This window comes from Carassius carassius, chromosome 18, assembly GCF_963082965.1.
Source record: "Carassius carassius chromosome 18, fCarCar2.1, whole genome shotgun sequence".
Lineage (NCBI taxonomy): Eukaryota > Metazoa > Chordata > Actinopteri > Cypriniformes > Cyprinidae > Carassius > Carassius carassius.
This window is the reverse complement of record NC_081772.1, coordinates 13,592,411-13,663,053: the sequence shown is the minus strand read 5'-3', so window position 1 is coordinate 13,663,053 and position 70,643 is coordinate 13,592,411. Positions and strand designations below refer to the sequence as shown.

The following is a 70,643-nucleotide window of genomic DNA, read 5'->3' as shown; positions in this document are numbered from 1 at the left end:
AAGCAAAATGTTGAGAACATGAGTCAGACAAGTTTAAAAGTTTTGGAAGGATAGCAGTAGAGGAAGCCCAGTCGTGTGAAATAGTAGAAATGAGCCCTGCAGTATTAGTGTCACCCATTTCATCTTGGTTATTCCCTTTATACCGTTAGTAGACTTTAATTTGGAAGGAATGATTAATGACAAAAATAGAGTAATAGCAAAATATGTTATGGTTAAACTGTATCTAGAACAGAATTACAAGCATTCTCAATTTTCACTAATGGATCCAAAGATCCAGAGACAGGACTAGCTTCAGCAGTTGTATTCGTCCCAACTTATCAAATCAAAATTGGTGAAAGAGTTTCTTATCAAGTAGGAGTTTACACTACAGAGATGGTAGCAATATTATTAACTATCAGGTGGATGGAGAATACTCAGCCAATGAATGTAGTGATATGTTCAGATGAATTCTCTGCATTATCAAGTCTTATCAGTGGAAGATTTTCAAGACCAGACATTTTGTATGAAATAATTTTATGTATGTATACAATGAATAAGATAGGAATTAAGATATGTTTCCTGTGGGTTCCAGCGTGGGAGTGGATGGAAATGAGGTTGTGGATCATTTAGCAAAACAGGTGCTGAAATGATCACATATAGAAATTATTATTCAACTAAGCAAATAAGTTAATGCTAAAATTAGAAACTGCAATAAAAATGAGATGGCAAGAAGTTTTGAATAAGGAGGAAAGAGGAAGACATTTTTATCATATTCAAAATTAGGTTGGGGTTGAAAGAGTTAATTTTGGTAGTAGAAGAGAAGATACAATATTACCAGACTTCACATTGGCTATACTGCTTTAAAAAAAATCATTAAGCATGAGTCTGGAAACTATAGTCTGTGTGGATTACCAGAAACAGTAGAGCATGCACTTACATCTGCTTATGATAATAAAAGAGTATTTCTGTTGGAAGAATGAGAAATAGTACACTTATAAGTTTAGAAGTTAGAAGTTTTTCATTGTAGTTTATTTTATTTTATTTTATTAATTTATTTATTTTATTGATTTAGTTCTTCCCATTCCATCAATGGTCCACACTCCAGCCCAGTATGTCAGTATTTGCCAACCGCCATAAAACTCCAAAAGAAGAAGAATGTTACGCCACTCAAAACTGTGATGTTGTGTGTCCCAGCGCTATGAGACAAAACCAATAAAACCAATTACAAACGAGGCACTTGTTGCATCCAGTTGGGACATAATTACAGATTATATAGATTTACTGTATACTTTTTATGCGTTGCATATCACACTGCATAAACATAAAATGTCTGCATTTGTGATCGGAGAAACGACAAACAACAAGCTCTAACAGTTACTCTACACTGCTCAAAACTTGCATTTGAATCATCAGTGGCAAACCCTTTACACATGAGAACGTACTTACAGACTGAGTCAGAAGCACCAGACTCTTTGCATAGTTGGAATTGCCCCACTTACAGAAACAGACACCAGCATTGTAGGCTACTCTCACAGGAAACATTCATTGGCCTCTGCAAAATGTGCAAAACACATCTGAATAATTGGGTTAAAATGTTCTGGAATACAACTTAACCACTGATTTCTAGTTGTTTACTATATTGGAAGGCCAAACAAAGTAGCTTCGCTTTCACAACGAAACACAGCCTCTCCACAACATGCCACCGGCAGCAACAGCGAGAATAAAACTTACACCTTCTTTCTTTGCATAAATATTTGGGCAGCGTTATGCAAATCTTTCCACATCGTGACGTAGACATGTGGGGGCGTGTTAAAATGAGCCGTTTTAGGAAGGAGTAGTTGACTCTTAACTTTAATAAAGTATATCTCTTTGGATTTGAGACTTTACAGTCTTTGCAGCTTTACAGATCTTCTTTATGCACTGAGATCTTGTAACACTCCAAAGAAAAAGCAAAAATTTTATTCGCATCATATGACTCCTTTAATGGACTTTAGAAATCAATCAGATTTGTGAGATTCACCCATCTGTTTTTCTCTTTGTAGGTTTTGTCCTTTAGTTCTGTCTCTGATGTTCACTCTCATTTTGAGACCCTCACCTCAACTATCAACAGTCCATCAGCCTCCTACATCCTCAAACTGGCAAACCGTCTCTATGGAGAGAAAACCTTCAGCTTCTTACCTGTGAGTTTAATCTGCCTTCAATGAGACATTTTGATGCTCTCTGTGTGCTTTGCTAAATTCATGCTTTACTTTATCTGAGAGAAGAATGTGCAATTCTCTGTGTAATTCAAATGCAAATGCGCTGTGGTTTATTTTTTTTCCTTTTCAAATGAGATAAAACCTTTATTTTATTACCTTTCTAATGCTCTGTGTGCTTTGAGAAACTGTCTTTATTTTGTCCTGCAGGAGTATTTGGAGTCCACCCTGAAGCTGTACCACGCTGACCTTCAGGCTGTGGACTTCATTGGAGCTTCTGACGAGTCACGACAGCTCATTAACAAATGGGTGGAAGAGCAGACAGAGAGTGAGAAGATCAGTTCCATCAGCTCTGCTAACAAATAAAAACTATTACATTGTAAAGAATCATTTTAGACTAATGATACATGTATAGACATTTTATCTTTAAACTGATAAATAAAAAAACCGATATGAAGTGTGCAACAATACTTTGTTGTTTTTCAGATAAAGTTAAAGATCTTCTCAAGCCTGGAATGTTGACCGGGATGACTCGACTAGTTCTAGTTAATGCCATCTACGTCAAAGCGAACTGGATGCACACATTTAAAGCAACAGAAACTAAAGAAATGCCATTTAAAATAAATCAGGTACTTTCCACTTTTTCTTTTGGGGTGGAACAGCATAAGCAAACTGGAAGTCACTTTTAAAATATTTTGCAATTGATTGTGCTTACAAGCAACTCTTGCAACACCCAAACATTTATTAATCATAAATAATACATAGATTTTCTATGTGTTATGCATTCCTTCATTTGTCTTCAATCAGAATGAGAGCCGGCCTGTGCAAATGATGTACCAGAAGAAGTTGTTCACCTTCAGATACATCCCAGAGTATGAAGTGCAGGTGCTGGAGTTACCATATAAACAGAAGGAGCTCAGCATGTTGATCCTTCTTCCAAATGAAACTCAGGATGGCTCTGACCCTCTTCTAAAGGTCAGCAAAACTGCCAAGACCAGAAAAAAATTCATAGTTTGAATCTGAATAGTTTGGTGCTGTGTATGTTATTTTTCGATATGTGTGTGTTTTTTTGCAGCTGGAAAGTGAGTTGACCCTTGACAAGCTGCTTGACTGGACCGAAAGAGACGAAATGACTATGCAGATGATTAAAGTCCATTTGCCAAAGTTCAAGCTGGAGGTTGAGAGCTCCCTATCAGAAATATTGCAGAAGATGGGTATGAGCTCTGTGTTCCAGGAAACAAAGGCTGATCTGACAGGCATGAGCAGTAAAGGTGGTCTCTTCCTTTCAGCAGTGATCCACAAGGCTTTTATTGAAGTCAATGAGAAAGGCATTGAGGCAACAGCAGCCACTGCAGTGATTTTGTTAGGCAGTTGCCGTCAAACAGAATTTCAGAGTTTTACAGCAGATCACCCCTTCTTGTTCTTCATCAGGCACAACACCACTAACAGCGTCCTCTTCCTTGGCAGATTCAGAGGCCCATCCTAAAAAATAGCTTTTTCTGTTACACCCAAATGTGTTTTCTTTTAATGTTTTATCAAATAACCAAACATTTCACAATATGCATTTGTTTTTGTATTCACAAATGGAATTTGGAAAGTTGGGGAATCTCCCTTTAACCACATCAGTGTTTGAAAATGATCTTTAAATTGTATCTTTGTCTCAGATAGTTGTACTACAGATGAAATAATAGACAGCATACAAGTAGTCCAAAAATGTTTTGTATTCTTCCTGTTTAATTTTTAAATAAAAGCATAATTCCCTTTTGCAGATTTGAAAAATAATATAACTAAATTAGAATTGAGTTTCATTAAACAGCAGCATTAAAACAGTGACAGTGAGGGGAGCTAAAATCCAAAGAAATTATGTTGCTGCAACATTATGATGTAAAACGTTTATAACGCAGTTCTATATATAGTCTACTATAGCTTTCTGAGTTAATGATGAGATGGGTTGTGATAAAGAGAGTATATTAAGGCTGTTTTCGGCCAAAGCTATGATACACTGCCTAGCATACACCAGAGAACTCGATAAAGCAGAAACACACACAGGGAGGGGCCTTCTCAACAACATACAGGAAGAGCACCATTACAGCTATTCTCATTAAACATTTTCATGATAACATCTTTTAGAAAAACCAGTGAACATTTGAACACATTAGAATAATTTATAAACTTGTGCAATTGGGCACAGCAGTGAAGTGGCAACTCAAGAAGAGGACAACCGAATTACTGCAAGAGGACATCCATAAAAAACATAAAAAGTTACATTTACACTCGTTGGCACCTAACAGTGTTTTGCAAAATGGTTGCATAACAATGGTAATCAGCTGGTGTTTGGGTTTTTATTAGTTGAAGTGTCGTCAGTCATGTATGGAATGCCAAACCTGACAAAATTAGAACTAAATAAATACATAAATAAATATACAAAGAAATGAAATATATATATATATATATATATATATAAACAAATAAAAAATTATAAATAAATCAATATACTTTTATTGCCTTATTATTTATGTATATTTTTATTTCACATTTTATTTTCTCTATTTATTTTCACTTTTATTTACTTCCACACTTATGTATTTATTGCCTTATTTATTTGTTTCCACATTTATTAGTAATTTCTACAATTATTTATTTTCAGATTAATTAATTAATTAAAATCACGTTCAGCAATGTAGTTAATCGAGTCAGAGTAGGCAAGGGGAAGCCTAATCTTTGAGGCCACAATGTGGTGCTCAAACCAAACACAAGAATTGTAACCTAGATGAGGTGCCTGTTCACTGATAGTGGGATGAATGACTATGGCCAGTAAGACCAAAATCTTAAATCACGGGTCAAGTAATTTAATATCACCCTTATGTCCTAAAGGGACATGTTGGTGGGAAAAATATGGGGTTAGAGGAAAAAAAATTTTTTTTATCTTTTGCGTTCTCTCATAAAACTTTGCGTTCCCCTGAGAAACTTTGCATTCCTCAAAACCAGTTTTGAGTTCGGACAGACACTCCCTGTTTACTTGTAGTGGTTCATACAACTCGTTCACAATAGTTCACTATAGACGAAATAAGAAAACACTAAAAAGGCTAATGGAGGAAGACGGTGAAATAAAAAGACAGTTCTTACCCTCTGATTCACGCTCAACTTAGAGACCGTGTGGTTTTTCTCTTTTTGCCCCACGTTTTTTTTAATGGCCCGAGTTGCTTTTGTGGCTGTTTTCAGAATATTTTGAATGCAAATAACACTGATATATCATGTAAAACGGACATTAAAGATGTAAAGGCACAATTAGCCTACAGTATTACTTAATTAGCCTATTGAACGTCATTCGCTCAACTAGGGACCAAGTAGTTTTTCTCTTAGCTACTCACGCTTTATGGCAATCTTTTAATATTGTGTCTGGTTTTAGAAATTAATAATAAAGAAGGCTATTTTGAACGGATAACGTTAATAAGAAGCTGCCAATAATCTGGTTTCAGTCTCGTATGGAACTAAAGGTGGAAAGCTACTTCCTCATACTGATTCAAACAAGAACAACTAAAGAAATGCCATTTAAAATAAACCAGGCGTGATCTGCATTTTATTTCAGGAGTGTGTATGAAAAATAAATATAAAGTTAACGCATTGAATTTTGTAAGTAATTTTGAATGTATACTTCCATTTGTCTACAATCAGAATGAGAGCCAGAAGAATGATGCAATGAGTGCAAATGATGTACCAGAAGAAGAAGGTCCCCTTCAGATACATCCCAGAGTATGAAGTGCAGGTGCTGGAGTTACCATATGTAAAGGAAGAGCTCAGCTGCAGCATGTTAATCCTTCTTCCAGATGAAACTCAGGATGGCTCAGACCCTCTTCTTAAGGTCGGCAAAAGTGGCATAATCACTAAAAGATGGATAATCCTGTGTATTATTTTGGTGCTGTGTATGTTATTTTTCGGTATGTATGTGTGTGTGTTTGACAGCTTGAGAGCGAGTTGACCCTTGATAAGGTGCTTGATTGGACCAAAAGAGACAAAATGGCTATGCAGATGGATACCGTAGTCTACTTGCCAAAGTTCAAGCTGGAGGTTGAGAGCTCCCTATCAGAAATATTGCAGAAGATGGGTATGAGCTCTGTGTTCCAGGAAACAAAGGCTGATCTGACAGGTATGAGCAGTAAAGGTGGTCTCTTCCTTTCAGCAGTGATCCACAAGGCTTTAATTGAAGTCAATGAGAAAGGCACTGAGGCAGCAGCAGCCACTGCATGTACGGTAATGCTTTGCTGTGGCATAATAACAAAACCTTTCATAGCAGATCACCCCTTCTTGTTCTTCATTAGACACAATCCCACTAACAGCATCCTGTTCCTTGGCAGATTCAGAGGCCCATCCTAGAAATATATCTTTTCTGTTACATCAAAATGAAGAAACATGTTTTTCTTTGAATGTTTTATTAAATCAATCGCACCACATACATTTGTCAAACATTATATTACTCCCGATTGCTTAGAAATTTAATATTGAGTCAGGGAATCAACTTTTCATAACAACAACATTTTATGAACATGGTATGTTCGTCTCAGATGGAACAGGAAAAAACATCATCAAGCAGTACTTTACCATTATTTTATCATTAAGACACTTGTAAGTGGTACAATATAAACCAAGATTTGACAACAGTGAAACTAACATGTAACTGGGTTAAAAATGGCACGCCTTTCACCAGAACTGGTTTGTTTTGGTTCAATAATGATGGTTTTCTGATCTCTGTTGGCGACCTTGCCATTTGCACTCTTAGAAGAAAAGGTTCAAAAATTTACCTTTTGAGGTTCCTGGAGATTGCAGCTGTGGGGGAACCTTAAAGGTTCATTTTTGAACTTTTTTGAAAAGGTTCTAATTGGAACCTTCACTTAAAGGTGCATTAATGACCCTCATTGGTTTCTTTTTTAACCTTTTTCTAGATAGCAATAACATTAGTATTATTGTTGTTATTATACATTTCTAATCCAATTTCACTATAAAGACAAAACACCATGATTGTCCATAAACTGTTTAATACGTAAATATGTATTACAAACAATCAACAAACACAAATAAATAAACAACAATCAGCCATAAATATGTATTACAAACAAACAAACAAACACATAAACAACAATAAATATCATTAATTTTTATACATATACATTAATTTAATATATATATATATATATATATAAACAGATTTTTTAAAACTTTACTATAATATAACATAACATTAAAACTGATAAGTATTGAAATAAGTAGTAAATATATTGTGGAAGTGTCAGATAAGGGAGACATACAAAATGTGCAGTGCTGGGGATGGGTGCTCCACAGGTTTTAAATGTAAGTCATGTCTAATGATTAAGTACCAACAATAAAATAAAATTAAAGTAAAGAAAAATTATAAAAATAAAGAACTATTTCCTAATTAAAAACTACTAGTAAATAAAATATATTCACTATTAATTAGTTTCTTTATCAGCATGCATACTACTATATTGACTGTTAATTAGAAGTTTTAAAGCACATATTAAAACCTTATTCAGCATGACATAGATGATCTAATGCAGGGATAGGCAACATCGGTCCTGGAGTGGTGATCTCCTGCAGAGTTTAGCTCCAATCCTGAAAAAAAACCTCACTTTTCTGTAGCCTTAGTAATCCTGAAGACCTTGATTAGCTTTTTCAGATGTGTTTGATTAGGGTTAAAGAGCTAAACTCTGCTGGACAGCGGCACTCCAGGACCGATGTTGCCTATCCCTGAGGTGTATTCCAGAAAGCAGGGTTAACTTACCATGAACTAAACCCTGAACTTTCGGTTGATTAACCCCAAACCTTGCTGACTCGAGGTATGTGGTTCCAAAAACACATCCGGGAGTAAGTTCATTCAACTCAGAGTATGTTCCTGGTTAAGACTCAAGACATTCTCAACAGAGCGATGAATCGACGAGTCACTATAGAAATGGACACTACGAAAAAGCGCACCAAGCTGTTTCTTTCTTCTTCTTTTGTTCATTATTGTTTACATGCTTAGTGCATATCCCCACCTAATTGATGGCTGTGCAATTTGTATTTATTTCCATTTAATCTTTAATCCTTTAGAATGTGAATTGTATTGTTTGTTTTATACTAATTTATATTAAGTCATATCAGATATGTATTTTGATTAAAATTTAGACATTATAGAAAATGCCGATCCATGTGTGAGATAATATAAAATGTAATAAATAAAATATTTAATATATAAATATATATTAAGTTAAACATTACCTACATAGTATTTATACAGATAACTCTTATATATGCCAATAAAAGAAATAATCATATTAGAATAATATATTGCCTTATTTATTACTTATATTATCGCTTCCTCATTAATATATATATATATATATATATATATATATATATATATATATATATATATATAAAAATATTATATAATGTTGTGCGGTATCTGTCACGCCCACTGAAGGCTCGCTGAAGTGAACTAACCCTGCAACATGAGTTGCTAGAGAATGAGTTGCTATGACAACGAACATACCCAGAAAGTTACCTCCGTTTTTGGAACTGAAAGTTGAGGTTATCCACTTACTTACTCTTAAACATACCCAGGTATGTCACATAACCTGCTTTCTGGATTACCCCCCTGATAATGATAGATCCCTTAACCCAGGGATAGGCAACGTCGGTCCTGGAGTGCCAATGTCCCGCGGAGTTTAGCTCCAACCTTGAAAACAACCTCACCTGCCTGTTACCCTAATTCTGAAGATCTAATTAGCTAATTCAGGTGGGTTTGATTAGGGTTGGAGCTAAACTCCGCAGGACAATAGCACTCCAGGAACGACGTTGCTTAAACATATCTACTACATCATATCTTACTTCTTGTCAATAAGCAGCAAATTAGTTAATAGTGAATACGTGTTCCCTAAAAACATACTAGTCACTATTGGAATATATACTTGTCAGAACTGAACAGATGCCCTGAATCTCAGTGTGCCTACTTATACTACGCCCTTAAAGTATGCACTCTTTTGGTGAAGAAAAAGTACACACATGTGATTTTGAACGTGGTCTGGTTGTTGGTACAAGACGGGTTGGTCTGAATATTTCAAAAACTGCTGATCTACTGGGACTTTAATACACAACCATCTCTAGGTTTTACCGAGAATGGTCCAAAAAAGATCAATTATCCAGTGAGCGGCAGTTGTGTGGATGAAAATGCCTTGTTGATGTCAGAGGAGAATGGGCAGACTGGTTAGAGATGATAGAAAGGCAACAGTAACTCAAATAACCACTCGTTACAAGCAAGGTATGCAGAATACCATTTCTGAACAAACAATACATCGGACCCTGAAGCAAATGGGCTACAGAACCAGAAGACCACACCTGGTGTCGCTCCTGTCTGCTAAGAACAGGAAACGGAGGCTACAATTTGCTCACCAAAATTGGACAATAGAAGATTGGAAAAATGTTGCCTGGTCTGATGAGTCTCGATTTCTGCTCGATTTCAGATTCAAAATTTGGCGTAAAGAACATGAAAGAATGGATCCATCCTGCCTTGTCTCAACGGTTCAGGCTGGAGGTGGTGGTGTAATGTTGTGGGGGATATTTTCTTGGCACACTTTGGGCCCCTTAATACCAATTGAGCATCGTTTAAACACCACAGCGTACCTTAGTATTGTTGCTGACCATTTCAATCCATTTATAACTACAGTGTACCCATCTTCTGATGGCTACTTCCAGCAGGATAATGCACCATATCTCAAATCATCCCAGATTGGTTTCTTGAACATGACAATGAGTTCACTTTACTCAAATGGCCTCCACAGTCACTAGATCTCAATCCAATAGAGCATCTTTGGGATGTGGTGGAATGGGAGATTCACATCATGGATGTGCAGCCAACAAATCTGCAGCAACTGTTTGATGCTATCATGTCAATGTGGACCAAAATCTCTGAGCAATGTTTCCAACACTTTGTTGAATCTATGCCACGAAAAATTAAGGCAGTCCTTAAGGTAAAAGGGGGTCCAACCCAGTACTAGCAAGGTGTACCTAACTAAAGTTTGTTAGTGGCACACTAACACAGTGGCCAGTGAGTATGTGTGTGTGTGTGTATCAACTGTTTAAAATGCCCAACATCGCTGTATGCTGCGTCAAAGAGGCATGCGCACTTTGATGTAAAAATGTCCAACACGGATGAGAAGCGCATGGCGGCACAAGTGAATGAGACACGCTGAATGAAATCGCACATTCACTTATTGGCAGTTTATTATTAGTGGTGCTTGCCGGAGGCAAAGCATCACTATTATTATCTCACATACTTATTAGTGGTGCTTGCCGGAGGCAAGGCATCACTATTACTATCTCACATACTTATTATTATTATTCTTATTATTCTTCTTCCGCCAAAATTTCGGCGCGTAACTAGTCCCGCATATTTGGTCACAGACCCGCAAAAGAGGCGTCAAATCGTGCGGCCTATTCGGGAATGGTGTGCTATGACTTTTATAAGCGATCGGGCGTACGATGTTCGTACACCGGGCGAAATATCGGCCGAAAAATCGCATAGACAACGCATTACGGCCAACTTTGACGGATCGTAGCTCCGAGAGAGAATTTCGCAGAAACATGTGAATCACCACATTTGGAGAGGCTATCAGGCTGTGCGAGAGCATACCTCGCAGAGGGGTACAAGTTGTACCCCTGGGGCGCTAGAGACCCCCAAAGTTGCCCCATAGACATACTATGGTGAGGGATCGCCCATGAAACAGTGTGTTTTTCCTACTATGGGATATTACATAGGGATTTTGTATTGAACATAACTCAGGATCACAGTGTCATAGAGACAAGGGGGTGGGCTCATTTGAATCAGGCAACCAATCAGTCTCTCAGGATCACTGTGAATCTATCAAGCCACGCCCTAGCACCCATAGAGAGCGCCATAGCAACAAGCTCCATAGACTTCCATTGAAAAAGATCAAATGAATAACTTTGGATAGAAGTGTCATAGAAACATGAGGGTGGGCTCGTTTGACTCGGGGCAGCAAATGACCAATCACGAATCACCTTCAACACTTCATAGCCACGCCCTAGCAACCATTTGGAGCTCCCTAGCGACCCAGAGCATAGAGAGATATCTTCAAATCTGAATATCATAAAGGCATGGGGGTTGGTTTATATCATACATACTAGCAAGCAGACTTCGGAGTATCATCATTGGCAGCTGCCAGGCCACTCCCTAGCAACCAAACACAGTACCCTAGCAACCGTTTTGCAAGATCTATATCTCCACATCAGTACATCGTAGAGGCATGGGGGTTGGCTTATATTGGCGAGCAGCCTTTGGAGTATCATCATTGGCAGCTGCCAGGACACTCCATAGCAACCAAATAGAGTAGCCTAGCAACCAATTCGTAAGTCTTATATCTTTTCAACAGAAAATCGTATTGACATGGCGGTTGGCTCGTTTGACTCATGCTAGTAAACAGGAAATCCGGCATGCTAGTCATGCTAGAAGTTAATAGCTACATGCTAATAGCGATTAGCTAAGTGCTCAAATGGGCTAAGAACTCTATAATAACTACATAGTTACCATCTGTGACAACTACCAACCACCAAGTAACATCATAACAACCACCCCGGTTACCATAGCAACTGCCTAGCAACCACCCAGGTTACCATAGCAACCGCCTAGCAACCACCCTGAGCACCCTAGCAACACCTTAGCAACCACCAAAATTATCCTAGCAACTGCCTAGCAACCGCCTAGCAACCACCCAGGTTACCCTAGCAACCACATAGCAACACCCTAGCAACCACCCCGATTACCCTAGCAACGACCCTGGGTACCTTAGCAACGGCCCTAGCAACCATCATGGGGACCCTAGCAACCGCCCTAGCAACCACCCCGGGTACCCTAGCAACCACATAGCAACACCCTAGCAACCACCCCGATTACCCTAGCAACCACCATGGGTACCTTAGCAACGGCCCTAGCAACCATCATGGGGACCCTAGCAACTGACCTAGCAACCACCCCAGGTACCCTAGCAACCACATAGCAACACCCTAGCAACCACCCCGATTACCCTAGCAACCACCCTGGGTACCTTAGCAACGGCCCTAGCAACCATCATGGGGACCCTAGCAACTGCCCTAGCAACCACCCGGGGTACCCTAGCAACCACCCCGATTACCTTAGCAACCACACTGGGACCCTAGCAACCGACCTAGCAACCACCCCAGGTACCCTAGCAACCACATAGCAACACCCTAGCAACCACCCCGATTACCCTAGCAACCACCCTCGGTACCCTAGCAACGGCCCTAGCAACCACCCAGAGTACCTTAGCAACCACACTAGGTACCCTAGCAACCACACTAGGTACCCTAGCAACCACCCTGGCTACCCTAGCAATGGCCCCAGCAACCACACCTTAGCAACAGAGGGGCGAGTTTTGCCACTGCAAGCACCACTCACATTTTCTTCAGGAAATGTACATTCTAGTTAGTGGTGCTTGCCGGAGGCAAGGCATCACTATTACTATTCTCCATTCTTATTATTATTATTCTTATTATTCTTTTTCTTCCGTACAAAACTTCGGCGCGTAACTCGTCCTGCAGTTTTTGTCACAGACCTACAAAAGTGGCGTCAAATCGTGCGGCCTAATCGGGAATGGTGTGCTATGACTTTTATAAGCGATCGGGTGTACGATGTTCGTACAGCGGGCGAAAAATCAGCCGAAAAAATCGCATAGACAATGCATTACGGAAAATTTTGACGGATCGTAGCTTCGAGAGAGAATTTCGCAGAAACACGTGAATCACCACATTTGAAGAGGCTATCAGGCTGTGCGAGATCATACCTCGCAGTGGGGTATAAGTTGTACCCCTGGGGCGCTAGAGCCCCCCAAAGTTGCCCCATAGACATACTACGGTGAGGGATCGCCCATGAAACACTGTGTTTTTCCTACTATGGGAAATTACATAGGGATTTTGTATTGAACATAACTCAGGATCACAGTGTCATAGAGACAAGGGGGTGGGCTCATTTGAATCAGGCAACCAATCAGTCTCTCAGGATCACTTTGAATCTATCAAGCCACGCCCTAGCAACCATAGAGAGCGCCATAGCAACAAGCTCCATAGACTTCCATTGAAAAAGATAAAATGAATAACTTTGGATAGAAGTGTCATAGAAACATCAGGGTGGGCTCGTTTGACTTGGGGCAGCAAATGGCCAATCACGAATCACCTTCAACACTTCATAGCCACGCCCTAGCAACCATTTGGAGCACCCTAGCGACCCAAATTATAGAGAGATATCTTCAAATCTGAATATCATAAAGGCATGGGGGTTGGTTTATATCATTCATATAGGCTAGCACACTTTGGAGTATAATCATTGGCAGCTGTTAGGCCACTACCTAGCAACCAACCAGAGTACCCTAGCAACGGTTTTGCAAGATCTATATCTCCACATCAGTACATCGTGGAGGCATGGGGGTTGGTTTATATTGGCAAGCAGCCTTTGGAGTATCATCATTGGCAGCTGCCAAGCCACTCCCTAGCAACTAAATGGAGTACCCTAGCAACCGTTTTGCATGACCAATATCTCTGCATCAGAACATCGTACAGACATGGCGGTTGTTTTTTTTGACTCATGGTACCAAACTGGACTTCCAACATGCTAGTCATGCTAGCAGTGATTAGCTACATGCTAATAGTGATTAGCTAAGTGCTCAAATGGGCTAAGGACTCTATAACAACTACATAGTGACCATCTGTGACAACTACCATCAACCTAGTAACATCATAGCAACCACCCAGGATACCATAGCAACTGCCTAGCAACCAGCCAAAACTCCCTAGCAACTGCCTAGCAACACCTTAGCAACCAACCCAAGTACCTTAGCAACTGCCTAGCAACCACCCAGGTTACCATAGCAACCACCCGAGTTACCATAGCAACCGCCCTAGCAACCATCATTTGGACCCTAGCAACCACCCGGGGTACCCTAGCAACCACATAGCAACACCTTAGCAACCGCCCCAATTACCCTAGCAACCACCCTGGGTACCTTAGCAACGGCCCTAGCAACCATCATGGGGACCCTAGCAACCGCCCTAGCAACCACCCCGGGTACCCTAGCAACCACATAGCAACACCCTAGCAACCACCCCGATTACCATAGCAACCACCCAGGGTACCCTAGCAACGGCCCTAGCAACCATCATGGGGACCCTAGCAACCGCCCTAGCAACCACCCCGGGTACCCTAGCAACCACATAGCAACACCCTAGCAACCGCCCCGATTACCCTAGCAACCACCCTGGGTACCCTAGCAACGGCCCTAGCAACCATCATGGGGACCCTAGCAACCGCCCTAGCAACCACCCCGAGTACCCTAGCAACCACATAGCAACACCCTAGCAACCGCCCCAATTACCCTAGCAACCACCCTGGGTACCCTAGCAACGGCCCTAGCAACCATCATGGGGACCATAGCAACTGCCCTAGCAACCACCCCGGGTACCCTAGCAACCACATAGCAACACCCTAGCAACCATACCGATTACCCTAGCAACCAACCTGGGTAACCTAGCAACGGCCCTAGCAACCATCATGGGGACCCTAGCAACCGCCCTAGCAACCACCCAGGGTACCCTGGCAACCACATAACAACACCCTAGCAACCTCCCTGATTACCATATAAACCACCCTGAGAACCCTAGCAATGGCCTTAGCAACCGTCCTAAGTACACTAGCAACCACCATAGCAACCACCCAGATTACCCTAGCAACCACACTGGGTACCCTAGCAACCACCCTAGCAACCTCATTGCAACACCCTAGCAACAGAGGGGTGAGTTTTGCCACTGCAAGCACCACTCACATTTTCTTCAGGAAATGTACATTCTAGTTCTTCTTCTTCTTCTTCTTCTTCTTCTTCTTCTTCTTCTTCTTCTTCTAGATCCGTACAAATTTCGGCGCGTAACTAGTCCCGCAGTTTTTGTCACAGACCAACGAAACAGGCGTCAAATCGTGCGGCCTAATCGGGAATGGTGTGCTATGACTTTTATAAGCGATCGGGCGTACGATGTTCGTCCGGCGGGCGAATAATCGGGCGACAAATCCCATAGACAATGCATTGAGGCCAACTTTGACGTATCGTAGCTCCGAGAGAGAATTTCGCAGAAACACGTGAATCACCACATTTGGAGAGGCTATCAGGCTGTGCGAGAATATACCCCGCATTGGGGTATAAGTTGTACCCCTGGGGCGCAAGAGCCCCCCAAATTTGCCCCTAATACAAAGTATAGGGAGGGCTACTATGGGAAATTACATAGAGATTTTGTATTGAACATAACTCAGGATCACAGTGTCATAGAGACAAGGGGGTGGGCTCATTTGAATCAGGCAACCAATCAGTCTCTCAGGATCACTGTGAATCTATCAAGCCACGCCCTAGCAACCATATAGAGCGCCATAGCAACAAGCTCCATAGACTTCCATTGAAAAAGATAAAATGAATAACTTTGGATAGAAGTGTCATAGAAACATGAGGGTGGGCTCGTTTGACTCGGGGCAGCAAATGGCCAATCACGAATCATCTTCAACACTTCATAGCCACGCCCTAGCAACCATTAAGAGCTACCTAGCAACCTAAATCCAAAGATAGATATCTTAACATCTGAAAGACATAGAAGCATGGGGGTTGGTTTATACGGTCAAGCAGCGTTTGAAGTATCAGCATTGGCCGCTGCAAGGCCACTCCCTAGCAACCAACCAGAGTACCCTAGCAACCATTTTTCTAGACCTATATCTCTGCATTAGAACATTGTACAGACATGGGGGTTGGTTTATATTGGCAAGCAGCCTTTGGAGTATCATCATTGGCAGCTGCCAAGCCACTCCCTAGCAACCAAATGGAGTACCCTAGCAACCATTTTGCATGACCTATATCTCTGCATCAGAACACCGTACAGACATGGCGGTTAGTTTTTTTGACTCATGCTAGCACACTGGACATCCAACATGCTAGTCATGCTAGCAGTGATTAGCTACATGCTAATAAGGATTAGCTAAGTGGTCAAATGGGCTAAGAACTCTATAAAAACTACATAGTGACCATCTGTGACAACTACCAACCACCTAGTAACATCATATTTACAACATCACAGTGATTTTGTATTGAACATAACTCAGGATCACAGTGTCATAGAGACAAGGGGGTGGGCTCATTTGAATCAGGCAACCAATCAGTCTCTCAGGATCACTTTGAATCTATCAAGCCACGCCCTAGCAACCATAGAGAGCGCCATAGCAACAAGCTCCATAGACTTCCATTGAAAAAGATAAAATGAATAACTTTGGATAGAAGTGTCATAGAAACATGAGGGTGGGCTCGTTTGACTCGGGGCAGCAAATGGCCAATCACGAATCACCTTCAACACTTCATAGCCACGCCCTAGCAACCATTTGGAGCACCCTAGCGACCCAAATTATAGAGAGATATCTTCAAATCTGAATATCATAAAGGCATGGGGGTTGGTTTATATCATTCATATAGGCTAGCAGACTTTGGAGTATAATCATTGGCAGCTGTTAGGCCACTACCTAGCAACCAACCAGAGTACCCTAGCAACCATTTTTCAAGACCTATATCTCTGCATCAGAACATTGTACAGACATGGGAGTTGGTTTATATTGGCAAGCAGCCTATGGAGTATCATCATTGGCAGCTGCCAAGCCACTCCCTAGCAACCAAATGGATTACCCTAGCAACCGAATTGCATGACCTATATCTCTGCATCAGAACATCGTACAGACATGGCGGTTGGATTTTTTCACTCATGGTACCAAACTGGACTTCCAACATGCTAGTCATGCTAGCAGTGATTAGCTACATGCTAATAGTGATTAGCTAAGTGCTCTAATGGGCTAAGGACTCTATAACAACTACATAGTGACCATCTGTGACAACTACCATCAACCTAGTAACATCATAGCAACCACCCAGGATACCATAGCAACTGCCTAGCAACCAGCCAAAACTCCCTAGCAACTGCCTAGCAACACCTTAGCAACCAACCCAAGTACCTTAGCAACTGCCTAGCAACCACCCAGGTTACCATAGCAACCACCCGAGTTACCATAGCAACCGCCCTAGCAACCATCATTTGGACCCTAGCAACCACCCGGGGTACCCTAGCAACCACATAACAACACCTTAGCAACCGCCCCAATTACCCTAGCAACCACCCTGGGTACCCTAGCAACGGCCCTAGCAACCATCATGGGGACCCTAGCAACCGCCCTAGCAACCACCCCGAGTACCCTAGCAACCACATAGCAACACCCTAGCAACCGCCCCAATTACCCTAGCAACCACCCTGGGTACCCTAGCAACGGCCCTAGCAACCATCATGGGGTCCATAGCAACTGCCCTAGCAACCACCCCGGGTACCCTAGCAACCACATAGCAACACCCTAGCAACCATACCGATTACCCTAGCAACCATCCTGTGTACCCTAGCAACGGCCCTAGCAACCATCATGGGGACCCTAGCAACCGCCCTAGCAACCACCCAGGGTACCCTAGCAACCACATAACAACACCCTAGCAACCTCCCTGATTACCATATAAACCACCCTGAGAACCCTAGCAATGGCCTTAGCAACCGTCCTGAGTACACTAGCAACCACCATAGCAACCACCCAGATTACCCTAGCAACCACACTGGGTACCCTAGCAACCACCCTAGCAACCTCATTGCAACACCCTAGCAACAGAGGGGTGAGTTTTGCCACTGCAAGCACCACTCACATTTTCTTCAGGAAATGTACATTCTAGTTATTATTATTATTATTATTATTATGAGGTGTTCATGCATTAGTGAGATTTTGTAAGTGGGAGTGAGATGAAGCATAAGTTTCGTGAAGCACAGGTTAAAAATTTTTTTACGGGTTTTTGTTTAATAATGTCCTAATATCCATCAAATTACCTGAAACATCACAGTTTATGAGTTCCATTTCTGAAGCGATACCAGTCCAATCCGTCTGCTCAGGGAATTCCACAGTCAAAGACTCGCCCTGAATTCCTGCCGAAGATCAGAAAGTCATTAATAACCCCAACATCATTTGATGTGTAAATGATTGTGTTTAATTTAATTTACAGGTATCTCGCAATATATGCATTTGAATGAGTAAAGAGAAAGATGCTGAGTGTATTTACTTTTAATGACACCGATGCTGTTGTGAGTGACTGATCCCCATCCATGTTTTGGATCTTTCACTGAAGATTTCACACTGACTCTGTTTCCTGTCTTGAAGTAGGCATGACTGGAGAACCCTAAGAAAAAAGTGTTACTCATTAAGCATAGAGCTATTACATTACACCTAGAATCTTGAAGATATTGTCATTCATTTATATTGTGCAAAAATATACTATAAAAATAATCTCTATTAAATCAATGCCTGGACCATGTACTTAAAACAGGCACACACTGAGTGGTGATGAATTATTAAAATGCTATATAACAAAGTAATTGTTTGAAACACATACAAGCATCTAAAAATACATATGTTATATACATTTTACTATTGATTTAATTATTCAGTTATTAATACCTAAATCAGCACTGACTACAAGCTCCATTTCAGAAACGTCACCAATCCAACCTTCCTGCTCAGGGAAATTTACTGTCACAGTCTCACCCTGCACATCTAGAGAGAGGAAATCTTTTATTATCCTAAAAATAAAATATAAGTGATTGTAACAATAACTGTTTCAATCTGTCAGATCACAACAGATGATGTCCTTACTTATGACACTGCCAATGCTTTTATGGCTGACTGAACCGCAGAGATATTTGGGTGTTTTTCTACAGATGGCTTCACACAGACCTTGTCTCCTATTTTAATATAGCAGTTGAGCTTTAAAGATCCTGAAACACAATGAGAAGAACAGAATCATATCTTATGAATTACCTCTGTGGCAGTCTCAGATATTTCACTCTGTAGATAAACAGCTGGGTTAAAAGAGTATGGTATCCTCAAGTGTATGTAAATGTCACATTTCTGTAGCAAAAATCTTTATACAAACAAGACCTTATATGATTTTTACTAATTAGATGAGGAAACATTTTATTTCTGTTCTGTATATTTACCACTGTCATCATCATCGGTTACTGTCTCAATTTAAGAAATAAGTCCTCTCAAGCTTGCAAATCCAGGAAAGTCAATGACCAAACAATTATCACTTTTAATATCTAAAAGAAGAACATGCAAATGTGAGTGCTGCACATACTAGTTTGTGATGTTTTGCAGCATAATGTACCATTTGTGTTTATGAGAATAACACATATCTTGCCTTTTACTACTCCTACACTCTAATATGTGACAGTGCTACCCCAATCATATTTTGGGGTTTTAATGGAAGGTTTCACTCTGACTCTGTCTCCAACCTTAATGAAGACTTGTTTGTTATTTATGGCCAGATCTGAAACTGGTAAAACATAAAGGCATATTTCATCACTCAGAGGTACAATCCAATACAACAAGTGGAAGTAACTTTTAGTAACTCTTATCTTTTTGAACAGTTTCATTTATTTCCTGGTTGAAAATAGTCTCCAGCCGCTTTTTAAGTTCACAAACAAGATTGATTACATCTGGATAAGGGCAGCAAGGCTTAAAAGAGTGACTGGGGAAGCCATCAGACCCAGAAGAAGAGGACACAGACTCAAAATTCTGCAGAAAAGTTCAGTCCAGTTTAGTGTTTTCTACTGTGTTATATACAACACTTAAATAAGTGCAACTTGTAGAACATTTGTAGAACCGCGTGGGAACGCTTGCCCGGCATTTCACATTACGCACAATTCGTCACGGATACACCATTCAGTTTCGAAAAGGCTCGCCTCCTTTCCGCGGAATTCTTCCCACGGTTGTGAAGCCAAAGGAAATAGCGGTGCTGCGACAGGAGATGTCAGCTCTGCTGAGCAAAGGGGCTATAGAGGAAGTACACCCCTCTCAGATGGAGTCAGGTTTTTACAGGCACTATTTTGTTGTGCCAAAAAAAGACAGCGGGTTGCGACCCATTTTGGATTTATGCCATTTGAATCTTGCACTCAGGACGAGCCAATTCAAGATGTTAACGGTAAAGTCTATTTTGTCTCAGATTCAACCAAACAACTGGTTTGTCACGATCGATCTGAAGGATGCATATTTTCATATTCAGATCATCAAGAGACACAGGAAGTTTCTCAGATTCGCTTTAGAGGGCAAAGTGTATCAATACCGCGTTCTTCCCTTTGGCTTAGCTCTGGCTCCCCGAACTTTTTCAAAATGCATGGACGCAGCTCTGGCCCCGTTGCGGCTCCAGGGCATTCACGTGTTGATCTACTTAGACGATTGGCTGGTGTTAACACAATCGCAGACCGGGATCTTGTGCTGAATCATCTAAACAGCCTGGGCTTATGCACGAATTTCCAGAAGAGTGTTTTAATTCCCTCTCAACAGATAACCTTTCTGTGAATAGACTTGGACTCTCGCGCGATGACAGCAAGACTATCTCTCCCGCACGCTCAGTCTCTCGCGCCATGCGTGCGTCGCTTCAAAGCAGGTCGCACAGTGACGGTGAGCTTGTGCCTCAGACTTTTAGGTCTAATGGCAGCGGCATCCCCTGTAATCCGTCTGGGCTTACTTCATATGCGCCCTTTTCAGTGGTGGACGAAAAGTCGGAACATTTCACCCCGTTGTCTTCCACATCGGCGCCCCTGTGCAGGCTGGCGAGAAATATTCTTCTTTGGTCTCAGAACAGATTTCTGTCGATCCGAGCGGTTCATGTCCCCGGACGTTTGAACTTCGGAGCGGATTTGCTATCCAGACAGACTCTGGAGCAGGGGGAATGGAGGTTGCACCCCCAAACGGTGAGCCTCTTATGGCAGATTTTTGGAGAAGCAAAAGTGGACTTATTCGCGTTGAGCATGACTACGCATTGCCTGCTGTGGTTCTCCCTATGCCCTCCATCGCCGCTGGGCTTGGATGCGTTAGCTCACAATTGGCCCAGAACCAGCTCGTATGCTTTTCCCCCGATTTTTCTAATTCCAGTGGAGTTATCCATGATACGGCTGGACAGAGTGGAGAAGCTGCTGCTGGTGGATCCGTGGTGGCCCACACAGCCATGGTTTGCGGCCCTGGTCAGTCTGTTAGCGGGCTCTCCATGGAAGATTCCCCTCAGACAGGATTTACTATCACAAGCACAGGGAATGATTTGGCACCCAAGGCCAGATATATGGAAGCTGTGGGCGTGGCCTCTGAGCGGAGTGAGTTAGTATGTCCCGGTCTTTCTGTTGAAACCACCGAGACTATAATGAATTCTAGAGCAGCTTCTACGAGACGCTTATATGCTTTCAAATGGAAACTGTTTACGACCTGGTGTGAAATTTCGAAATATGGATCCAGTTTACTGCCCAGTGGCTTCAGTACTGGAGTTCCTTCAGGACCGTTTCTCTGATGGAGTAACGCCAGCCACTCTGAAAGTTTACGTAGCAGCCATTTCAGCTAACCACGTATATATAGATGGTGCTTCAATGGGCCGTCATCCGCTGGTTTCTCGTTTTATACAGGGTGCGCGACGGCTGAGGCCTTTCGGCCCTGTGCGTGTTCTTCATGGGACTTATCTATTGAGTTGCAAGGTTTATCAGGGCATCCGTTTGAGCCCTTGGAAACTATACCGGATAAAATCCTGACTCTAAAGACAGTTCTTCTTGTGGGTATTGCTGCGACCGAGGCCTAGTTATGTCCCTAAGGTCGCTTCTAACCCTTTCCGCTTTCAACAAGTGGTATTGGAGGCTTTACCCCCTGCAGAGGCGGGGTCAGGAGATCTGAGTCTTTGCCCTGTCAGAGCGCTAAAGACTTATGTTGATCGAACAGCCCCATGGCGTGAGTCTGACCAGCTGTTTGTCTGTTTCGGACACAAGAAAAAAGGCCATGCTGTCACAAAACAATGCATGTCCCATTGGCTGGTGGAGGCAATATCTTTAGCCTATGAGGCGCGTGGACTCGCTTCGCCCCTAGGAGTTAGAGCTCATTCCACGAGAGCAGTGGCTTCTTCACAAGCTTTTCTCAGTGGATCTTCTATGGATGATATCTGTGCTGCGGCAGGATCAAGTTTTACAGTCTGGATGTGAGGACGGCTCCTGGCTCCCGGGTTCTCTCCGCTTGAGCAGATGCTTCCTTGGATCCCAGCTATCAGGTACGTCAGGCGTTATGGTATAGCGTTCCCATATGGTGACGTCACCGCAGCAACGAAGTGACCTATGAAAGGGAACATCTCGGTTACGTATGTAACCACGGTTCCCTGAATAGGGAACGAGATGCTGCGGTCCCGGCCGTTCCATGCCTTGATAGCATTCTTCTTCAGTTCATGAAATCTGAGCGAAATAGCGCGCGGCGCCAAGGTATACGATGCGTACACATGCGTGGGGCGGTGCCAAGCGCTATTTGGCCAATAGGATTGGCGGGATGGTATAGGGCTTCAGACATTCGTCACACCGAGAGGTGTTCCCATACGGTGATGTCACCGTAGCATCCCGATCCCTATTCAGGGAACCGTGGTTACATACGTAACTGTGATGTTTTTCTGATAAAAACCGGAAGCATTTCAGTCAGGCAGCCACAAAGCCTGTTGGGTAATATAGTTTTGTCGAACCTGAAACTCAGTAATGCAGACGAACTGAACTGATTGGTCAACACAATGAATTCTTCAATAAAAATAATTAGCTTGTCATGATTCTTTAATTGAAACAAACTCAGCTAGGAAGAAATATACAAAACAAAAGCCACAGATACTTGTAGACCAATATGTATACACACATGCCTAATCTTTAGCAGCAATGGTTGAATACCAGTGGTATTTATTTAATCCACTCAAAAGAGAATATATATATATATATATATATATATATATATATATATATATATATAGAGAGAGAGAGAGAGAGAGAGAGAGAGAGAGTTGATTAAAATCAGTGTCTACAGTATACATTTAGAAAGATTTTTTGAAACTGCAGCACGCATGCTGTAGCTTATATATTGTAATGCAATCATACATGAGACAAATGGAAGACAAAAAATGCTAATTAATTTGAATGAAAAGAACCATTTAAGTAAACTTCTTTCATAATATCTCTCCTTTGCTGTGAAGGACACCAGTATGAAAACCATAAGACTGAATCCACAAGTGTATGTTTTTTCAATTTATTTTTTTTATGTTCACATGACTACAAACTTAAAAATGGTAAGCAGCGACGTCCACAGTCACATCCTCACGATCTAGGGGGATCCTGAAATGCCAGTGTCTGTAGACAAACAAAAAGGCTAAAGATTTTGGTTGAATGTTGGTTGGGAACAAAAACACATGTGAAAGTAACTGACCTGAGTCGTTTACCAACTCCATCTCAGAAAGAATGCCTTTCCAGCCTTTGTGTTTTGGAAAATCCACGATCACATCCTCAGATTTGATATCTAGCCAGATGAGAGGACAGTCACTTAAAATACTTCACTTCCAAGAGCAACTCTGTCTATACTAAATGTAAATATACTGTGTACAATAAAATATATTAAAATAGCAACAAAAAAAATTAAATTGTAAAAATATTTCACAATATTACTGTATTTTTCATCAAATAGATGCAGCTTGGTGAACATAAGAGACGTCTTTAAAAAAGAAAAGAAAAAACACAAAAAATCATACTTATTCCAAACTTTTGGCTGCCAGTGTATATGATTAATATAATAAAGTAGTTTATTCAAGTTTATTCATTGTTCTTTGAGAAAAATACACAGATCTTGCCTTTTACCAGACCAACACTCTTGTGTGTGACAGGTCCACCCCAGTTGTGTTTTGGAGTAGTTATTGAAGATTTAACTCGGACTCTGTCTCCAACCTTGATGTCAACTGAAACATTTTTTGTTACCAAATATAAAAATGAAAATTATACAAAACTCATTTTCACTTACAAGTACAAAAATATTTTTTTAAATAGTATGGGAAGATTACCTAAATCAGCAATGGTCACAAGCTCCATTTTGGAAAAATTTGTATCTACATTCAAAGACTGATTCAGAATATCTGAAGAAATAAAATGAATTGTTTTTATAAACAGATGTCCTATTTTCTCACTCTGTGGCTCTGAGCCTACAAAAAAATGAGCCTACAAAAAAATATTCAATCATCATTTCATTTATTCTGGAAAAAGCACAATGCATGAGGAATGCATAATGTTAGTAATGAAATCATTGCCGGTCAGTCAGTGCTCTCACTTTTGACTACACCAATGCTTTTGTGAGTGAATGCTGCCCATTTGTGTGTTGGTGTAACACCAGATGGCTTCACACAAACATAGTCTCCAATCTTAATATGCAGCTAAGAAATTATCTGCAATTATTTAAATGCTTATGTCTTTAAATACAAAACAAATTACCTGGACCAGTGCTGGCCACAATCATTTCTGAAATGATACCGGTCCAGTTTTTTTGCTCAGGGAAATCTACAGTCAAAGACTCACCCTGAAGTTCTGCAAACATTAAAAACAAACCATTAATGTAAAGTATGCTGCTTTTTCTCACTCTGTGGTAACAGGCATTCAGTGAGACTATAATCATTTCTTCCAACATTCATAATTTTCAGACATTTAGGTATATGATTAATGTAAGTTATGAAACTCAGTGCTCTTACTTTTTACAACACCTATGCTTTTGTGAGTGATTGCTCCCCATTTGTGTGTTGGAGTAACAACAGACGACTTCACACGAACTTGGTCTCCAATCTTAATACTGGAGTCCAGACTTGAAGGTCCTGAAATGTCACATAGTGTTTGATGGAAGACTCTCATTGATTATTCTCTCATTGATCAAATTTGGTTGTTTTAAACACTTTGTGCCTCATTCTACAGAAGGACAACTGTTAAAATAGACTCTTTAGATATGTACTGCTTAGAGTTATATTCACTCTTAAAAATAAAGGCATTGATTGTTTCATGAAGAACCATTAACATCCATGAAATCTTTCCATTGCACAGAAGGTTCTTTATATTATTAAAATATTATTCACACTAAGATAACGTGATTCTTCAATGGTATCTTTGTCATAGAATCTTTAATATGAATCTTATTTTTTAAGAATGTTTCTGCTGATGCTGCTACTTAAAACATGCATTTATTTACCAATCTCATCATCATTAGTTACTTGCTCCATTTCAGTGAGAATTCCTTTCCAGCTCGCATGTCCAGGGAAGTCAACAACCACACTGTCATCGCTTTTAATGTCTAAAAAGAGACCAAGTTCATATTAACACCGGTTGTTTAGTGAGAATTGCTTTATAACAAATTATTTACAGTATATGAGGGAAAAAAAATCCAGATCTTACCTTTCACCACACCCACACTCTTATGAGTGACTTCTCTACCCCAGTTATGTTTTGGGGTAGTAACTGAAGGTTTCACTCTGACTTTGTCTCCAACTTTGATGTTGAATGGATCATTTTTGGTTGACAAATCTGAAACAAGTAAAATATTACAAACTGCAAAGATGAAATGTGTAATGTTCTATAAGTTAGATGTTCTACATATTTCTGCATGTTTTTTTTTTTTTTTGATGAATAAGGTAGATTACCTGAACCAGCACTGGTCACATGCTCCATTTCTGAATCTACACCAGTCCAGTTTCTTTGTTCGGGGAAATCTACAGTCAACAAATTGCCCTGAATTTCTGCAGAAGTAAAAAATAAATAAATAAATAAAAATCAGTAATGGTAACTATCACATTCTGTTGTACTACAGACGTTAAGTGAAACTATAGTTTTATATATATATATATATATATATATATATATATATATATATATATATATATATATATATGTGTGTGTGTATATATATCATTTTACTAACTGTGGTAAATAACAGGAATCTTCATGCCTAATATAAATACAAATCAATATCAATCAGTGCTCTCACTTTTGACAACACCAATGCTAAAGTGAGTAACCGATCCCCATTTGTGTGTTGGAGTAACAACAGACGGCTTCACACGGACTCTGTCTCCAACTACAATCTCAATTGTAGGCCTTTTTGCCGACAAATCTGAAACTAAAAGTAAAGAGATTACATTAAACCATTTCATCACTCACAAATACAATTAGATACCAGAAGTCATTCATTAAAAATGATTTGTTACTTTACCTTTAGTAATTGTTTTGCTTATTTCCTGCGTGCAAGTAGTCTCCAGTCTCCCAGCAAGCTCACATATGAGTTTTCTTATGTCCTCAAAAGAGCAGTACGGCTGAAATGAGAAACTCAGCAACTCATCAGTTCCAGATGAAGAGGACACAGACTCACAATTCTGTGGGGGGAAAATATTCAAGAACTTAGTCATATAAATTTCAGAAAAACTGTCAATATATGAACAGTCCTTTTTCTTATAATTCTGGCTTCTAATATAATCATATTGCTTATAGTGCTTGTACCTGAAGAAATTGGATGTTGTCATCTGTCTGTAGAAGATCCTCTAGAACTCCTTCCCTCTTCTTCAGCTCAGTAATTTCCTCTTGCAGCTTCTTTTGTAGCTTTGTGCCTTGATCCAGATCAGCCTTTTCTTCAGCTTTTATCTTTTCAATCACCTCATTGCCTTTTTTCTCAATACATTTGACTAATTCACCGAAGACTTTCTTACTGTTCTCCACTGCCTTCTTCACAGAATCCTGAGGAGAACCAAAGCAAAACAAAAATGTTGTATACAAATCACAAGATCCAACATGGCAGTGATTAACCATGTGTCTGATAAATGCCAAGCAATTCTTTAAAAGTGTGAAAGCTATTTGTTTTACATCAGAACTTACTGAATGGGAGGCGATGTCCATATTCATTTTCTGCAGCTCTTTTTCTTTTGCCTGGATTGTCTGCTTGACTTTCTTTTGAGTGTCTGTGAGTTTGATCTAAGGGCAAATCAGTCGCAGTCTGTTTAATATTACTGAAATCATTTGTCAATAGCATTTTTTATTATTTATTACGTAATGATATGAGTAGAGCTGTCAAAGTTATGCATTATACGCCGCGATTAATAATGTAAAGCATGTGGTTAATTCAAAATCCTTAACGGTTTATAATTAAACGCAAATTAATGACTAAAGTATGCAAAATTACGTCATTTCACAATCTGTGTAAAATACAGGCTGAACCGAATGTCAAAACATCCCACTGCTGTATGGCCAAATGATATGCAAACTTCTCGGCTGGATAAAACAAACCAGCATCTCACTGGTAAAGTTTTGCAGAATTAATATTGTAATCAAGGTAAGGACAACTGTGGTGAGCGGTATCAGGTGTTGTATAGTAAGCACAAGTCACAAGTCCTTTATATTGTTATGCAAACAATATTTGTAATGTGAGCTGTGGATGCACATAGTATTTATATAAAGACACATTTCTGTACATTGTCAATGTTTCCACACACATTCAGGATAATGTTTTGATTTGTCATGTGTATGCTGCTGTGTTTAGTCATACTGAATGGGTCCGTGCAGGCCTACTGTAGTATGTATATGAAGTGAACAAACTCTTTGCTGTTGCACTGTTTGCTGTTGCACTGTACGCATAGCCTGCTTAACACTGTGACTGTCTGTTTTTCATGTGTGCTTTGGTATGCATAAATTTATTAAATATAGACCTCCTTGTATCAATTAGTTATTAGGTGTCCTTTTTTTGGACAAATATCTAAATTTACTTTGAAAAAAGCTTGCAGGAAATAAAATTTGGTTTCAATTACTCTTCAGACTTATGGTTTGCTGGATATAGCAAATGATGATCAAATGAATGTGTTAAATTGCCTATCCTTAATCACACAAAAACGATGTGATAAAAAAAATAGAATTCTATTGACAGCCCTTACAAGTAATTAAAGAAAAAAAAGATGGGCATCTTCACCTGTTTGTCGTTGCGCTCTATTGTAGATGGCACTGTGTCATGGCTCTTGTGGTCATCCAATAAGCAGTGCATGCAGACACATTTCTGGTCCGTCCGACAGTAAACCTCAAGGAGCTTGTCATGTTTGGGGCATACTGGAATGACTGCAGCTTTCATCAGCTTGTGTTTCTTCAGGGCAGGAACATTATGGTGGGGTTGTACATGTGTTTCACAGTAAGAGGCTCGACACTCCAGACAAGACTTGACAGCTTTGATCATTTCTCCAGCACAGAAATCACACGCAATCTCTCCAGGTCCAGCAAGACTTTGAGCAGACTCTGACACTTGCAGCTGTGTGCTCCTCAGTTTCTCCATTATTTCAGCAAGCACTGTACTTCTGTTGAGTGGAGGCTTTGTTTTGAAGGCATGTCTGCATTGTGGACATCTATAGATCCCGTTCAGATCATTTGTATTCCAGCACTCATTAATACAGCTCATGCAGTAACTATGTCCACACGGAATTGTCACGGGATCCCTCAACAAGTCCAAACATATTGAGCAGCTGTACTGGTCGTGATCTCCAAGTATAGCCTCTGCCATTATTCTACCAACACGCGCGAAAACAACACAGAAGATCTGTTTTGCAGTTGTCGTTTAAAAAAGGGTGTTTATCAAAGACCTGAAAAAAAGAATTCGTTGTGTAATCTAAAAAGAGTGAAAATGAAAGTAAAGAATGAGTGTTTAAACTGATTAAAAATAATAATAAAAGGCAAATTATAATTCTGAAAGACACAAACAACACATGATTACAGTTTAGATACAGAACTGAAGGATTGTTTTGTATTTACCTGATAACAATTCGTTACGCCCGTCATAGTGAGGTGACAGGAAATGTTCGAGGAACTTTGACCTTTGATCTTTTTTATGGCTTGAAAAGTTCCGTCGTAATTCAATCGCGTTATAAATAATAAGTAATGGTTTTGAGTGCAGACATAAAAATAAAAAAAATAAAAAATACACCCTGTATCGTATAAAATAGAAAGTATAAACTGTGATTCTTTGCGACTGAGTAATTGCGAAGAGCTGAGTGTTTTTTTTTTCGATAGTGTATTTTAGTAGATAACCACCAGATGGAGACACTGAGTAGAGTTTAACAAATCTTGATCAGGTCTCATGAACCATAAAACAGATGCATTGACAACCTCATTCAGTCTTAACATCGATCTGAAGAATTCTCTCCCACCATCAGTATAATGTTTTCTAGGTAGGCTAAGCGAGGAAATTAAGTGAATGCCATCTGATTTGAGTAGACTGTACTATTGTGTGTTGTCGACAAAATGGAGCCCAGAGGGACATCCACAGCTTGAGTTAAAGGAGAAACGCAAATTCCCAAAATTGGTGAAAAGAAAGAAAAGTCCCATTGATAGGACTTGAACCGATTGAAGGCAGAAGCACTTATCTTACAGTATTATAGCAATGAAAGCCACAACTCACTTCCTCAGAATATGGAAAACTGTGTTGTTTTTAGAAAATGCCAGACCACTGAAGTTAAAGGCAGAGAGTCCCTTACAATGTTCCTGCCTAATTAATTAAATACTAGTTATTATGTGTAATACTTGGCATTTCTTTTATTTTAAGTCACAACTGGGATGTTTTTTTTTTCCTCAGAATAGTGTCACATTCATGCACACAATTTCGTTACATGATCATCTTTTTAACTATTTCAAAAACATTTACTACACTCCTAGTAATTGAACGGTAAAAGGGAGTGTTGAAAGGTGTGGTCAAAAAATTAACTGAATATTATTAATACATATGATTTTATTAACCAAATTGTTTAAAACTTCCAGCCACTTTCCATCACATTAGGATTCAAATAATAGGCCTACAATTTTTTTTCTAAAATTATGCATTTTTATTTTCAGTTTTAGTTTGTATCTCCTTCAACATCACCTCCAGCTTCTCAAATGTCTGTGTACCCCAGCATACAGAAACCATTTTTAATTCATAGTTATGTTAATTTCATTAAAATAATGTTTATATTTGTTACAATACATACAAAAAAACGGTCATAAATGTAAAAATGCCCCAGAAAATCTAATATTGCTAGGCCTACTTAATAACAAAGTTACTATCTGACACTGACTTCAATATAACTTTGAATAAAACGTAAATCTTTCAAATGTAAATTATTTTCTGAATGTTATCTACATCAATTAAAAACTCTTCTTTGGGCTGTGGGGATGGCTAAGAAATGAGACAAATAAATATACCAGTGTGTAGCTTACTTGGTGAAATCATACATTCTTGCGTGTCCATTTGATTTTTAAGATGCCTCGAAAACAAGATGTGCATTGTTGAAGTTGGGGCCCAATGTAGAATCACAGACGCTTTTGTTCGGGGCTCCCCGTCCCTGGATGTCCTGCTGTCGATCAAGTGGCAGGGGTCCGCCCCCATCGGCCTTTACTGCTGCAGCTGCTGCTCCTCTCAATCTGTGCTGGCGAGGCCGAGGGAGCTGCAGCTTCACTGTTAAACCCGGCCTACAAACGCTTATGACGCTCGCCATCACAGAACACGAACAACACGAGGTAAGTCTAAGTGTATTGAGACGTGCGACTTAAATACAATATATATTATGTAGTCGCACCGCTTCAGATGATCTTGATCCGCGATGGTTAAACGCGCGGTCGATTTCGAAAAGTGGCTTGTTTGCGGAAGTGAGCGTGCGGTTCATGTTTAGCCGCTCCTGTTATTTGCATGTCATGTATGTGTGTGTATCCAAAATATATTTCACTCTCCCGTGTATTTTGTCGACACGGTAAGCGTTTGGAAAAGTTGCAGACGCTGTTTGGGTTGACCATAAATAAGGCGAAGTTGACTAGCCAGCGGACCCGTTTGAAAAATCAAAATGGCTTCCATCTTTGTCGTCTCGGAAGAGAGGTTTATACCTTTGTTTCCCCGTCTCGCATGTCAGGGAGTCTGTGAGTAACCTCCTTTTAATATTTAACTAGTGGATTATTGTCCACCAAACACTCGTATGTAGAGTCTGTGTGTTGTTTATTTAACTGGTTTTTATTTATTTTGTTACTTACCCGGTAGCGCACTTTTTGACCACGTCAGTGCGGTGGGGGAGGGGGAGTGAGTCTGTGTGGGTGGAGCCTGAACGAGACGGTCACGTGATTAATTATCCCTTCGCTCGAAGTTTGATTCAGTAGACTACAGATTCTTGAATATTTTTTACATTTTATTATTATTCATTTATTTTTATTAGTTTTATGTCACAACTTACCATGTAGAATTCCAGTTTCAAATTCTAAACTGTTATAATTGATGGAGATCTCCTGAAAATCTCTATCTCGAATGCTGCAGGAATTACATATTTTTTGTAGGCCTAACTAGAAGTTAGCATCATTTTGGTTCCCTTGACAAAACCAGTAGGATTTTCCCGCTGACTTTTTGGAAACTAGTAAAAAAAAATAAAAGCAAACTTATTCTTCTCACGTGTTTCACTCATCATAATAATCACAAATTAATGCAACTTTTATCAGTTTTGATGTCTAAATGCAATCAGATGAAATAAAAGCACGATATAAACAAACAAAGTTACACCACTGTCTTAGCCGTGACTTCACTGTCACCTCCACTGAGTTTCTGCCAATTTTTAAAATCTTTAAAGGCAACAATTTGAAAAGTTTGAGTTAGAATATTTTACAAGAGCACAAGTATAAACACAACCAGGCTGTAAAAAAAAAACTTGTAGATGTTTGCCTGAATGCTTTTTATTAATGTCCCTGGCAGCCTCTAAAGTTTCATTTTGAGCCGTTTCTCAGGAAGTACCTGGTCGAACCGGTTCACAAGTCGAACTGCATCGAACTTTAGTTTCGGGCTGATGACGCAGGACGCACAGCCGAAGTAGCACATCCAACTCAGAAAGAAACAATTGAGCTGGTTCAACCAACTGTCGAAGTTTGCAGAGGATTACCGAGGTCTCAGCAAGAACCGAATGAGCCTTGACGAAGTTTGCCGAGGATTACTGAAGATTCTGATGAATGAGTTGATGATACTGTGAAAGCCTGAAGCGCGTACTGGAAATATGCTTATTATGATGCTTATTATTAATTGTCAATATTCTGTCGAGTTATGTAAATACATTTTACAATACTTTGTGCATGCATATTATATTTAAAGTGAAATCAAGGCATTTATAAGACTGGTTTATTCATTCTTTATTCTGTTGACATGTAGAACTTATCCGCGTTTGTGCATCAATGTCTGTAATGTGTGCTGTAGGTGTGAAACTTTTAGGAATCTTATCCAAGTTGTTGGCTAGTCAGTATTGGTCAGTTGTAGGCTAGTCAATATTGGTCATAGCTTTTCTTTTTTTTAATGTTTCAGTGTGTTGACAGATTACTTATTTGAATTTTTCATTGATACAACATTGCACTATGTTGTTAGAAAAGACACGTGTAGAGATGTTATTGTGTGATGACGTCAGAAACCGATGAATTGGCTTTTTAAACTGAAAAGAACCGGTTCGTGGAAATGGATTGGACATTGCAATACTAGCAGGGATCACCAAACTGGGTCCTGGAGGGCCCATGTCCTGCAGAGTTTAACTCCAACTTGCCTCAACATACCTGCCTGGAAGTTTCAAGTATACTTAGTAAGACCTTGATCAGCTGGTTCAGGTGTGTTTGATTGGGGTTGGAGCTAGACTCTGCAAGACCGAGTTTGATGACCCCTGCTTTTTCAAGATAAAAAAAAAGCTAAAGAAATCATGAGTGGGGTTTTACTGGGATTTTATGTTGCAGTATAAAATGTGAAATATATTGAGCTTGTGTAAACCAGACTTTATTTCAGGTATATAATTAAAAACGCACTGATTGTGGGATAATAGAACCCAGAGTTCAAAAATCCTATTTCCGGGTTTTAAGACTCATTCCTGTGGCACTCTATTATTAACTGAATGCAGTGCTGGTGTACGAAATGTTGGTTGTAGTTTTAGTTGCAGCGGATGTGTGTCAGCTTGCACTCTCTTTTTCAACAGTGCTGGGATGTCACCCATGCTTCAGGTAGGCACACAACCATGCCCTTAATATAACTGGTTAACAGTGTGGTTATGGGTTTAAAGTTCTTGTTTGTGATCTTGGTTAACTGTCAAGCAAATCATCTCCATTATGTTAAGTCATCCCTCTTAACATGAAATGACTTTGCAATACATGTGGTGGTTTTTTGTGTGCTTGCACTCAATGGATTTGTTAGTTTGCTTGTTTTGCATAGCGTTTGATGTGTAAAACGTAACTCATTACCATTGTTTAGCTATCGTCTTATGTCTTTCCCACCTTTCACCTATCCACCAGTATTTGTAGCTGATCATAGGTCCCTGTGCCCCCTCCCTACTCCTCCCAACATACATACACACAAACAGTCACATACATGCTCACAAACACTCAGTTGGTCAAGAGCTAGTGTGATGACAGATAATGTGTTTTGTCATGCTGGTTGGTGTCTTGTGTTTTTCCTATACTGGATGCATGTTTGTTACTTTTAGGCTCCTGTAACCCTGGTTGGCTGGCCACGGAGACAGGGAGTCCTCGTCTCAGTACTGTGGCTCTCCACATTAGACTTTCTGTTTGGGGTATATACATTCACCTCCACTTTTATTCATATTCAGAGGCCTGAAGCACAATTTCAACAATGTATTAGCTAAATGAGTCATTTGATAAAGTATGATTAATGTAGATTACTTTAATAATCTTCAAATTCCCATCATGAGCAAAGATCTACATTAAAAATGCATACTTTAGGTGGTTGTGTACTGACCATGAATGATTGTTCCTGCTAACATAATTTTCAGTTACACTAAAGCATTTTTCATAGTCCATATTAGACTCTTACCAAGGCCCATTATAGTATTTAAAATGCTATCGTAATTATAATAGTTAATTATCCATTTTATTTTAAAATATATATGTACGTACGTACATACCTACATATCTATAACACAGACATTTTGATACAATGTAAATGTTCTAAAAGAATAATTTAACTCTGGATTACCGGTAGTTGATTGTATATATTTTTTTATTGTTAGGCTGATTGCACTCAATTGTATTTTCATATAATGATTTTCCCTGAATTTATTCTTTGACAGTGACATTTCTATTGGTTTTATATTCTAGATCTGCTATTGCAATAATTATTTATCATTTTTAATAAATATAAGGGAAACTTTTACAGATCTAAGACACAGGATCAGGATTGACTTTGAACAGAACTGGATGAATGTAAACTGACCATTTCTATCCCTTTTTCTTTCCTGTAGGCTAAACATGTTCTCCAAGGGCACCAAGCGTAAGTTTTCCGATGGTGATGAGACATCCGACGAAAGCCTGGTAGGTGCCAGGGTGGCATCTTCATACAGCTTGCAACGGCAGTCACTGCTGGACATGTCCCTCATTAAGCTGCAGTTATGCCACATGCTGGTGGAGCCCAACCTATGCCGCTCGGTCCTCATTGCCAACACGGTCAGGCAGATTCAGGAGGAGATGACCCATGATGGCAGCTGGCATATGGTTGCTGAAGCGTTCTGCAGTGCAGGCCAAAGTCCCTCTGAGCGTTTGGTGGCCACTGAGGTCCTTTGCAGATCAAGAGAGCAGGATGCAGAACCTAAGCTCTTCTCTGTCATCAGCTATGAAGGTTGCCGTGAAGAGGAGGTGGTAGCTGATGAGACGCTGTGCTCAGTTTCAGTTAGCGATACAGTCTCCAATGTGTGCCTGACAGGGCGTATGGGCCAGTGCTGGGAGAAGAGTGAGCTCAGAGGTGTAGAGAGGGATGAAGAGGCCCTTGAAGACTCTAGTCTTGGTTCAGGAGAAGATGAGGAGATAGACACAGAGGACGAGGCTTCCACAGAGAGTCCAAAGACCATTGGGCAAGTGTTTGGTACATTTGAAATAAAAAACAGTTCCCCAGGGCCAGACTCTGCTCTTGAGGAGCTGTTCTCAGATGTGGACACCTCCTACTATGATCTGGACACCATGCTGACCGGCATACAGAGCGCACCCAAGATGGGCCCTTATGACCTCCTTGACAGCTTGGCAACTTCACATAGTTCCCCTTCAATAGTGTCCACCCCAAACTGTCGTTCTGATCTCAATGAACTGGATCACATAATGGAAATCATTGTGGGTTCATAGGCTTGAAATTATTCAGAGACTTACACACTTGTCTTAAAGTTACTGGCTTTTCTGTTCCTTATGGAAAGCAAGTAAAGTCTGGAGTCCTTTCAGGGAAAACAGTTGATGATATCTTTTGAAGGATAGCCTTGATTTTATGAGCTGACCATAGTCATCTTATTTGCATACCCTTTGTATGTTTTAATGTTTTTTTCTCTGTATTTGTCTGTCCAGACATGCTGATTTTTATTTAATTTATTTGTTATACTCATGACACTATGGAGAGCAGAACAAGATGTATACAAAAGTTGTTAAGTTTGGGATATTTTCGTAAGGAGGAAAAAAGATTGTCTAAATGTATATAAATATATATTTTTACAATAGATTCTTCTTGTAATATGTCACTGTACATTATGTACATGTTCTACAAATTGATTTTAACCCAAGATATTAGATTCTTATGTGCAACAACTCAAGTTTTCTGTTTATCAAAATCCATAAACTGAAGGAACTTAATTCAGTACTACAGTTATACAGAAGTCACCAAGTATACAGTGATGCAAGTTTTACATTTATGTGCTCATTTGCACAAAGTATTTTTTTTTTTAATCAAGGTTTGATTGCAGTTGGCTGTTCAGCTCAGCCTTAGGTTATGTTTGCTGTTAGACATCAAAGTTCTTTTATTTTGTTTTATCAACAAATGAAGTATAATGGGGCCAACTCATTTTATATTGTGACTTAATTTATTTAATTTATTTACTGCAAATGGTGAGTTTTGGCTGTGGTCAAGCTCAGGGTGGCTTTTTAACTCTAGAGGAGTTAACAGGCCTGATTCACAAATGCCTCTTGCTCATTGTAAATCAGTCAAAGAATTAGTGCTTTAAGCTGTTTTAATATTAGTGAATGGCTCAAGTGTATCTGTCTATTAGTCCTCTAGACCCCACATAATGAGAAGGCATTTTGTCTAGTTCTATGCATTGAGTGTCATAACACACTTTATACGCATTAAGTGTTTAAAATGCATTTATTACAGTATTCCTTTTTTTACAATTAAGAATCAATCAACAAGAGACGGTTTTATTTTGTTCAACATTTCCCCCTCAGTTGTTACATATATATTATTTGGTTTTATCTAAAGTAAATTTTTGCATAAATAATATTTGTGCAAATTATAGGTTATTACACTTTGATAATTGTTTTCTTCTACATTGTCTCACACACTTAAATTCGAAGAGGATGTTGTTTATTGTATGATCCTAAACTAGTATAGTGTATAAACCTTTTATATGAGCACTGTAGCTTTTTTAACGTTTTTTAATAAAAGGTACAACTTATGAAAACAAACGTGTGTGTGTAATCAATCAACTATTAAGGAGTTCAGCTGTCAACATATTTAGTCATCAATGCCTATAAATGAGCATTGAGAATATTTGTTTGAATGAAATGTGAATAAAGTGTGGCATTTGAAGGGGCAAGATAACACAGTAACTGAGTTGGGTATAAAGTAAAGACATGTTTCTGATTTCGACTTATTTTTCTATACTGGTTTGAAGATAAAATGTTAGATTGTTTCCATGTGATGAAGAATTGATACAGCAAGAACACATATTGATTATTATCACAGGGAAACATGTATATATTAATAGGCGCAAAACTTCAAATGTTACCAGAGAGCAAACGTACAGTAGGACCTTCAATCCTAAATCAACGTCAAGGTTTTATTCTCCACGGAGCGAATTCTCACGCAAGTGACGTCATCAGATATGACTCAAATTAACGTCAGTACTGTTTAAATTCCTCTGCTTGCGCGCAGATGTTATTAGATAATATATCAGAAAATTTGTATTATCCAACCCACATAGCTGTGAGGAGGTTTTACCTACTGTATCAGACTCGACTAAAAATCAACTTTGCAAAGCATAATTTAGCGAAATTCTACAGTAAATATAACTCTTAAAATCTGTAGTATTCAGGAGCATTTTTTCTTAAAATAGATATGAAACAGACAAAAAGCAAAAAAAGAAATGGAAACCAACAACTGAGCCAGTGCTCCAAACGGTCACGTTTTCGGTCTGTGGGCATGTTAGGGGGACGAACGTGACTGACTAGAGAGGCGGGGGCAGATCACGCGTTCCACCAATCAGGCACAGTTACTAGGCGGGTCTGAGATCGCGTTCGACCAATCACAGCCGTCTCACCTGACGACCGTCAATCAGCTGAGTTCCTTTCCCGTTGATTCTACAGTGTAAGAGAGAGTTCTCTTCTCGTGCACGCATAGAGAGAGACGCGATCGGTCGCGTAGTTTTACCAAAATAATGTTGAGACTTTGGTCTAGAAGCTCAACGCAAAGTTCAGCGACTGATTTAAACAACCGTACATCCTATTTTTATCAGTTAAGAGAATGTAGCGGTCATTCGAGGATCTTGGGTAAATCAATTAATAGACAGAGCCTGCACTTTACCAAGTAACGTTACGAACTAGCTAACTGGCTAATTCATTGCGCATCACCATCACTTGTGAGCTTAGCCGCGGAGGCTAGCGGTGCGCGTTCGCGTCTTGCGAGAGTAGTTGGTTGTAATAAACGCTAAACAACGAAGCAACTGGTTGAGCCAAACATAATGTTATGGGTCAAATGGACATCACAGCGTTCGAGGCGTCCATGAAAAGAAAAAAGGGAATTCGCACTGTCACAATGTGTCGACTGGACGTGGAGTCCACTGCTGTGAAGAAGGAAGTTGAGCCCGCCGGAGGAGATGGTGCCCTTTCTTCGTCAAGGTAACGACTTTTAGTTATAAACTGTTTTCTGGATGTCATTTGAGCCTAGCAGAAGACCTTTGAGTTATCATTCTTTTTTTTGGAAATTGTTTTATGTATTAACACTGTTCAACACTCAAATTTAGATTATTGTGCGTGAGCCATAGAGTACAGAGATTTTTGCTACCTCGCGTTTTCTTCTACACGCCGTACGTGGTCTTGGTTGCGTAACGGTGTCCATTTGGCCCCGAATAACGTTCACTCGTAATACATGACTGGACGTCTTTTTGCAAATAAGTCTAACTGAAGCAATAGTGAAAGCTATTCAGTTGTACTGAGGTTTCATAAATCGAATGATGTGTAATTTTACATGAATTTTGATGAGTAACTTATGTATCATAGTAACGTTATGTGTCTTCATACGCGAAGAACTCGAAGAGTGGTTTAATCTCGTGTGCAGTTTCAGCTAAGTCACCTTTCGGAAAGCGAATGCCATAGTTTTTATTATAGTTTGTGGAGTTAAAATGATACAAACGTCATTTGGTTGTCATTATATTTTATAGTAAGAATTGAAGTGTAGTATGGTTAATTATGGGTGTTTTTATAAAATTGGCTTGAGCAATAATAATTATCACCTTAACGTTTTTAAAGAATATGTTATTTGACTTCTACAGATGCTAACTGTCGGTTTCTGCAGTAAACAGCATGTCAACCGTGCCTAAACTAGGTTCTGTTCTCTCATGGCTGTCAAACAGTAAGTTCACTTCTTGCAAATAAATTAACAGTTGGTTTTTCCTGTTTTTTTTTTCTTGCAAAAGTGATTGACTTGATAGAAGGTTCTGATGTTTTCATGTTTTCACAGTAAGCTTTGAATCGAACGTAAAGCAGGGTTGTCAGCAACGTCTTGACCTTTGCACCTCAGTCCTTACAGACGAATTATTTCTTTAGTAGGCAAGTATTCAGATTAAATAAAATCATTTCAATCTCATACTAGATGGTTTCACCACTGACTCAGACTTGCACTATTGATAAGACTAGCGGGCTTCGTATGAGTGAGTGAGTGTTCATGTCTGTCAGCGTGACTGAGTCAGCCCTGAGTCACTTCGTCAGTCTACCCAGTTTCAGAGCTGCCCAAACTAAGACATCCAGCCTGTCTACCCAGTGGTTCATTATTCAAGGCTTAGTTGGCTTGTCAATGGCATTTGCCACCTACTCCCTCCCTCCTACTCGCAGTCAATCTCTCTTTCTCCTCCCACTTTCTCTCGCAGTACTTTATTTGACGCTCGTACTGGCTTATGTACACCCTCTCTCTCCCTCCTTTTATTTTTTTAAATAAATACTCTTTCCTGCTGTCCTCTTTATCGTTACTACTTCCTTTGGGGCAGTGGGAGGGCCAAGAGAGGGAAAACGTAAGAGAAAAAGATAGAAAAATGACTCCACCACATAAAGTTCAGTTTGCTCTTGTGCAGGAAGTATCTTAACTCAAGCCAGCCTATGAGTTGAAGCAACTTTTATCTTGTTCTCAGAATGTGACTAAAGATAATTTCAGTGCTGTCTGTCACGTTGTGGTCTTCCATTATTATTAATATTTTTTTTGTTGTTGTTGTACTAACCACACAGCAGAGGTGGAAAGAGTACAAAAATATTCTACTCGAGTAAAAGTACCATTACATTAATAAAATTTTACTTAAGTACAAGTAAAAGTACCAGTCTAAAAATCTACTCAAGTAAAAGTAAAAAGTAGCTCATTTAAACTTTACTCAGAGTAAAAATTACTTAGTTACATTTTAACAGTGGGAGGGAGTCAAAATGGGACAGGCCAAGGGTGTCAAACTCAGTTCCTGGAGGGCCACAGTCCTGCACAGTTTAGATATAACCCTAATTAAACACACCTGATCCAGCTAATCTAATCATTTAGGTTTATTAACTCTGCAGGGCTACGGCCCTCCAGGAACTGAGTTTGACACCCCTGGGATAGGTCTATTAAGTTTTTAATTAAAGGAATCAGTTATTTAGAATAATAAAACATTCGGGCTGTTACCAGGCAAATCAGTATCAACAAACTCATCTTTTAATGCAGAGGAAATGCAGAAGATTCATTGGAAGTGGCATTTAGATGTATTACACTGTTTAGTGCAGGACAAGAATGCATTTAACCTGCAGTTACAAATGCATGAATAATGTTTTGATATACAAGACATAAAATGTTGAATAATCATTTGAAATGATAAGAAATTATTTTAAAAAAAATCAAAAGATACTTTAAATGTGAAATTAAAATGGCCAGTATGTGTCAGCAAGTCACTGTTAATAAGTGAGTCATTGCGATTGAACCGAATCATTTAAACGGTTGATTCATTCAGGAACGAAACACTGTCATGTTGCTCAGAGACGCAAAACTGTGCTTTGGTGGCTGTGTTTGGAATTATTTTCTGTTGTAGAAATAGAGCTAAAAAAGGCAATATGGTGTCTAAAACGCAAGTCTCTTAATTAACTTGTTTACTGAACTGTTATATATATGTATGTATATATTCATGATGATTTTTGGAGGAAACGATGGCATTCTTTGTGTGATTTTGATTTAATATATGAAATTATATAAATATGTGAATTTTCTGCCCCTATATCTTCAATTTTGTGATCATTCTAAATGCATTTTAGGAGACTGAATCACACTGTGAAAGAACGCACTATAAATGCGCGCGCACATCATTAAAACAAAAATAGCACACTCCTCACCACTGTCTTTTTGGCTAATTTGTGCAAAACCTCTTGCTAAAATGTCAAAGCTTCATTTTAACCACCAATGCAACGATGCAATTTTTTAGCTTACCTCTACATTCTTGCGAACGGTTGATGTCTTGTCGAGATTTTATAAGCTGCTAGTTTGGTCTTCCTAGGCAAGTACAGCTTACACTGCATAATAGAGCATACATATGGCCAGGGGTTCACTTCATTTCCTTCGAGTTCAACTTCAGAATATGACGGGGTTTTGTTTTCAGCGGTGTCTGCACCACTAACGCCTGTTTTGTCCGTCTGCATCTTTCTTGTGATTTTATCGCCAGTTTGCCCTCCTGCCCATTATGACGTAGTTTCCAGGGAGCGATTTATTTATTTATTTATTTTACTCAGTAATTAATGTGTTTTAAAATGTAGCGAAGTACAATACTTCAAACAAAATATACTTAAGTAAAAGTAAAATTACAGATTTAAAAAATTACTTTAAAAAGTATTAGTACACAAAAAAGCTACTTAATTACAGTAACGCGAGTAAATGTAATTTGTTACTTTCCACCTCTGCCACACAGTGATAGAAATAGTGAGAAAAAGTTTTTAGGTCTCTATTTTAGTGAAACTGATCTTTATATGGAACTAGGCTGCTCTTCACTTACGCGGTGCTGTGCTGCTGTAAGTGAAAGCAGCCATTCAAAGTCACTTTTCAGTTGTTCAGCCTCTTATGTGTGTTTCACAGTCAGTATAAAGTAAGTGTGACATGCTAAAGCAAAATGGGCAGTAGTTTTGCTGTCTGCACCCACAAAATGAGTAAGAAACAAGTATTGGATTCCATTCAGTAAATTAAACACTATTGTTTAATTCTAATGATCAGGTACTTATTATTGTCAAGCAGCAGTTATATAACCGTTATTAAAATCAGTTCTACACATTGGTTATTGGACACGTTAAGATAATGTGTTTTGGATATGAAATTTGGTATCATTGTATTGCCTTGTTGGGACTTTCCATGGTCAGCCTCACTTTTAAATCACCACTAGGTAAAAACAAAGTGAAGTGCCATCATGTATATGTGCAGACCTGAAGTGATGCAACGCAGAATACTCTACAGCAATGCTGCCTCTTCTATGGACCCATTCGTGTTCTCCCACTTTGATGGTCGTCTCCGTAGTTGTGCTTATTGTCTTTGAGCTGCAGACTCTGTGTGCCACTCAAGCGCCAGCCTCTCATCCACCGCTGTTGCCATGGCAAGCAGACCCCAGAGGCCAGAGGGGCCCAATTTAAATCATGCCTTGCTGTTTTAAAGCTGCGAGACTTTATAGTGACCAAGTCAAATTTGAAGTTGTTCAGCTTGCCTTCTTGAAAAGAAGAAAAAAAGAAAACGCTTTTTAAAGCATATGTGAATGCAGGCATCAGTCAGTGACCTTTTTCTCAAGGTTTAACACTTGTTTAATGTCATAAGCATGATAATCTATGTGTAATATGAACTCTTCAATGTCAAAATTCTCTTGATTATATTGTTTTTCTGTAGCAGTGGTGGTTTGCTCGCTCGCATTCCATTTATAACTTTCTGTTGCTGACAGAGACGGGCTGCAGACCCTCTTCCACATGTACGTGTGCTCCTGCCAGAGTTCAGCTGTGAAATCTGCAGGAATACAAAATGTCCCTTTTGAAGCCTTGTGACTGCTTTGTGGGTTCGGCACCTATAGGGCTGAGCAGGAATGAGCCCAGAGTGCTCTGCTAGCATGCATGGTTATATAACCGCTAGCCCCGGCGTGACACACTTGAGCGCTGCAGCCCGTTCATGTGCACGCACACATGTTCAGGCTGTTTCCAGGCATTTAAAGTGTTTAAGCAAACTTGTTTTGAGACAAATGGTGTAAGTTGTTCTTTAATTAAAGTTATTCCTTCCCTTTATGCTTTTGTCAAGGTTCATGACTGGTTGATGTATCTATTGACTTAAATTAAGACCTAACACTGCACATTTTTCTACATAGATTGTGTATTCTCAATCCCACTAATGCATCTGTCTCACTTCTGAACACAAGAGGCTCTTGTTGGCTCCTGCAGCTTCCTGTGCACCCTGCAGTGGAGAAGAGCAGTCAGTGACCAGACCTGCGGGGGATGTCTGCCTTCGTTCAGAGTGATGGATGTAGGGAGGGGGGTGCCTACACCACAGAGAGCGCAGAGGTGGATAGACAGTCTCTCACATTTACAGCACTTTCCACTCAAACACCAGCTCTCTAGATCCGGGGCGGCGATATGACAGAGCAGTTATGGTCTGGATTCAAATCTTGTTCCCACAAGCCACATTTCGCTTATGTTTGTGCATAAACATGTGGCATAACATAAAGAACCTTTCCATTGCACAAAATATTTTTTTAGAGTGGAAAATGTTCATTACACTAAGAAAAAATGGTTCTTTTAAAAGCTGTACACTGAAAGGTTCTTCAATGGCATTGCTGCGAAAACCCCCTTTTATGCCTTTATTTTCAATAGTGTATCTCGAAGGAGGTTTTTGCTTGTAAGTATCGCTCACACTACTGAAGGCTTTGCAGAGCTGCTGCTGTAAGCATTGCGCTCCTGTGCTGCATATCCTCCTCCTCTGTGAGAAGGAAGCACTAATGAAGCATGAGCTTATTCTCAAGTGTACTGCAGAGGAGCTTGAGCTAATGCATCCACCTCTCAGGAGGAGGAGAAAGAGCTGTGCCAGGTTGACGCTTCATGTTATCAGTCATGTATCAGATAGCAGTCAAATTTGAAGGCGAAAGTGTTTGTCAAGAATAGAGTTCAGCAATAGTCGGTGTGCACAGACAACGTCATGGTACTGTTAAATTTGCAATTGGTTTATAGCATGCAAAGTAATTAATTGGGGCAGATCGCATAGTGAACTCTGCAGGACATGCATGCATTCTCGTGATTCATGCAGAAACGTGTTTCAAGTATTAACATGGTCATGAAATGTCAGATATTTCAACCTTTTTATGAAAAAGCAAGTTTAATGTTGTAAATGTGATGCAGTGTTGTAAAATGTGAATCTGTGTGACTTTAAGAACATCCATTTAAAAGTATTTATGAATTATTAATTCGTGATATACGGAAAAAAATACCTTTTTGCAATGAAAAATATTTGCAAATAATGATTGAAATAAATACACCATACTGAATGTTCATGTGTATGAAACCGAGGCTGTCAGGGATAGACTTGCATTCATCACAGTGGCATGCACCAAATAAAGGTCCTAGATCACATGTGATTTACAAAAATCTAAATGTTTTGAGTTTTTGTCTACTGAAAGTTAGATAACAGTACAATCCATTGAACACACTTGTTCTTTTTTTCACAACCTTTTTATCATTACTGTCAAAAATTTGATATATTTTAAAGATTAAATATCTATTCAATGTCTAAGGAAATGTGTTTATTATAAAGATCGCTTTTTACTTTGATTACACTTAAGTCACTAAATTGAAACCTTTCTTGAAAACACTATAAACAGGTTTAAAAAGCTTTATGAAATCAATATGAATAAAAAAAAACATAAATTAGTTTTAATCAAGTTTTTAAAAGGTTTTTTCCTTCTGTTTATTGTGGACACTTTTATTTGTCATTGATTGTGGATTTGTTCGGTGATGAGCTCAGCAGTTTAGAGAGGCTTGTGCAATGTGTCTCATTTGCGAAGAAACATTACTGTTGCTGGTACATGATATATCCTCTGATGCGTATTTGCAAAATATATTATTTAGTAAAGCTTAAAATCTTGATTTACAAGTAATTATCATGCCACCTAATGTAGTAATTCAATTCAATGCAAGGTAGGTCATGTTTCTGTTCTGTTTTTCTGAACTTCCCTTTCTGTTCTCAACTCTAGGTACATGCTGGGCCGGGGGGTGAAACGTAAGCTGAGCACATGTGAGGACCCTGCTCAGGACTTGCCATATCCTCAGCAGAGGCAGCTGGTGCTGGACTTGTGTCTAGACAAGCTACAAAGCTGCCAGCGGCGAGCTGAACCCAGTCTGCACCGTTCAGTCCTGCTGGCCAACACCCTCCGCCAGATTCAGCAGGAAATGAGACGGGAGGGGGAAACCTGTTTGCCACCTGCCATGCTCGGCCCCTCACTCCCTCACGTCTCCACCCCACGCCACTTCCCTGACCTGCCACCTGTGCCCTTAGACTGTCCTCCACCTCTAACCGGAGCACTGTCCCCTTCATTCCCCCTCACAATGGCTGAGGATGATGAGGTCCAGTTTGGTGGTGGCGTAAATGAGACTCTATTGCCATCCCTTGCTGGTGAGGACGACACAAGGCCATCAGATTCACTCTTTGGCTCATTTGAGATTAATAATTCCACCAGCTACTTGACAGACTTGGCTTTGGATGACATATTTGATGACATTGACACGTCGATGTACGACTCCTCTGACATTTCTGTCCTGGCGTTTCCTGTGCAGAGATGCAGCAAGTTCGACGACGACCTCAAGAGCCTTTCCAGCTGCACCTCCAACAACAGCCTACAGCTCTGTCTCTCAGACATCAACGACCTGGACCACATCATGGAGATCCTTGTGCGCTCCTGAATCACGACTCGCATCACAGTTTCCTCATTCAGCCGTCCCAGTGTTTTCTATGGGAAATGAATAATTCTTTTTTTTAAAAACAACAAATATTTTGTCTATTTTTATACAAAGGACTGATATATTTATATATGTAAAAAGGAAACTGCCTGACACACTCACTGTAGGATAAATGCACATTTTAAGACTTTTTCAGATGGTCGAGCTTAAGCTGCCGTCCTTCATATTTAAGCAAACTAAGATATGAATGTGCAGGGACTTCAGAAACAAATACAAAGTATTACCATTGACGCTTATTTATATTGGATAGTTGTATTTAAAAGAAGATGGAAGAAAAGTGATTCGTTATGGACGCTCCGTAGCTTTTATGAGCTAAAAGACATTTATTTTTTGTGAACTTCACCATATTCTGAAGCGTTACATTTAACTGTCAGTAATTCTGATTATCAGATCATGTCATGCACATGCAGCACTCACACTACCTCTCAAGATACCAAGAGCTCTTTCTCTATACAAAGACTTTCATTGTTACAACTGTATTTTAACGGTTTCTCTCCAATAACTTTCAAAACTGCTGATTGTTTAAAATATGGCTCTCTGTTCACAGGGACGCCTCTCCTCAAATGTTAAGATTCAGTCCAAAGTTATATAGCTGTAGAAGAAAGGCTTTTGTCTCAATCTTTCTTTTCAAAATGTTATTTTCGAAACTTTTCTGACTTTGGTTTCAGAAGGAGCCATTGCTTACATAAAAAGTGATCTATATTTTCGAATCACTTGCAATTTAATGCTGTTTCTACTTTTCACGTACATGATTGTCAGACACACAGCCACCGTCGAATTCCTCGTATGAACATAGTGCCTACAACGGAGAATTAAGACTGCCGACGATGAACTGCACACTGTGGACCCGCACATAGACTTGCCCGAGTTTCCTGCTCTATGCCCATGATGCTCTAAGTGGGTTGTTTGCCACTTTTTTGAGCATTTAGTATGGTCCTCTGTCCTCTAAAGAAGCCATTTCACCCCCTGAATGTGGGTCCACATCTCTTTGCTCTCGCATTGTGATTTACACTGTAAAAAAACGAATTGTGGATGTCTATGGTTGCCTCTCATGCTGTGGTCTCAAAGACTATTTCTGAATGTCCAAACTTACTCCAGTGGAGCAGAGATTAATCTATTCTGATGTCTTACTTGCTTACTTTTCCCTTCATCACAAGCTTTTAGGCATTTTTTTTTTTTACCACAACTTGGTCATTAGTTACTACGTAAACTTGTGAAATGGTAGACCAGAGCAAGGCTCTTAGTTTTTGACCTGTATTAACATTCACCAAACATCAAGTTGCTGCAGTCGAATGCGAAAGGGCCACAAGCTGCTGTCTCCATTAAGACTGGGCAGAAACAGGGGGAAGGGAAGAACCAGAGAATGAGATTAGGGGGGGGTTAAAGCAAACCGCTCCTGTCACGTGGAGAGCTGTGCTAGTGGTAAACGCTACACTGAGAGTTTGACAACAGTTGGTATGTGTGCGCTCACAGCAAGCTCCACCCCCAGTGAGGCCCCAAGGGGCTTTGATGTCCTCCCGACCAATCGTTTCTGTTTAAGGGAGGAGCTTCGTTCTCTCTCTGCTTTATGTGGAATAGAATAACAAGTGGAAGTGGTTCAATTTGGAGAATAACAAGTGGAAGTGGTTCAATTTGGTCTGTTAGCTCATGGTGGAGTCTTCCCTTGCCCTATGGATTGCTCACTTTGATCATTAGTGGCTTAAAACATTTTACGGTCCGAATTTGAGTTAAATTTACACATTCCAGCAAAAATACATGAGATATTTATATAATAATAATGATAAAAAGATAATTATAGAGTTTGAGGTTGCAGCAGGAAAGGCTTTTCGTTTTTTGGTTGAAACTGCTGCGCTCGTCCTCCTTTAAACTCAGGCTTGCAGACACCCCACCCTGCCTTTCCCGCTCACAAAACCTGACACTAAAGACGTTTACACTCAGATTTTAGGAAACATGAGATAAAACAGAAAGACACTTTATGATGAGACCATTGGCGTTGACTCAGCGACCTGTTTTTAATGCTGAAAGCTTTTTAAGCTTTGTAAGCTTGATCAGTTTGTTTCTTTAGCTTTTTGTGTTGTGTACAGACATTTGTATTTATATATTTTACTTGTGTTTTGATGTTTGTTTTGTTATTGTTGACTGAAGATCATGACATAATATATTGCTTTTATTTAAGAATTAGATATGATCAGTAGACTTCGGCCTTTTGGAGGTTTTATTTGTTTTTTGAAGTGTGATTTGTACTTCACCTCCTCTTCTTAGTAATAATTAACATGTACATTTAAGATGAAGATTTATGAGAGATGTTTATCAATGAAATTATTTGTAAATATTTCAATCTGTTCTAACTCTGAACTTAAAGACGATTGGATCTTCACAGTGTGTTCACTTCCCTTTGGACCAGGCAGTTATTTAGGCAGCTTTTTAACAGTTTTTATGCTAAAGTGGTTAATGAAGAGCGTTTTCAGTTGTCGGCCTCATTTAAATGTAATGTCTCCCCTTGCTTGAATTTCAGTCTTTTGAAGGACATTTATTTCACAATAATCAGCCCCAGGAGCTTCTGATTCTAAACTAATGTTCGTTAAGCTTTAGTCTAGAAGCATGTATTGCTGCAATGCACTGAGCAGCAGTGTAAAGTGGTTTACACTTTGTCAAACTTATGAACGGATTATCAAATAATGTGTGTTACATTTGATGTACTGGTTGCACAGAGAATACAAAAAGCAGCAAGTGTTTGTATTATCATGGTCCTTCTCATTGATTGGTTGTGAGGCACAAAACAGGAAGCTTTAAACATCCCCTCATCTTGTTAATTTGGCAATTAAAAAAAAGAAGCTTTTTTTATTATCCAAATAAAATTGTAATATCAGAAACCTCAAAATGTCACTTTGTTCCAAGTGCAATATGAAAATAGGAACATAAAGCGCTGTCTTGCATAATAGCAAATTACACAATGTAGTATGCCTGTATACCTTTGAATAAATGGCTAGATGTTTTTTTCCTTCTTTTTCTAACGACGATTTTAAACCTTAAATTTTTTTCTTTCCCTAGAAACTGTCCTTTGATCTGTTTTGACAGCAGATTTTTGTGAGGTATGTAAATAATAAAGCATTTTCTTCTGCAGTCATATTCTATGCAATACATTGTAGCAGGTCAGTATGTCTAATAAAAAATGGAAATGAAAAAGTTTTATGTATTTACTCAAGATCTACAGCCGGTCAAGCACACCTTTTAAGTGATATAAAACGGACTGTCAATATGGGATTAACAAAGCAGTTAAAATGACAGAAAATATGACATTTATTGCCCCCTGGTGGCAAAATCAATAACTGCATGTGAAGAGAGAACGACTGCGATATCTTTCAGATAAACAAATATAAATGTTATATAAAAAAATTGAGTCTTATAAACAAGCAGCTATGCATTAAAATGGGATTCAGTGATGTGAATCATACATAAAACTCATACATAAAACTGAATTAAAAATTATTTGCTTTGATCTATTTGTAAAACGTTTATATTCAAACTAAGATTGCTATTTGAAGGCCGTGTGCACTTGGATCGAATTGCTTGCAACAAACATGCAATAATAACGCAACATGTATGGAGAAATCTGCTCTCGATCCCATAGAGTCTCAGCTCTCTCTTAAACAGCAGGCTCATTAAAAGTGCTTAAGTGCTTACACACCACTGTGTGCCCCTCCGTCTGTCTCTTTTTGGTGGGTACAGAGCTGCACTCCTGGGATATCACTGCAGTTTGCGGTGCTTGATAGCAACTGGGAGACAGACTCTCAAAGTCTTCCTTGTTGTGGTATAGCAACAAGATTGTGGTTCTCAGATAAATGTGATGTACATCTGATAGTATTCTTATTGGATTAGACTGATTTATTTTATAATGTTGGCTCTCTAAAAATGTATTAGGTAATGTAACAATATTTCTTTGCCTCGTGTGATTGAAAATTATTCAAAATTGTCGATTTATAGTTATATTCACTTTTACAATTATGAACATGATTCATTTTTACACAATGTGTCGAGACTACAATTTTTTACGTATTAATTTTACATAATGTTACCTACAAAGCAGAACTACACACTTTTTCCCTGTTCAGTTGATCTGATGGAGCGATGGGATGCTCACCTGACAGTTTGCTCTTAAAAATAATAATTAGATTTCCTATGTTACTCTATTTCCTATGTTCCTTTGAAAAGCATCAAGATATTTAATTGTAAAACAGTGTGAGTGAGTTAATGATGACAATCAAATGCCAATAACTGAAGAATCAATGCATTTTCTAAAAGACTTCAAGATCAGACTCCTGATCAAAGATCGGTCAGCGCTCCACCTTCTGGACATACACATGTACTGACGACCAAAAGTCTGTTTTGAGGAAAAATCGCAGTATCATACAGACTATATTCTTCCCATATCTCATTTTCACACTTGTATTGGGATCATCTAATACCTGAAATAATTTTATAACGTCTTTAAATTTAAGAAGAAAACAGATTGGTTTTGAAGTAGGATAATATGGATAAGGTTTCAGTGTTTCATATAGGGAAAGTTACCATAGTCTGTCATATTTGTATTAAAACCAAAGTTATCCCTGTTTTTATACAGTCTATGGTAATCACCAGTAAAACCATTGGCAGCCCTTCGTTACAATGGTTAGCTTCAGGGCCGGCCCTGACCAATTTGCTGCCCTAGGCAAGATTTTACCTGGCGCCCCATGCATCACAGCCCATTTCAGCCTGTCATTGTGTTCATGATTTAGCATATATATATATATATATACACACACACACACACACACACACACACACACACATTACAGCAGAACTGTGTCCAACACTCACAATAAATCATCATATTAGAATGATTTCTAAAGGATCATGTGATGGACGGGATGTCACATGTGACACTGAAGAATGGAGTAATGATGCTGAAAATTCAGCTTTGCATCACAAAAATAAATGATAATTTAAAGTATAATAAATTGAAAACAAATTATTTTAAATTGTTATAATATATCACAATATTACATTTTTTTCTGTATTTTTGATCAAATAAATGCAGGCTTGATGAGCAGAAGAAACTTCTTTCAAAAACATTAAAAATAGTAATGTTTCCACACTTTTGGCCTGTACTGTATCCCCCCAAAACTGCACAACTGTAGAGTAAAACATTAATAAAAAAGTGATAATAAAAAATACGTCTTAAAACTGACATGATTGTACAAAATCACAGTCTGGGGACTCAGAACAACTGCTAACATTAAGTTTAAGGTAAAAAATAACTGCCATGGAATTATAGTATCTTACTCCTATGCAATAAATTGTTCATTTACTACATCTCTTTACCTCTGTCTTTATCCTCTTCTCTTCTTTTTGGCACTGTATCTATCGCAGACTATGATCATTTATAATGTGTCATGTAAATTCGGCCTTCCGTCACAATCAGGAAACTTTCACCGTGTCTAGAACTGGCGCGAGCTGCCAGGCCCGTTTCTACGAGCTGTGTGTTAACAAAAGCAGTGCTGTCTACATTGGATGCGGCGTCGGGCACGCTACACAACAAATTACCAACAACTGATCGTGCGCGCGCTCTGTTTCTGACGCACTTCAAGCACTCGATGGGCGGGGGAAGATTGAAGAGCCGGACTTTTTTCTTTTTTTTTTTTTGCTTTATTTGGTAGTATTTCGAATTAATGGTTTTTAAATAGTAGCCTATTATAAAAAAAAATATGTAAAAAATAAAATAAAATAAAAAAAATTTCACTCGTTCACTCATTCTGGCGCCCCTATGGATGAGTGGCGCCCTTAGCATTTGCCTATACCGCCTATGCCGCGGGCCGGCCCTGGTTAGCTTGTACCATGTTGCTAAATATGAATGGCTTTTTATGAAAAATAGCAGACTAAGCATTTGGAATCTATAAATTGGCATAGGTAGTAAAAATCAGTTTCTTTCACTAAAATATTCTTTAAAGGGGTGGTTGATTGCAATTTCACTTTTTTAACATTAGTTAGTGTGTAATATTGATGTTTGAGCATAAACAATGCCTTCAAAGTAGCAGCACTGAAAGTTCAATGCAAGCGGAGATGTCATCTGGCAGTTTAATGCCTACAAAAATGTTTAATTCCTGGGTTCATTACATCATGAACCCAGATAAACCCTACCCCTGGGAACACGCATAGACAGTAAAAGAAATGGACACAGCGACCCCATTGGATTCAATGGAGACAAGTGAAGTCAATTAGAAGCATGCACTTCCTGGGGTTCGGGCGTACTGCGCAGACTCAAACTGAGCTTGATGACATAGATGTCACGTGAGCAACCTGTAAGTCTTCTAACCGCTGTGCCATGAGAAATCTGAATCACCCACCGAATCTTGCAGACGTTGTTGAATAATTTTGTCCCGTTGCTTTTATGGACTCTCTATGGGCTTCTCCCTTGACGTCATGCCTCCACGTCCCCACGATTGCCTCATAGACAGTAAAAGATTGCCTGCAAGCTTCTCCTCCTGTCCATACGGTAATTTCCCTACTGTGCGACAGAGAGTCGCAGGTTATGACGCAATCGTTAACCTATTTTTTACAAAAACTGCTTCTACGGGGCCACAACGTAAGATACAAGGTAATGGGGCCTTTTATACATTTTCGTGTTTCTTTAGAAATAATGAATGGACAAATGGAGTCTTTAAATGCCTCAGATGTAAATTTATTCGCGTCAAAGTGACGCCAAAATGAATGGTAGTCAATGGAATGCTAACAGCAGGTGGGGGTCCGCTAGCCAAAGGCGGCGTCCAGGGGTGCTTCAAAAAAATATGAGACCCTGCCCCCCTGGGAACACGCATCAAAGGGGGCGAGGCCATGTTGTGCAGACACACACACCTGGAGCAGTGGGCAGCCATTTATGCTGTGGCACCCGGGGAGCAGTTGGAGGTTCGGTGCCTTGCAAACAGATGAAAAAAAGACATCTGTGAACATTAAACACATCTTGTATACTCTGCCTGCACCAGTTAATTGCTGGAAGCCCAAAAACATCTGTGCCTTTACAGTGAAAAATAGGTGCCTGGATTATTTTTGTATTTGTTATTGCATGTGCATTAGAGTTTATGTAATGTTTGAAAGAAGTATGTTTGAATGTTATGTCTGGGCATTCCAGATATAGATAATGAACTATTGAAAAACTGAGTATTTGGTAAGTGAAAATATGTTTGCTTGTGAAGAAGTGAAAGTCGAATTGATCGTATAATCATGATTCCTCAAAAATACATTGTTGTAATAAAACAAAAAATAAATGTTATAACGTAAAAGAGCCTCAGAACCTGAGTGTGGATTATTTGCAGACTATTTAAAATATTTATTTCTAGTATTTATAATAATAATATAATATCTGATATTTCCATATTGTTTATTTCACACACACCTGAGAGAGAGTCAGCTGTTCCGAGGCGTTCCCAGACTTCCCACATCCTGCAAACTGTCGTGTGTACTTCTGCTCCGTTCGCGTATCTCGGCCACCTTGTGTGTGAATATCTGATTGGTCAACTGACTCTTGAAGGGCAGCGATTGGTTGATTTCTCCGATAGCGTCTCCTGATTGGTGAAGCCGCGGCGGATTAGGAAATAGGGGGTCAGTCAGTGAACAGAAATACGCCGAAACACTAGAAATCCTATCGACGACTGTTGTGTTGCTGAATTTAACCAACATTGCAGTTACCTTGGAAACTTTATTCCGAAAATCGTCTTAGAATATTTTCATGGTCCGCGACAGACACGGCATTAGTCTCTGAGAAGTGTTATTTGTTTAACGTTAGCTGTGCTAGCTGTGTAAACAGGCTGTTATTGAGTTAGTTAACGTTACACTATTGAGCTGCTAGCTGAAAATGCTTTGAAAATGTGTTAATGTCCAGTTTATACGAATGGGTTGTTTTATTATAATCCATTTTTTTCTCTTGGGAGAAGTTTTTGATTGATTGGCTCGCTGGTCAAGTTCTATAGCTAGTCGGTTATGCAGTCAGTTGCAGTTCACTGATAGATTTATATAGCGAAATGGCTAACGTTAGCTAGGACAACAGATAGTTAGTGTGTAAATTTAACTAAGTCAGATTTTTAGTCGTCCACACACTCACGCACTCACGTTTTGCACAATCTGGCAACATGAATCCCACTACGAAGTCTTGTCTGCTCCTTATTTTGGCTTTAGCGGTGACTTTGGAAGTGACAGCTGGTGGTGAGTCACAGGCTCTTCTTGAATCATTAGGGAAAATTAGTGTTTATTTAGACGTTACCTCAAATGTAAAGCTATTTAACATTTACATTCAATATATTATCATGTGATGTAGAGTGTATATGCGCTGTAAACGTCACTGTTTGGCATATTGATTACAGAAGTACTTCCAGATGATGAAGTTGCAGCTGGTGAGTCTAAGGTAATACAGCATTAAAACGTAATGACATATTATCAGAGCCATGCAACTTGCACTTGGGTATTTTGTTATTAACAGAAATTAGAATCCATGTTGTAAATGTAACGTTTATGGATTTATTCAAAAGATCACTGTATACACTACATATATATATATATATATATATATATATATATATATATATATATATACACACACACACATACACACACACACACACATGCATGTGAATTTACATTTTGTTTCAACAGTCGTACTAATGTTTTCTGTCTATGGATTTGTCAAAATCAGAGCAAAGATGGTAATGATGGCTCCAAATTTGTGGTGGGGCATGCGTATGTCCCTAAACAGACCCAGGCTGACAGCAGTACAACAGACAATGGAGAGGAGAGTGAGGTTGAGGGGATTGAACAGGAAGACCTTCCGAGTCAACCTCCGCCACAAGAGGAGCGTCATAAAAAAGGTGAGTAGATCCAGATGGGGTCTGCAGGTGCTTCCTGAATAAGATGTAGTATTCTGGTTTTGCCGGTAGATTCCTCTATTCATTTAGCATAATTTTTATTCATTTTTCTTTACTACACAGCTAATCTTTTGCTCCCAGATTCAAGGTTTTGATACTGTATATGTCACTTATCTTAAGGTTTTACAGCATAAGATCTTTCTTTGTTTTTCGCCATCTCACAGTTTGCAATGTTTATTAAGAAAAGAAACCTGCTCACCCATGCATTCACGTGTGTAGTTGGTTTCCTGTGAAAGTGTCTGGTTATTGTGTCATTTTCTCATTGGTGTTTATCATAGTTCCAGTGGTGATTGGTGGAACGGCCTCTGGGGAGCCCTGCCTGTTTCCTTTTCTTTTCCAAGATAAAGAGTTTTCGGAGTGTACTACTGAAGGCAGAGTAGATGGGAGGCTGTGGTGTGCCACAACGTACGACTACAACACTGATAAGAAATGGGGCTTCTGTGAAAGTGAGTGAGATGTTATTGGTCGAATACTTTAGTGTACTTAATATTATAAAAATGAATGATATTGTTTCATATTGTGACTCTACAGTCTACGTGAAAAAGTATAGTACTTTAGTTGAAAGTTCTTGGCATGTTAGTAGAAAGCTATGCTCACTCTTCTGCACAAGTAGTCTAGATATGAAGAGATCAGTGCTAACTTTACCAACCTTTATAAATCAGTTGTGATTTGCAGCACTTGCAGTTTTTATACCACATGCATGTAATGTGTCCATCTGTCCTCACAGCGGAGGAACAGGCAGAGCAGAGGAGGTTGATGGAAGAGGCTGAAGAACAGTACCAAGACACAATTAAGATGCTTAATAGCACCAACCAAAGGAGCCAGAAGAAAGAGTGAGTGCTGTGCAGCCATATTTTTCTTGCAGTGCTCTTTCAACCGTTTACTTGTTATTTGTATGTCTTTAACCTACACTGTCTGAAAAATTGTGCAAAAATTGTACTTTTAGGCCCAATTCTATTTTAAACCCGTTCCCTATGCCTACCCCTTCCCCTTGCCCCTTGAAACATAGTGTCAAAGGGTAGGGCTGAAAATATTCCCCCCCAAAAATTTGACACCACTACTACACCGTTACACGTCATCATACGATTTCGCTAGCTCCTATGTCAAAGAAAATGCGCCGATGTTTGTTTATCACAAACTCAGATGTGCTGTAAAAGATAAGTTACCTGCCATCAGACTAGTATTTATGTTGTCGAATCATCGCATATCAATTAAATATTTTGTGGCGCTATCATGCAGTCAGTTACATTAGTGAACCATTTTTTTGCAAACATTTCTTTGGACAACATAAATGTACATATGAACACAAGATTGAATGCAACGTAAAACAAATGATTATTTGTTATTAAAATCCTTATAAATGCCAAAAAATACTTGCTCGGGCAGTCATATTGCCGTATGCAGGGAAATTTATCATACCTCTTCGTATGAATTGAGGTTCCTGAAAAAACTTAGTTTGAAAGGCTATCTTGCCCTTCTCCCTACCCCTCCATCCAAAAGAGAATTGAGACACCCACCACCGCTTCACGTGAACGAGCGAAAAGAAGGTGAAGGGGAAAGGGGTAGAATTGGGATTGGTACTAAGCCCGTAGCCTGTGCAATACCCTCAAGGATACATCTTTGTAGCTTAACTACCCCTTAAGAGTGAGCATTTGTACCTTAAAGGCACAGTATGTGATTTCTGCCGCTAGAGGGCGCATATTCAAATCAAGCAAAGAAATAAAGGCATAGTTTGATGATGCCATGATTAAGTGTGGAGTCATGGGAGTTGCGTCTTCATCTCCAGAGCAGATGCAATCTGAAGGGACACTGGCAGAAATTATGTTCATGGATGAATCTAATATATTAAAGATTTCTTAACATCACTGTAGTATGAAACAGGGTGGGGCTGAAAGACGTTGAAGCGAAACAAGGCCACTGAAGCGATTGATAATGAGAGATGAGTGCGGCACATGACTCGAAAGCAGCAAAGCCTTTATTATGCCACAGTCGATAGCTTCTTCTCTTTACGGTCATGTGTGTGTAGGGTAAAGCAGCGCTGTTTTATCATACTAGATGCATTTGAGTGTGTTGAAAGTTCTGTTGTAATCCTACTCTGTGCATCCAAACAGTTGCTCACCCATCTAATAAATCATATAGCATATAAAAAATCTTAAATGTATCCACAAACTATTTCCACGAAAAAATTACAAATAAATTTATCCTGAGTAACAATCAACATATTAGAATGCTTTCTGAAGAATCGTGTAACACTGGAGTAATGGCTGCTGAAAGCTTTGCCATCACAGAAATTTAGAAATTTAAATTATAACAATATTTTATAATTTTACTGTTTTTACAGTATTTTATTCAATTAAATGCTCCCTTGGTGAGCATAAGAGGCTTCTTTCAAAATCATAAAGAAGTCTTAACAACCACAAACTTTTGAATGGCAGTGTATATTCATATTTATGTTGATTTTTGTATTATAGGTTGTATGACAGACTCCTGAAAGTTGCAGAGATGGGTCATGCCAAGGCCATGGAGAAGGTGGCATATGCCATGCTGTTTGGAGACCACTTACCCCAGAGCGTTCCTCAGGCGAAGGAGATCTTCGAGAAACTGGCACTGGAGGGCTCCCCTAAAGCCCAGACTGTAATGGCAACCGTTTATTAACTAAATGTCATCTTTGTATGTTAATACTGATGCTTTTTTTGTCCCGTGACTCATTTCAAGCCATTTGTTAAGAATAGCAGCTGTGTGTGGGGTTGTTGTATCACTGCTGTGCTATTGTATCAGGAAAACTACATTTTTTTCTACATTCATATTTTTTAATATCATCATTATTTATTTATTTATTTATTTATTTATGTTTTACATTGAGGCCCCATGAATTTGTGTTCACACAGGCACTTGGCTTCATATATGCTGCAGGATTAGGAGTGAACTCAAGTCAAGCAAAGGTATTCTCTAATGACGTTTATCTAGAAAGCAAAGCATCCTTATTTTAAATGTAAATGTTTAATTTAAATGCTTTATTTCATCTAATTGCAGGCATTGGTGTACTACACCTTTGGAGCTTTGGGTGGAAACTTAGTAGCACAGATGATTCTGGTAAGAATGATTCTCTGTCCTGTGTTTTAAACAAGGGATGATCTTGTTCAACCCAGGAAAGTAGACTTAATGACTTGCTCATATGTGTCAAGTCTTCATTTGACTTTGCATATGTCAAGTTTAGTGTCTAAACAAACCTTTGGATCTATTGAAATTGTGACCGACATGTTGGGTCTGTTACATGAAGCAAAACTGAAACCACAGATCCTGCTGCACCATAATTTATCCATGACTACTTTCTCAAGGAAAGGCTTGTGTGGCCTGCATTTCCTGGCTGTGCCATCTACTAAATGCCATTCTTCTTTTTTTTTTTTTCTTTTCTTCTCAGGGCTACAGATATTGGGGAGGTGTTGGGGTTCCTCAGAGCTGTGAATCTGCTCTCACTCATTACAGACTAGTGGCCAATTACGGTGAGTCTTGTCACATCTCTATGCTGTCCTCATACATGTCTAAACATGTCTAATTTCAGCACAACATCATTTAAAAGAAGTTATCTGGATCCATGGATATCTAGATATCTTGTTTACTAATTATAATCATGGTCTCTATGCCTTTATTCCCCAGTCCAAAAAAAACTGTTTGAGACTTTTTCATTTTTTTTCTCAGCACTGTGAACATAACTGTAAAATGTCTGACATCATTTAATGTTGGTTTGAATTTTGCTCCTCCTTCTCACCTGTAATCACTGGTACTGCTCAGTTTTTCTAACTCGTTTCAGATCTGAATTAAGTGGTTAAGTCTTAGTAACCTAAGACAATGTTTCCTTTTTTTTTTTTTATTAGTGGCCAGCGATGTATCCCTGACAGGGGGCAGTGCAGTACAGCGGATCCGGCTCTTAGATGAAGTGGAAAATCCTGGTTCTAGCAGTGGAATGCTGGAGGAGGATTTAATCCAGTACTACCAGTTCTTGGCTGAGAAAGGAGATGTGCAGGCACAGGTAAAATAAAACCTTTTTGGATTGGTCTAAGAATTTCAACCAGTTGCATTATTTGAAGTTGAACATAGACTGTATCACTGCAGCTATTTTGTCTTTCATATTTTGTTGTTAATGGTTTTGTGATGTACTTGTATTTGTGATTATTACCATCACATTTAAAAAAAAATTGTCTAGGTGGGTCTGGGACAGTTACATTTACATGGAGGACGAGGTGTGGAACAGAATCATCAGGTAATTCTTTTTGGGCTCTGCCAACTTATTTGCATTTCATCTAATGGTTTTATAGTTATTTTCTATTTGTCATTATTTTCAGCGAGCGTATGAGTACTTTAACCTAGCAGCAAATGCAGGGAACACACATGCAATGGCCTTCCTAGGAAAGGTATAGACTTTTTTTTTAGTTTTCCTTGACTGTAGCTTAATGATCTCACTCTTGTATTAACTCTAATTCTCATTCTGTTGTCTCAGATGTACTCCGAAGGCAGTGAGTATGTGCCTCAGAACAATGACACGGCTCTGCATTATTTCAAAAAGGCTGCTGACTTGGTGAGAATAATTTTTTTTTCCTGTCATGATCCAGACATTTTATTTTCAAATGTTCTCCTCTAATGTGTAATTTTAATTGGCATCTTTAAGGGAAATCCGGTTGGCCAGAGTGGCCTTGGTATGGCTTACCTGTATGGAAGGGGTGTTCCTGTGGTGAGTTTCCTGGATGGGTTTAACTGAACATTGTGCAATTACTGAAAGACCTTTTGAGTTGTTGTTTCTTCTCAATCCTGCAGAACTATGACCTGGCACTGAAGTATTTTCAGAAGGCTGCAGAGCAAGGATGGGTGGATGGACAGTTACAGCTGGGAACCATGTACTACAGTAAGTGTGTAAAGGGATTGCGTGTGAATAATTTGCTTTCTTTTTTCCCCCTTCACTTCTGTATCATTACCTTTCCTGCTGTTACAGCAAAAGGAAAAATAGGCAGCCATTTATGACACTAAGGAACAGGTTTTATTGAGCCAGTAAAGGCCATGGAATTATTATTACAGAATTCCACAAAACAGTGTCATTCATGAGGTCCTTTACATTCCTTTCATATTGAATGTTAGATTCGATATATAAATAATGCATTCATTTACCAAAAATGTTTAATACTCATATTTTCATAGCAAATACAGAAGTGTGCATATTCCCAACAATTGCTTAGCCCATGCATCAGAATATAGAACAGTATAAAGTATTCTTGTTATTATATAAAATCATTTTAAAATAATTTCATCAGACGTTCAAATAATTTTACCAGATATGAAAATGTTCAAATGATAATACAGTAATAACAACGACAAATATTGCAGATATTTTATAATTAATAGACCCTAATTATAATACCCTAATTTAAAACAAATATAGAAAAGCTTTTTTTTCAAGTGTTGCTCTGCTCTAAAAATACTGCTTCAAAACCTGTTTCTGTTTTTCTTTTCCCTCTTTCTACCTGCTTGTCTAGCTCACTGTTGCACCACTTCAATAGCGATTTGTCTTATTTTTATCTTAAATCACAGCTGACTCCTTATAGTTTGGTTGCCTCGGTGATTGTTGCCATGACAAACTCCCACCTGCATTCTGCTTTGACATGATCTTGACAAACAGTGAGGACTGAGAAGTGTGTTAGTCATTTCAGCTGGTGGGTGTTGAGTATTAAAAGTGCATTCATGACTTTAACTTTCTTCATATTTTAGATGGAATCGGGGTGAAACGTGATTATAAACAGGCTCTTAAATTCTTTAACCTGGCTTCTCAAGCGGGTCACATCCTAGCCTTCTATAATCTAGCCCAGATGCATGCCACAGGGACTGGGGTCATGCGCTCATGCCACACTGCAGTTGAGGTGAGACATTATTTCATCATGCATAGCCATGTTTCAAAAAACTTTTCTGATAGTTGACGGTATTTGTATGTTTGTGAGACCAGCTCTTCAAGAATGTGTGTGAGCGCGGCCGATGGTCTGAGAGACTCATGGCAGCATACGGAAGCCTTAAGGAGGGCGACATTGACTCGGCTCTAGTACAGTATCTCCTGCTGGCTGAACAGGGCTATGAGGTCGCCCAGAGCAATGTGGCCTTCATCCTCGATCAAAGTGAGTCAGTGCTCTGCTCTAGACCCCCCACACCTACATGCATAATAATTGTGGTATTTTGTCACAAGTTGGTCTGAGAGCAAACACCAGTGCTTTTCTCATACTTTAAATCTGTCATAATAGTTCTCAAATCAGCCAGCATCTGCCTTGAAATTAGAATTTTGCTTTTCAACCATTTTTATTTAAAAGATTTCTGAAACTTCAAGAAAAGAAAAAAGGTTACTTCTATTTAAATGCCTTTCCATCCTCCCCTGACCATAATCAAAATTTTGTAATAAAGCACAGATTTCCCATAGTTATGATTAACTGAAAATTGAATTGTTTTTATTTTTAGGCTTGGAAAAGTCATTTATGTATAGCTTTTATATTTTATATATAATATACTTTTCCATAGAGAATATAGTTATTAATATTTTATGCTCTGTTTTAAAATATTTTAAATATAAATGTGTTCTGAAAAGATTTTGCTAGATAATCAGCTATATGTTACTTTTAACAAATTAATACAATTAAAATGTCACTGACATGGTAATGAAAAACTGTCCTGGATATCTCTATATTATGATAAAAAAATATATATATATTGTAATTATTTTTATTTATTATTTTTATAATAGTAATTGTAAGCAACTGGAAAATAAGTTATGGAAATTAATGTGTAAAGATGTAGCAGCACTTAGGTCACAGAATCTTTGTGACGGTAAAGCAATCTGCACCGAAAGCCATCATGTTTACTGTCTCTTGGTAAATTAAATCCAAGCTATCTTAAGCCATTTCACATAAAAATAAATCTTGCTCTGTGTCTGTGTGTTTTTCAGAGGGGTCACAAATTTTCAATGAGAATGAAACGTATCCACGGGCTTTGCTCCACTGGACCAGAGCAGCTGCTCAAGGTTAGACTGTTTTCTTCAACCCACAGTCACTCTAGCAAAATGCCAAAGTGCTTTGATGACCTTACAATAATTATAGTGAGACAGGATCATTGCTGCTTAACTGTATTTTGCTGTTGTCTCTGGCAACCATTCTTCTACACTGTGACATTTTTGTCATACTCATTACTTTCATATTATTCAGTTGATTTAAATATTGATGAAATAATTTCACTATATCATGCCCATTAATTTACTTGGTACACATCTACGTATCTAATAATATATTATATATATATATATATATATAATACATTCAACAGCTTCATAGAGTCTCAAAAGGTTTATTATAATAATTTGTTATAGTATGTGTATATTTATATGGCTCTATGAAGCTGTTGAATACCCATTATCTGTTTTATCTTTCATTTTCTTCGCAGGCTACACAGTGGCCAGAATCAAGCTGGGTGACTACCATTTCTACGGTTATGGCACTGATGTGGACTATGAGACTGCAGTCATACATTATCGCCTGGCATCTGAGCAACAGCACAGTGCACAGGCCATGTTCAACCTGGGCTACATGCATGAGAAGGGCCTTGGTATTAAACAGGTGAAATATCTGTGCATGTTTACAGTTGTAAGACGTACACTATCCTTCAAAATATCACCTTTTTTAATGCACACAAAGGCTAAATTTATTTGATCAAAACCAATAAAATGGTGACCTTATTTATGACATTTTGATATAACCATTTTCTATTTTAATATATTTAAAAATGTAACTTATTCCTGTGATGGCAAACATCTCCAGTGTCCAAGTGTTGAAACCAGTTATGCTTCTTACCATTTTTTGTGCAAACTGAGATGCATTTTTCAGGATTATTTGATGAATTGAGAGTTTAAAAGAACAGTAACTATTTGAATTTGGAAAATTTCTGTAACGTCATAAACGTCTTCACTGTCAATTTTGATCAGTTTAATGTGCCTTTGCTAAGTAAAAATATTCATTTCTAAAAAATATTTACTGATCACATTTGATCGGTAGCATAATTATTATTTTTTTTTGATTGTTCCTCCACAGGACATTCATCTGGCTAAACGTTTCTATGATATGGCTGCAGAAGCCAGTCCTGATGCCCAGGTTCCTGTGTTCCTGGCCCTCTGTAAGCTGGGGTTCGTTTATGCACTACAGTACCTGCAGGATCTCAATGTAAGTCACATCCGTCAGTGAGCATCCACCTGAAATCTGATTTGTCTCTATTCAAGGAAAACCAATAACATTAATCTTTTTCTTCAGCTGAAGGAGCTTCTATCTCAGGTGGATCTTGACCAGTTGCTGGGTCCAGAGTGGGATCTCTACCTCATGACTGTCATTGCTCTGCTCTTGGGCACAGTGATCGCATATCGGCAGAGACAGCACCAAGCCATACCCAGAGCCCCTCCAGTGCCCCCTAGACCTCCGGGCCAGCCTGAGCAGCCTGCAGGAGAGCCTGAGGAACAGTGAGAGAGCAGAGGTGGAGGTGACCGAACAGGACTAGGATACAGGAGAACAAATTGAGGCCCATTAGCATCTCTCTCTCTCGGGACATCTGATGACACCTGCTGTGGTCTTTAATCCTATAAACCCCAAAAGAGCTTTCAGGACTCTCAATGCTCTGTCCAGCCCCTCTTTAGGCTTTTAACTGTGGCTTGGAGAAAAACTAGACAAACTTCTACAATTCTTAAATGTGCACCTCAGGGTTTTGCCAGGTGAAATAACATTTGTGCAAATCAGTGCTCACTATGTGGGGGGAAAAGACAATAATGGTGAATGAACTCCATTAGTTTGTTTCTGCTTTTTGCTTGCCACTGTGCTAAAAGCCAAGGATCTAATCTACTTTGTGCAAAAGGACAAAAGTAGTTTTCACTAGCACTTTCACTGTCTTGATGTCTAAAATGTGCACATTTACAGATGAATAAACTACACGGTAAGTAGTCTAAGGTTTGCAATCTTTCAATAGGTTTTTTTTATTGCCATAAACGCTCACCTTGCCAAATGTTGAATCACTGAGATGACTACAGCCCTTGATCTCCTTTTATTGTTACAAAAGTGTCTTTAGGGTGTTTGTTTGGTAAAGAATCAGTGCAATTATGGCTGGTGTCCAGTATGTTTCAGATTTTTGAAGCTCTAGTTACCTTAAACCTCATTCTTCAACAGTCATTCAGCCTTTCCAAAAGTTTCCAAAATGTGTCTTAAATTCCTCTGCATACACAAAAAATATTTTAATTCATGAAGGGTTTGCTGTATGGCTATAATACTCAGTTTTTGGTATTACAAGACACCTTTTTCCTTTTTTATTGTAAGATCAGTACATTGCTCTCAGATCTATTTTTTTTATTTTTGTGTAAAATCTGTATCTCTGTGCAACCTAACATTAAGTTCCTGAAGCTGATTCATTTGTTTTGGGACGTGGCTATTTGTGTGCCAAATCTCAGATTTAGGTTCTTTTTCAGAGGAAAAATATTTCAGATCATTTAAACTGTGAACATGTCTAGAATGTTTGATTATTTGGCGATGGTGTCTGCTGTTTCAGGTAAAATAGCAATACCCAAATGTGAAAAAAAAGTCTGCAATATAAATGTATTTATGTGTATAGAATGTAAAGATCTTTTTTGTTTTTCTTGCAAAGATTCACCAGAGCATTAGATTGTTTTTGCAATTCAGCAATGGTTTGAAGCTTTGAAAGTGATATAACAAATTCTTCTATGTTCCATGTCAATCAAACCGCACATAATACTGAGATAGATAACAACAGATGAGTCTTAAAAAAAGGAAATAATAACATTTTCAAATGACAAAGTTTCTAAATAACTAATAAAAATCAGTGGTTTCACAGCTGAATGTAATTTCCTATCTTAACATAATTAGACTTTCAGTCCGAAAAAACCTCCAGTGGGCACAACATCTCTGAAAGGGTTCCTGGTCCTGATCTGCACTGAGCTGGGGGTCTGTTTCTCCTAGGCCCCAGTGCGACATGGCTTCCATTAAAGCTCTCTAAAGTTGTGAATGGTCACCAGTCCTCTGGCAGTTGCATGTGCGCCTGGATCATGCTTTATGTTGGTGGGCCTGAACTTCGTCACTCAGCTGTTTTGGGTGGGGGAGATAAAGGGGCACTGATATAATGGCCCCGTTCTCTCTACACGCACATCCATTGTGCTAATCCGCTTGGAAACACTCCACCATGGAGTGGCTTTTCATTACCGTGGCAACCTGCTTGCTAGCCCTCTGTCCTGTCAAAGGTAAGTGCTAGAAGCATCCTGACCTGGGAAGATGAGCTGGAGCGCAGGGCCCACGTTACATGTGTGAGACTGACTTAGGATGAAGGAAGGAGATGTTTGCGTGGAGCTGTGTTGGAGGCCTTTGTGCTAGTCAGTGGAGGCCAGACTGTCATATTATGACTTTTGTTAAGTCCAAACTGCTCATGGATCCTAACATTTTTTCCAAGGTGATGAGTGGAGGCTGAAATATGAAGAAGGAATCAGTCACTACAGTGAGGAAGCGCTTCGAACGGTGCGTTTGTGTATTTGTGTTGGAAATGTTTTTTGTCATCAATGATGTTTTCAGGTTGAAATGTTACATTCTTCCGATTGGTTTATCTGTAATAAATCATAATGCAAACATCTTTTAGTCCTCCTTTTGGTCTATGGTGTGGTCCGTGGCTTGAATGATGTTTTAGTTGTGACCTCACAGAAACCAGCTTGTTATTTTGTTATAGGAGTTTCCTGAGAAGACCAGGCCAGTCAGTTTCAAACACCCTCCTTTCACGTGTCCTGACATGAGCCCCTCTTTTTCTGTGCCCACCTCAGGTAGGCTGGTCTAGGGTCAGTGTTTTGTCCACGTAGTGTATCAGACTACTGATCAATATGGTCAAAGTTGTTTATACAAGCTTTCAGTACTAGTCATGAATAGGACAGTTTTTAAGTGCATTTTTTACCTTAGGCTGTTTGGTCATTTTTACCCAGGTCCTGATGTTTATCATTGTTGATGAATGTTAGCTCTTGTTGTGCCACAAGCAAACTTCATCAAATCAGAATTTTTAGATAATGTATGATGCCTGATCTTCTGATTCGCTGCATCTCTATCGCAGTTGAGCTGGTGAAGGCAGCGGATATTAAAGTGATCGCTGCCCTTGGGGATTCATTGACCGTGAGTGTGATTATTTACTCTTTCCTTTTTCAATTTAGTGCACTGTTGATGGACACTGTTCATTAGTTAGCTGACAAGATAATTAATTATCTTTAATCACACTCATTCATAGGTCAAAAATGAAGTAAACAACTAGGAATAATTCACCCAAAAATCTAAATTCTGTCATGAACCCATGTAGTTCAAAACCTGTATGATTTTCTTTCTTCTGTTGAATACAAAAGAACATATGAAGAATGCTGGTAACCAAGCCGTTTTGGTTACCATTGACTTTCATTGTTCGGACGAACAAAAAAACAAACATGGATTTCTCAAAATATCTTTTTATGTTCCACAAAAGAATAAAAGTCACAGTTTGAAACAACATGATGGTGTAATTGATGATGGAATTAAAATTTTTGTGTGAACTATGCTTTTAAGCAAAACAATAACAAAATAATTAGTAACTAATGCACTTACTGATGATACAGGTGTGTAGCGTCATAATAATAATCTCTAACAATAGTAATTGTCTCACTTGTAGACAGCCATTGGTGCAAATGCAACCACAGTTCTTGGCATACCTATTGAATTTCGTCACGTGTCTTGGAGGTATCACTAATACTTTTTATTTCTGTATGGCTGCTACTTTTAGTAATTAAGTGACTTCTATTTGCCAATAAAATGCTCTTTTTATTGTGATTATTCCATATTTTAACAGCATTGGTGGCTATGGGTCCTTTCAAGATGTCATTACACTGGCAAGTACGTCTTTTTGCCTTTATATCAGTCATATTCAGCATTAACAACCAGAAATCTTCATAGTTTGGTTGTGAAATTCTTCATAAAAAGGCTAACTGCACTAGTGACCCAGGCTGTTCTGTGCTTATGTTTTAGACATCATTCGACTCTTCAACCCCCATTTAGTGGGACCTGCCCCAACCAAGACGGTCCATGGGACCCCAGCTCCCCTCTGTGAGACTGGATTTAACCTGGCTGTAACCGGACACAACACCTTGTAAATGCCAGTACATCATTAGTCATTCTTCATAAATGGTTGTTAAAGATAAAACACTTGAAAACATGCCATAAAGATGTTTTTACTTTTTAATTTTGCTGTGTTACTTTATAAGTTAATGATATGAATTTTGTTGTCTTCCTAGTAATCTTCCTGAACAAGTCAGGCATTTGATTGATACATTGAAAACATATGAGGTATGTGTATTATTTTGTTGCAGTGCTTTTGAATATGCCGTTTCCAAAACTACAAACACAGATGGTGAAATCTTGTCATTATTGTGATATTTCCATCTTTTGCTACAGGATATTGACTTTGATGAGGACTGGAAACTGTTGACCATTCTAATTGGGATGAATGACATCTGTGATTACTGCAAAGACAAGGCATTGCTTAAAAAGCTGTTTCTTTGGCAAACTTCAGACAGAAGATTCTTCTACAGTATTGACAAATTTTGTTCACAATGTCAAAGCGGAAACTAGAGGAAGCTTTAAATAAATGTTAAATTGACTGTGAACACATTGATGCTTGTAAAGATGATCATTAACAGCATGGTCCATGAAATTTGTTTACTTAAAAAAAAACGCAGTTCTAGCCTATAGTCAATGTGCCGAAGTGACCTTTAAAGATTCTGTATTCAGATTTATTGTCCTGTAGGAGTGTGTTTTTGGAGCCTCTAAATTTATGTTCTCTATTTATACACCCAGTCCCTGTTTTCAGTGGAGAACTTTGTCCATTACATGACTGTGTCCTTGGAAATGCTGATGAATGAGGTAATTTTTTGAGATTTGGGCAGAACAAATATTTGTGAAATATGAATATATTATGTTTCTTTAAAAAACGATTGAACTGAATGTACTGTACCATATATTTGAAAGTAAAGACTTTTACACTGTTACAAAAAAAAAGTTTTTTCAAATAAATGCTGTTCTTTTGAACTTTCTATTCATCAAAGAATCTTGAAATGAAGTTTTCACAAAAACATTAAGCAGCACAAACAATTTCTTAAAGATCATGTGACACTGAAGACTGGAATAATGGCAGTTACAATCACAGGAATAAATTACATTTTAAAATATATTAACATAAAACAGATATTTTGCCTTGTAACAGTAATTAACACAATTACTGTTTGTACTGTATTTTTGATCAAATAAATGAAGACTTAGTAGTATATTTTTGAACATTTTCTTTTAATTGACCTCTGCAGGTGCCTCGAATGATAGTGAACGTGGTCCAGATACTGCCGATGGAGACCCTGAGGGAAGTACAGAAACCCACGCCAGGATGTCTGCTCCAAAGGTACAGGAAATGAAATCAAGCTTTTAAAATCGAGCAAAGAGAGAAAGTGGTGTCATGGATGTTGACTGCACGCGAAAAATGCTAGTCATTCTTTAATGGTCTTTAAATGTTGACGTGTAACAACATTAAGCCTGTTTTGCTCAAGACGATTGTCAGTGCTACAGGATAATTTCTTTCCTATTTAGTGCTCTGATCTCTCATTCAGGTCATTCTGCTCCTGTCTGGTAAAGCCAGATGCGGGATCGGCTGATCTGAAGGAGCTGGTTGGAGTCAACCTAGAATTCCAGGTGTGTTTGCTTTCACAATGATCTACACAGTTCTAAAATGAATCTGTAATTTGCTGATATGATGCTGAATGACATATTGTTTGTCTCAGAAAGCACTGGAGCAGCTCTTGTACACTGACCGCTTCTTTAAGAATGACTTTGCTGTAGTTTTGCAGCCGTTCCTGAAACATGCAGATCCTCCAAGACTCCCTGTGAGTAGTGACCACTGACTGTTTACTAAATGCTATAATTTATAGCACTTTGCTGCTAGTTTTGCATTAGGTTTTAAATGGTAAAGTTTCCATTTAATTTTAATTTGTGCTTTATATTTTTCTCTGATTAGAATGGGAAGATTGACATGAGCTTTTTTACTCCGGACTGTTTCCACTTTACTATGAAAGGACATGAGGAGTTAGCCAAGGGACTGTGGAACAACATGGTAACAACTTTAACAAAAAAATCAAATACAACACATATAAAAACATAATTTAAATTGCTTAGGATATAAATAATATAAAATTACGAAAATATAAAATCAAACAATTTAAAATATAAATCTGATAAAATTAAGAAAATATAAAATATATAATAATATAAAATAAAATAGAAAACTGATTAAATAAAATAGTAAAGAAAAAAAAACACATTTTGATGAGCAGTGCAGCTCATTTGAGGCACAGTCTCTGATTATGTGTCAATGTCATACAGTCACAGTATGTCATTCTAAAATCTTTTCTCTCGTTTCCTGTGTGCCAAGTTTCAACTTGAGGGGGAGAAGTTCATGGTGGAGAGCTTTTCAAACCCTATTGAGCTCATTTGCCCCCCTGTGGTAAGAAATTATTATTAGTGTAATTTTATTTTGCCATTATGTCACTGTAATTACATGATGCTAATTCAATTATTACGTGCTTTAAATGTCTTTCATGCTCAAACTGACAATCCCAGAGTCATCCGTACATTTACACCAGACCCAGTGTTGTAAAATCAGGCCCATCACTTCCTGAGATGCCCCAGTCAGCTGGCATCAGACTAATTGTTCTCTACCTCATCTTGGCTTTCCTTCCACTGTGGTTGGCTGTTAATCTGGCTTCCTTGTAGGACATCCATATGGAGTATTGTGGTACATCATGTCTGCCCACCCAATGTCCTACTTTGGCTGGATATCATTGATTTGATGGTCTCTGAAGCATTGAGGATCTGTTCTGTGACTTGAGCCTCTGCAGGGTGATCTATGGTAAAACTGATAATGAGGGAGTAAAAGATAAACAAGTTATCAAAGATGAACAGGAAATTGGAGTTGGCTAAATATGAAGACTTGGTTACAGTCAATGTAATATTTAATTGAGTTGCAATGGAAATGGAAATATTGAAAACTCAGAATAGAAAAATATATGCTAATGTGATCTTTTTTTGATATACCAAACCAAAATAGCACAAGAGCAGCTGCAAAGCCACTTTTAGCTTACGTAATGTTGCTATAATAAATTTAGGTATGAAAGGTAACTGTGTAAGCTATTTCAGGATGGTTTGAATAAAATGGCCAGAGGTCATCCTGTGAACTCATTAAGCCTGTGAAGATAAAGGAATTGATTGTTGTGTGAGAACAACTGTTTTGCTTCGAGAGCATGGTGAAAGTAAACTGTTTGAGAGCTTCTTCATGCCCACAGTAATACGATAATTGCTTTGGATGCTGCAACATGAGAAGTGCTTTTGGTCTTCTCAAATAAAGCTTTCATTGGGGCACTTACCTGTTTTACTTCAATTTTCTTCTTTGAAAGTATGTTTTTACTTAAGATATGCTTTTTCTGTACAGCTGAAGGTTCTTCATTACCAATCAAAGAACCTGTCTTTATAGTTGTACTTAAAGGTGTTTAGCAGCTCCTAAAGGTTTTTGGAAACAAACAAACAAATAATTATAGTAATGGAATTATATTGGTGGTTTCTTCACATTTATGTAATAAATATGTTTGTTTTATCAATCTGTTTGTCTGCGTGAGTGCTGCATAAATATTATCATTCAAAGCAGATGTGTTTTGATCCACTTTATACCTCAGAACTGTCAGTGTCTACTAATATTAGCCTGTGTTTCTGTTTAAAAGCCTTTTACAAGAAGTACCCTACAAAAGAAACTATTTGCAGGTGTTATATTTTGCCACAGGGAGTAATGTCTGGCATTGATGCTTAAAATATAATCTCATTCGGTTGATTATTTGCTATCCCTAAGATCACAAGAGTGGATTTAAGGCTTATTTATGAATGTACTGTTTCACTTATCAATTTACCTTTAACCAATTCATAGTTATGAACTGTTGTTTAGGAAGACTAATATTTGAAATGCTTTTGGGGCTTTGTATTGTACATATTGATTTACTCTCCTGTATTGATTGACAGCTAATGCACAACTATAGCCTTGATAAATATCAATAATGAAGATGTCTCAGAATATGAGGTAATGCTTCTTACTGATG

At 38.8% G+C, this 70,643-nt stretch overlaps 5 protein-coding genes and 2 long non-coding RNA genes across 13 annotated transcripts in view; 4 read left to right on the top strand and 3 right to left on the bottom strand.

Moving 5' to 3' along the window:
- LOC132092453 (leukocyte elastase inhibitor-like) overlaps positions 1–6,844 on the top strand; it is a 7,345-nt gene extending 501 nt beyond the window's left edge. The window contains exons 3-7 of one of the 2 annotated variants that reach the window (XM_059498690.1): positions 2,022–2,159; positions 2,385–2,502; positions 2,661–2,803; positions 2,982–3,149; positions 6,138–6,844. In XM_059498690.1, the coding sequence (XP_059354673.1) occupies positions 2,022–2,159; positions 2,385–2,502; positions 2,661–2,803; positions 2,982–3,149; positions 6,138–6,548 (978 nt within the window). In that variant the 3' untranslated portion in view covers positions 6,549–6,844. Of the gene's footprint in view, positions 1–2,021; positions 2,160–2,384; positions 2,503–2,660; positions 2,804–2,981; positions 3,150–3,249; positions 3,939–6,137 lie in introns of those variants that run through there. The other variant, XM_059498689.1, reaches the window with a different exon arrangement.
- A 5,185-nt stretch (positions 6,845–12,029) lies between these two features.
- LOC132091874 (uncharacterized) lies at positions 12,030–14,597 on the bottom strand. Its single transcript, XR_009422155.1, has 3 exons — positions 14,243–14,597; positions 12,238–12,379; positions 12,030–12,203 (listed from the first exon to the last, which is right to left on the bottom strand). It is a non-coding gene; the product is annotated as an uncharacterized LOC132091874 (long non-coding RNA).
- A 3,594-nt stretch (positions 14,598–18,191) lies between these two features.
- Positions 18,192–19,235, bottom strand: LOC132092451 (uncharacterized). Its single transcript, XR_009422227.1, has 4 exons — positions 19,012–19,235; positions 18,817–18,912; positions 18,422–18,538; positions 18,192–18,287 (listed from the first exon to the last, which is right to left on the bottom strand). It is a non-coding gene; the product is annotated as an uncharacterized LOC132092451 (long non-coding RNA).
- Positions 19,236–23,987: 4,752 nt separating this feature from the next.
- On the bottom strand, positions 23,988–29,088 carry LOC132092449 (E3 ubiquitin-protein ligase TRIM65-like). 3 transcript variants are annotated; one of them, XM_059498685.1, is made up of 13 exons: positions 28,998–29,088; positions 28,171–28,854; positions 27,087–27,182; positions 26,715–26,948; positions 26,431–26,590; positions 26,206–26,337; positions 25,862–25,957; positions 25,617–25,745; positions 25,414–25,515; positions 24,926–25,045; positions 24,672–24,764; positions 24,248–24,319; positions 23,988–24,145 (listed from the first exon to the last, which is right to left on the bottom strand). In XM_059498685.1, exons 2-13 carry the CDS (start codon positions 28,747–28,749, stop codon positions 24,003–24,005), a joined length of 1,956 nt encoding a protein of 651 aa, XP_059354668.1. In that variant the 5' UTR covers positions 28,750–28,854; positions 28,998–29,088; the 3' UTR covers positions 23,988–24,002. The 3 variants fall into 3 exon arrangements, with proteins under 3 accessions (XP_059354668.1, XP_059354669.1, XP_059354670.1); XM_059498686.1 differs by having other exon boundaries at positions 28,171–28,828; positions 28,998–29,081; XM_059498687.1 differs by lacking the exon at positions 24,248–24,319.
- A 5,169-nt stretch (positions 29,089–34,257) lies between these two features.
- On the top strand, positions 34,258–36,668 carry LOC132092448 (cell division cycle-associated protein 4-like). Its single transcript, XM_059498684.1, has one exon. The coding sequence runs from the start codon at positions 34,482–34,484 to the stop codon at positions 35,343–35,345; it is 864 nt and encodes a 287-aa protein (XP_059354667.1). The 5' UTR covers positions 34,258–34,481; the 3' UTR covers positions 35,346–36,668.
- A 1,290-nt stretch (positions 36,669–37,958) lies between these two features.
- LOC132092454 (protein sel-1 homolog 1-like) lies at positions 37,959–63,404 on the top strand. Of its 4 annotated transcripts, none has more exons than XM_059498694.1 (22): positions 37,959–38,099; positions 38,753–38,832; positions 53,840–53,880; positions 54,229–54,340; positions 54,676–54,843; positions 55,125–55,230; positions 56,869–57,031; positions 57,286–57,339; positions 57,431–57,490; positions 57,819–57,900; positions 58,273–58,427; positions 58,602–58,658; positions 58,741–58,809; positions 58,896–58,973; positions 59,064–59,126; positions 59,210–59,297; positions 60,155–60,303; positions 60,387–60,552; positions 61,371–61,445; positions 61,862–62,034; positions 62,506–62,634; positions 62,722–63,404. In XM_059498694.1, the coding sequence occupies exons 2-22, from the start codon at positions 38,784–38,786 to the stop codon at positions 62,926–62,928; spliced, it is 2,244 nt and encodes a 747-aa protein (XP_059354677.1). In that variant the 5' UTR covers positions 37,959–38,099; positions 38,753–38,783; the 3' UTR covers positions 62,929–63,404. The 4 variants fall into 4 exon arrangements, with proteins under 4 accessions (XP_059354677.1, XP_059354675.1, XP_059354676.1 ...); XM_059498692.1 differs by having other exon boundaries at positions 54,169–54,340; XM_059498693.1 differs by lacking the exons at positions 37,959–38,099; positions 38,753–38,832 and adding an exon at positions 52,936–53,681.
- Positions 63,405–63,547: 143 nt separating this feature from the next.
- LOC132092458 (phospholipase B1, membrane-associated-like) lies at positions 63,548–70,171 on the top strand. The gene is made up of 16 exons (XM_059498700.1): positions 63,548–64,703; positions 64,910–64,974; positions 65,180–65,270; positions 65,552–65,610; positions 66,134–66,201; positions 66,311–66,354; positions 66,487–66,607; positions 66,753–66,804; positions 66,913–66,993; positions 67,315–67,380; positions 67,818–67,909; positions 68,115–68,196; positions 68,286–68,387; positions 68,519–68,614; positions 68,933–69,004; positions 69,121–70,171. Exons 1-16 carry the CDS (start codon positions 64,646–64,648, stop codon positions 69,271–69,273), a joined length of 1,302 nt encoding a protein of 433 aa, XP_059354683.1. The 5' UTR covers positions 63,548–64,645; the 3' UTR covers positions 69,274–70,171.
- Positions 70,172–70,643: the final 472 nt, after the last annotated feature.

Bases quoted from the DNA above. Each gene is read 5' to 3' on its own strand.
- LOC132092449 (XM_059498685.1), bottom strand. From the start codon at position 28,749: ATGGCAGAGGCTATACTTGGAGATCACGACCAGTACAGCTGCTCAATA. The intron at 26,338-26,430 runs GTAAAGTAACAA...CTTTACTTTTAG, and splicing joins AAGCAAAACAATTACTAAAG to TTTCAGATTTGTCGGCAAAA. The intron at 25,746-25,861 runs GTAATCTACCTT...TACTTGTTTCAG, and splicing joins TGTGACCAGTGCTGGTTCAG to ATTTGTCAACCAAAAATGAT.
- LOC132092448 (XM_059498684.1), top strand. From the start codon at position 34,482: ATGTTCTCCAAGGGCACCAAGCGTAAGTTTTCCGATGGTGATGAGACA.
- LOC132092454 (XM_059498691.1), top strand. From the start codon at position 53,609: ATGAATCCCACTACGAAGTCTTGTCTGCTCCTTATTTTGGCTTTAGCG. The intron at 53,881-54,168 runs GTAATACAGCAT...TGTCAAAATCAG, and splicing joins TTGCAGCTGGTGAGTCTAAG to AGCAAAGATGGTAATGATGG. The intron at 57,901-58,272 runs GTGAGTCTTGTC...TTTTTTTATTAG, and splicing joins CAGACTAGTGGCCAATTACG to TGGCCAGCGATGTATCCCTG.
- LOC132092458 (XM_059498700.1), top strand. From the start codon at position 64,646: ATGGAGTGGCTTTTCATTACCGTGGCAACCTGCTTGCTAGCCCTCTGT. The intron at 66,994-67,314 runs GCATTGCTTAAA...TTATACACCCAG, and splicing joins GTGATTACTGCAAAGACAAG to TCCCTGTTTTCAGTGGAGAA. The intron at 68,615-68,932 runs GTAACAACTTTA...CTGTGTGCCAAG, and splicing joins AGGGACTGTGGAACAACATG to TTTCAACTTGAGGGGGAGAA.